General features: G+C 43.7%; 2 protein-coding genes across 2 annotated transcripts; one reads left to right on the forward strand and one right to left on the reverse strand.

Moving 5' to 3' along the window:
- Positions 1 to 6,739: 6,739 nt before the first annotated feature.
- tmem179ab (transmembrane protein 179a-B) lies at positions 6,740 to 8,810 on the forward strand. The gene is made up of 4 exons (XM_079573247.1): positions 6,740 to 7,105; positions 7,517 to 7,654; positions 8,428 to 8,506; positions 8,583 to 8,810. The coding sequence occupies exons 1-4, from the start codon at positions 6,804 to 6,806 to the stop codon at positions 8,751 to 8,753; spliced, it is 690 nt and encodes a 229-aa protein (XP_079429373.1). The 5' UTR covers positions 6,740 to 6,803; the 3' UTR covers positions 8,754 to 8,810.
- Positions 8,811 to 10,695: 1,885 nt separating this feature from the next.
- On the reverse strand, positions 10,696 to 31,736 carry cUnh14orf180 (chromosome Un C14orf180 homolog). Its single transcript, XM_079573248.1, has 9 exons — positions 31,567 to 31,736; positions 29,020 to 29,050; positions 21,087 to 21,173; positions 19,578 to 19,704; positions 16,652 to 16,682; positions 16,248 to 16,356; positions 15,281 to 15,453; positions 14,951 to 15,083; positions 10,696 to 12,586 (listed from the first exon to the last, which is right to left on the reverse strand). The coding sequence occupies exons 1-9, from the start codon at positions 31,717 to 31,719 to the stop codon at positions 12,381 to 12,383; spliced, it is 1,050 nt and encodes a 349-aa protein (XP_079429374.1). The 5' UTR covers positions 31,720 to 31,736; the 3' UTR covers positions 10,696 to 12,380.
- Between the last annotated feature and the right edge of the window lie 40,353 nt (positions 31,737 to 72,089).

The raw sequence follows: 72,089 nt of genomic DNA on the forward strand, positions 1-72,089 counted from the left end.
GATAGGTTTCAGGTGACATTACAACTCTAGACATTTATTGGAGCTGTTGCTGCATTGTTGTGTTGGTGAATACAGTGTAAGTGATCAATTTATCCATCTACTCAACTCAGCAGTGAACGTAAACATTGTCATAACAGGAAAACGGCCCCAGAGAGTGTGTCCATGATCTGCGCTACCGGGCGGTAATCGTTTGAATTAGCCGTGTTGACCTGATTATTTCTGCAGAGTGGGGAGCCATATGGAGCCTGGCAGGTGAAACATAACCAGGCCGTGTTAATTGATGATGGCCCAGTGTCCATACTGTACTACACTGCATGAGTTAACCCCCTATTTAGTTGAACAGGACTTGTTTGTAATGGCTTCTCCACACATTCATCAACTTGCACGCAGCACTAATGGGACGTTGTTAAGACTACAACATGTTAATGGGTGTCAAAGGATGTAACGACCCCCTGTTGATTCCAGCACTCATCATAACAGAACCAGAAATTAATTCACTGTAAAGTCGTCAACATTTTTTCTCACACTCCTGGTGAAATTTAGAACCCCCAGGCTGTTTATTGACTTTCCATTAAAACATCTCTGTTTGCTCCGAAACAGACGGGGCGGCGGTGAGCGTAGTCCGTGCATCCTGTTTGAGATGCAGCCTGGAGATGAATGGCCTCTATTAGGAGCATTTAATCAGCGGCTGGCCCAGTGCTCCCAGTCTGCTCCGCACAAACCCCACCCCCGGGGGGAAGATAAATGGATACAAGAGATTTCATCATGTCTAAGGATATGAGCCTGTAATAATTTGCTTGTTCTGTTGTTTCCAGGTGGACAAAGACTCAGCAGCGGGTCGCCACAGCACCGGCAAGGTGTCCGTAAGAAGCAGACGGGGGCGCAGAAACAAGAGAGTCAAATGAGGTGGAAGTTCTAAGATACATGAGGGGAAAGCACACATTTATTGAACTATGTAAAAACTGTCTCTGATATGTGCTTCATTTTCATATCATGGAATGAGATTGAATAAAGTAAAAGATAGATTAACTAATTGGGACATTGTGGTGGCCAGTGTTCCAGATTTGGTCAAACAGAACAGCTTGAAAATCAATAATAAATAGATAACAGACAAACACATGTGCTGTCCAAATGTCCAACGATCAGCCATGGAGCAGCAGATGGATAATTGTCTCTGGGCATCCCCTGTCTGTAGACCCTTCTGCCTGGCAAGGAAAAACTAAACGAGAACTGCGGAGTAATGAGAAACCTCGAGAAGAACCACATGGAAGGAGAGATCCACTTCCAACATTGTACTCCCAATTTCCTTCACTCCACAATCTGAAACATGCCGACTACTTGTTTTTTTCCCCCCCACCAATTCTAAATTATGCAGAATTCAGCAGATACAGGGTAGAGGGTCTTTAAATCTTACACGTACCGTACATATTAAACACATACATAGTGTCCTTGAGAATGATGTGCACTTTCCTCACTGGTTTTCTCCTCTTTCGGAAAAAAAAAGAAGGCATGTTTACTTATGCTGCCATCGCATCTCATAAAAAATGTATGACCTCCCAGCGCTTCTCGAGCTGCCCCGTGTCCGCTTGTGTTTGCGCGGAGCCCGGGGACCGCGTCGAGGGCCAGCTCATCCTCCTACAACCACCAGCCAGTTTCTTTTTCTCTCCTCGCTGAGCGGTTTGTTCGGGGGTGAATAACTTAGCGCGTATTTCAACTTGACACACTTGGGCTGTGGGTGTCCCGCGGGTGCACAGTTCTGGAGCCCACACATGCTGTTTTATTTAAAAGCAGGGTTTGGGCCACTCCACGGGCACATGTGCATGTAATGTACTGTTTGTTTGCAGAGATGTCCTCATGGGGATGGGGTTTTGGAAGCATCCGAAGCAGATCTTGTATCTGACAACGCCGAGGTTTTGTCAATAAATTGTAGGTTTCTTCAACATCAAGTTTAAGTAAGAACCTATTTTTTTTCCTCCCATTTTGAAACCATTAACATGGAAAGTTGTGTTAGCAGCTGCTCCATCTCCTTCAAACATACAATCCCTCCTGCGCACGTTGTTTCAAGTGTCAGCTGCATGGACAGGTTTGTCAAACAGCAAAGTGCCATTTAGGAAACGTTAACGTGATAACGGCAGATAATGTAATACGTTTGGCCAGTTTCAAAATGTAATAAGCCGATAACGTAATAACTCTGTTGTGCCAATAATGTAGTAACGCTTTACTAGCCGATTACTGGGCTGGTTATTGGCTGGATGTTACATTATTGGCCTGACAAGATTATTGACTGAATAAAGATGAAAATTCTGTAATAATACATACATTTGAATATATTTGTATTTATTATATATTAAAAATCAAAAAGCTGGTGAAAAACCCACATCATCTAACATCTTTAGAGAAAACAGCACAAAAACAATGTTTAAATTTTTTTTTTATTGATGTATTATTACATTATTGGCTGAATTTATTACATTTGTGAACAATTTTCATCTTGTTCTTGGACAGGGCCTTTCTGTGTGGAGCTTGCATGTTCTCCCCGTGTCTGTGTAGGTTTCCTCCGGGTAGTCCAGATTCTCCTACCACTAAAAACGTGTACAATAGGCCAGGATGATGTTTGCACGTGAATGCATGGTGGTGGTTAGAGGGACCGTTGGCGCAGATGTGTGCAGATGTGTGCAGTCGTGACAGCGCTTCTGTCAGTCTCCCCCAGGGGAAACTGAACACCACCGAGTGTGGGGGGAATGTAAAATTGCCTCATGTAAAGCACGTTTTGACCATGTCTGTGAAAGGCACTATAGAAATAAAGTTATTTTCTTCTTGTCAGGCCAATAACGGAAAAATTATTACTTATCGGCCGATAAATCGTTATTATTACATTATTGGCTCAACAGAGTTATTACGTTATTAGCCTGTTATTACGTCATTGGCTTATTACATCTTGAAACTGGCCAGATTTATTATGTTTATGGCCGTTATTACGTTATTGGTTCCTACACGCCACTCTTACGTCCTTGTTGATGCATGCAGACAGTTGTTTTTTTCCTCAAATTGCTGTGTTTAGCTTTTTATTCCACATTACTGCTCATCCTCTAGTCTATGGGGCCTTACCCCACTACAAGAATACACATTGGCTATCCATCCATTTCAGAAGAGCATACAAAAGGGACTTTCTGTATAAAAAAAAAAAAAAAAAGCAGTCATCTGGACTCGGGATAAGAAGCAATCTTGCGTCTCCAAAGTTTACAGACGCCAGTGAACAGATCATTAACCCACAAGATTAACACACTGAATTTGTAAACCCATTCCCCAGCAAACAATGAGGAGACTCAACAGTGGATTTTCTGTTTGGGAAATGTCTTTCATAAAAAGTAGGGCCTCACCCATAGAGCAATAATACCCCCCTCTCCATCATCAAACACTGGAAAATGTACACAAGCTGGTATTAAACCATGTCGCCGACCACACAAATAGTAATTCCAGACAACTGATAGCATCAAGGAGATCTCGGTGCGGCGCCTTGGCAAAATGACCTATAAATCACATCCACCGGCGACCATGCAAAAACCCTGCTTTATGGATGATAGATACAAATCACTGTGCAATGTCCGCAAAAGCACCCGTATAAATACTTGTCCTTGTGGCTCGTGAGGGATGTGCTGAGAAATGTCTTGTAATTAATAATTTCTGACGCGCAATAACTCATTTGAAGCATGTGATTAATTATCTTGTATCGCGTGTTGGCAAATGTAAATTAGTCCATGTTTTTATTGCTTTTCCCTTCAAGTACAGACAGCTTCATTGGAGTCATTCGAATCGTTTCAGCGCGAAAAAAAAATGCCTTTGACACTTTTCTGTGGCTTTGCAGAGTCGCCTGATCCACAAGAGGGCATCGCTGAGCAGGTCCGGAGCTGAGTGTTGTTGAAGGGGAGAGCCACCTTGTCCCGTTGAGCAGATGGGCCCAGTGAAGCGCGTCAGATGGTTGTGACGGCTACCTGCTCTTATTTTAAGCGTTGCCGTTGTGTATAAACAAAGCATCGCTCTCGTCAGAGCGAGAGGAGATTCGGACGTCGTCAGAGGGCATTTTTGAATGTTTGTCACCACATTTGCTTACCTTAATGAGAAAATGTGTTAATTTTAATGTGTTAAAGAAGATATCGAACTTTATGTCAGTTTGTGTTTTATGTGGATAGGCCCCGTAATTGTCAATTTCCAAAGTGGGAGTTTAAACTGGCATGCCCCCTAATTTTCTACAGGGAAAGTCAGACGATCCTCACAAGCCCTCAGTTGTAAAACACAACATGGCGACACACGTGTTGAGTCTATTCTCTTATAGAAGAACAGCAGAGGCGTGTTGAATGAACTAGTATTTTATTAACATCGAGATGCTACGGCAGGCTAGTGCGGACTTCAAAACATATCCGTTGTTATTGTGTGCTGCGCATGCATAGCCCCCAAGGCATCATGGGAGGTGGAATTTCCATGTTACTAACTCGTAACACCACAACAATGTCTTTACATTTGTCAGTAAATAAATACACCCGACAATACTACTATATTCATACCTTTCTTGTGTTCTAAGCAATGGGTTCTCTTTGGTCCTCAAGGTTCAGATTCTACTGTCCAGGTTTTTACCAGCTTTGTAGTTTAGATTATTGGTATGTCAATCAATCAATCAAACTTTATTTATAAAGCGCTTTTCATACTGAAAGGTATCACAAAGTGCTTTACAGATTACAACATTTAAAACAATGCGCCTGGAACAACCTCCCATATATATACATTATATATATTGGGATTAAATAAATAGATTAGTCAGTTAAAGGCTAAGCTAAAAAGGTGGATCTTGAGCTGCTCTTAAAACATTTTCGTTCTCTGCAGCCCTGAGCTCCTCCGGCAGGTCGTTGCAGAGGCGAGGGCCGTAATATTGGAAAGATGCCTCACCATAAGTCTTTTTGTTGACTTTAGGAATAACTAGGAGACCCCTGCCGGAGGAGCGAAGGGGCCGTGAAGGTTCATTAGGTAAAAGCAGTTCTGAAAGATAAGAAGGACCATTAAGACATTTAAAAACCATTAAAAGAAACGCATACAAAGTATGTGTTTCACTGTCACTGATTTGTCCACTTGACAACAGAAACACAAGTCCCAGACATCTGCATTTTGACTGTTACCATAGTTACTGATTGCCCCTCCCATCAGCACCAGGTGAAGCTGATTGTGTGCTGATTGCTCCCACATGGTGCCTTTGACCACTGTGTTCACTCTGATACATCAACAACAGCGACTACAGAGTGGAGTCGTACAGAAGACGACAGCGCCGACATGCAATGACTTGGATTTTGTTTGCTAATGATGGGAAAATAACAAGCTAAGTAATTTAAAGTTACTATTGATGCATGTGTGTGTGTGTTAAAACTAACATGCTTAAAGTAATATAGCTAAACATTCGGCAAGAGTAATGTGAATGACAAAGTGTTAAGTAAATGTAATTTGTACTTTGGAAAGTATATTATGCCCCAGTTTAATAGTTGAAAGCCGTATGTTCATTCAATTATTGAACATCCTAAATAGGTGAAAGCATAAACTGATGGATAGAAATTCTAAAACCTATAATTTCGAGTTTTAATTACATGAATTAAATTTGCGAGGATTACATGCATAGAATTAAAGTTGATTTGCAAGACAAGGCTGCAATGTAGAAAGAAATATGCATGAAAAGGTAACTTCGTTTTACACTTTCCCTGATACATTGTACCTAGTACATACCAAGTTTAGTACTATGTAATGTTTAGAACTATGTAACATGATGGAATATTACATATTTGTAGTTTAGAGGTACATAATAAGACAACCTTAAAAACTAAGGATCTTATTACATTATGTGCCAAAGTTACTAATACACATTAATCCATTGGTACAAGTTATTACAGAGTATTACAAAGCAGATTACATACTGCATTTGGTTCAGTGCAATGTATCAAGGCACTGAAGTGTGCCAGTGTAAAATGAAGTGTCGTGAAACCAAAAATTGATACCACACAATGTGACTTTTTTGTGGTTTAAAGGTTTCTCACCTGCTGCTGCTACAGTGACAGTGACAAAGTGAATTTAAAAAAGGAAACCTAATTGTCATGTTATTAAAGTCTAGCCGACACTTCCAGAGGAGTGTGGGAGGTGCACACAAATCATCTGGGCACTGTCCAAGAAAAATCACCAGAACAATCTTCAATATGCTTCCTCGTCTATACCACAGCGCGCTCTGCATCCATGAAGTATGTAACACTGACAGTTTACATGTAGCACAGTGTAAAAGCAGGATGCACAAAGCAGTGTGAATAATTCATCCATACATTACACATGCTGTAGAAACAGTGTCTGTGCTGCCTTCAGTGTGAACTGCCTCTGCACTCTTCCATTAACACAATTATACTCATGATTCATGCTCACATGAATTAATCATGGACTAATGATTGGTTTATTAAAATGACTCTGAATAAGTGACTCACTTCTGCAAGGTTTTTATTGCATGAATCATTTAGCTCCACGTTAATGTATGTTGTATTGGGCTCTCTGCATTAAAAGAGTGATGTTGTCCTATACATCCTCAGTGAAAAGTCCAGAGAACAGGGAGAATGAAGTGTCCTAATGTAAGCAGCCCCCTCCTCCCCCCTCCTCCCCAGGATGGAGCCTCATCATTTGCATAGGAGCGTTATAGGAGCGCTCGGATGCTGCGCCTCGGCTCGCCTCCTCCTCCACTGCGCAGGCGCAGCTAGTCCAGGACGCAGAGGAGAAGAGGGAGACCGAAAATGGCCCTCAACAATTTAGTTTTCGCGCAATGCATCCTTTATTTTTTAGCCTTTGTGTTCGGCTTCATCGCCGTGGTGCCTCTGTCCGAGAACACGGAGGATTTCGGGGGGAAATGCCTGCTGTTCACGCGGGGAATGTGGCAGAACGAGAACATCACTGTGTCCAAGCAGCGCTTCATCGTGGAGGAATGGGGGCCCGAGTCCGCCTGCAGCTTCATCACTTTTGTGGGGATCGCGTCGCTCATCCTGTCCGCAGTGCAGGCGTGGAGGCTGCTCTTCTTCCTCTGCAAGGGCCACGACGAGTGAGTACCGACCCTGTAACATTCTGGAGGCCATTGGCACGGAGAGGACCAAAGATCATTATGCTCAGTGAGCTGTCAGGCTTTCACCCACAACCTGCCAGTCTCCACTACTCTAGGATGAAAATAGGATTCTATTTGCATGCTACATCATTTAAAACATATATCTAACCCTTAAAACCATCCAAATGAGTTGCCCGTCATACTTATTCTGGAGGTTCCCTAAGTGGCTATCTATAGGGGCAATTGCAACGTCACTATTCGCAGCTGCGACGCAAACAGACTTCTGAATAAAAAGATCTAGAATAGGAAATGAGCCTGTAAGACTAAAAAGCTGATTCTATGCTACACTAAAATACCTGCAATGTTTCACAGCTCAATTTTGAATTTCATATTTTTTTTGTGCGCTTGCAGTTCCATCTTCAACGCCTTCCTGAACCTGCTCATCAGCTCCCTGGTGGTGTTCACAGTCTTCCTGTCCAGCACCATCATCAGCGTGGGCTTTAACCTGTGGTGCGACGCCATCACGGAGAGTGGCAGCATGCCCAGCAGGTAAGAACATCCCACATCCGTCCGCTCCAAACGAATGTGCCAATGACCACCACCCACGCTGGCCGGGCACACGAGGGGCAGTACATTCTGTGCAGACGGGTACATACAGTGGGTGGGATAGATGTAGTGAACTGTTGGTGACATGTGGAGCCCAGGAGGAGAGGACGCCCCAGAGCTGGGTCTAGTTCAAATAATTGTGTAGTAAATACATAAAAGTCTTAGTGTCCACTTCACACAGACAAAACAGAATGTGAAAGTTTGTTCTTTATCATTGACATATACCATGAAAAAAGAAAAGAAAAATTAAAGCCACAAAAAAAAAATATATACAAAAATACAAATTTATGACCGATTTAAGCAAAGGTTACAGTAGTGGTCATAGAACTACTTTTAGAGGTACTTGTTTCTTCAAAAGGTTAGTTTGTAAATGCAATTAAATGTAACTGAGCTCTATCTGCATCATGACAAATAAAGCAGTAACACATCCACAGTCACATGGAATTGAAAACAGGAACTGGCAACAAATTAAAAACTCCTTTTGGATCTTCTTTGTGTAAAATAAATGCTTAGAAGTATTTTTAATCATGTGATAATTCTGAGTGCAACTTGTCTCTGGTATAAGCTGAGGGTCTTCAAGGAAAAAGAGTGGGAATCATTACGTGCTGCTGACTATGACTGACGAGGTCGCCTATGCCCAGGGCCGGTGCTTCTTGCATGATTACAACATTGCATTTTAAAGCGTAACATGATTTTACATTCCATTGCAATTTCAGCTGCGAGGATCTGCAGGACACTGATCTAGAACTTGGTCTCAATAACTCTGCTTTCTACGACCAGTTTGCTATAGCTCAGGTATAACTTCAATATAAGTACTTTTGTTGTGCATACGATATCCTAGTGTGATGAATATAATGCCTTGTGTGTGCAGTTTGGCCTGTGGGCTGCCTGGCTGGCCTGGCTCGGCATCGCTGTCATAGCCTTCCTGAAAGTCTACCACAATTACAGACAAGAGGACCTATTAGACAGCCTGATCCATGAGAAAGACCTGCTGCTGGGGCGCACCCGCCGCAACTCCGACCTCAAGACTGGACTCATCTAGATGTCTTTGGGCCCGGTCCGTCAGAACCACCCATAAGAACCTTCTTATCCCAGTTTCAATCAGACTCCAGACATCCAGACTCCAAACCAGACGTCATTTAGACCTTAGACTGAAGTCATCTACTGCCTCAGAACTTGTCCTATCCTAGCTTAAATTTCAAGACTGGCCTCATCAAGACAAATCTTGATCCCAGCCATCCAGAAGAACCTTTCTATCCAAAGGTCACCTCAAGACTGGCCTCATCTAGATCGCTTGGCACAAAAACTGGCCTCATCTTGACCCTATCCCACAAATGGATGCAAGAAATCCCAACCACAATACTGACCATGTGTAAACCTCTTAAGCCTCTTTTATTTGCCACCCTGGACCCTTTTCCACTCCATGCTCAAGACCAGCCTCATCTCGACCCCATCATGACCGCACCAAGATCTGCCACATCCCAACTCTAACCTGAAACTGGACACTTCTAGATCCTCTCCCTGCCCAATTCCAGCTCCGTCCGAAAGACTGGCACATGAACCACCCCCATCCCGACCGCACAACAGCCTGAAGCCCTAAGCCGCCCCGCCTTCTGTCCTGCCATGAGACACACAACTGCCTGTGTAGACAATCACAATCGATCGGCTCACATTGAACTATGGATTCAACAGAGGGAGCTTCACGCTTTGTTTTGGAAGGGATTGATTTACCTGCAACTACTACCACTGATTGTTATTCTCCTGTGGCTATAAGGACGCATAGATCAGCTTCCTCAGTATTAGGATTATCTAAAGGAAATGTATAACCATGTGTCAGTGCAAGTATTTAAAGTATTATTTCTTGCAGTTTTCATCATTCACTTTGGCTCATTTTGTATAAGAAAAAGAATGCCATCTCTAGACGCTGGTGGTGACAAGCTATAATTGGAGATGCTCCAGTTTTCTTGAAGTAGGCCTGCACAATTTTGGAAAATGCCTAATTGCATTTTTTCCCCTTCAGGTGATGTGACATGCATTTGGAAAGTTTAGCCATAATTTGTCTCATATCAAATTGGACAGACAACTGTCTATCTTCATTAGTTTGAACTTAATTTCAGACAAAACACCTTGACTAAATAATTTCTGTTTTTTGCAAAACCTGCACCTCTAAGAATGCACATTAGCAGAAGATCATGAGCCAAAGTGACTGAGGAGAGTTGCTTTGCGACTGGCTGAAGGATCATGTTGTCTTTGTGAAATCTGCATGGATTTACTGCATGACCAATGGTAAGTTTTAGATGTACAGGGACTTTGTTTATATGCCATAAAGTGTGATAGGCTTTTTCAGGTAGGACGTGCGCTGGGCACTGGCGGAGTGAGAATCCTTCGCATGCTGCTGCTAAGTCCAAACCACGTGTGCTTTGACTGTGATCGCACCTTTATCGACAAGTACGCAAGCCGTTATATCAAATTTATGATTCATATTCTCAGCCTTAGCAGCACATCGGAAAATGCTTTTAGCCAGCTACAAAGAACAACCCTATAATGTGCCATATTTAATCTTTATAGGCTTTTTCAGAGCAGTCGCACAGTGTGCTTGCATGCATCTCTTTGTTTACATGTTTTAGTATTTTACAAGAAGAAAGCCAGTCATCCACCAGGACGTCGATAGGCAATGACACTTTTATTCAAAACAATTGAAATCATAAAACATAGGAACAGAGGAAACCTTCCATAAAGGCACTGCTTTCAGAGTGACCAGAGATGATTGGACAGAAGTGATGTACATCGTACTACTCTAAATGTGCTTCTATGAACTAGGGATGCAGCGCGTTTATTGCTGATGTCAAATTACAAACCCAGTTCTACGAAAGAGGGGACATTGTAACATAAAATATATTTTCTTTTTTGTCCTTTTAAATTCACAATAGAACCTGAACATGTCTGACATTTGAAGGTGTTTGATTTGTTGTGATCGAGCAACAAAAGCTCGATCACTTTTACAACAAAGGGTATTTTTATTCACTCTTTTCTGCATTTGTTTATTTCACTGCCATGTTTTTGCAAGATCGTTTTTCTTCTGTAAAGCACTTTGTAATTTTAAATTCAAATAAAGCCACACAGTGGAACGGTTCCTCCAGTAAACGCAGTAAAACCACCAGCTCGCCTCCACGGAAATGTTGCTACTTTACTTAGATTAAAGTCACTCATGTGTGACATTTATGTTCCGAGTTTTACCTGCTATGTAACCTGGAATGTTCTGCAGTGTGGCTTTAAGAGAACCTAAGATTGCTCACATATCTGCACTTTGTACCAAGCCAAATTGTATGTTTTTCTGTCTGTGTCTGTCTTTTGTTGCCCAAACCCCAGTGCATTTGGGATTTCTTTCATCACATAAAAAGAGAACTTTTTCCCTTTTTTGTTGTAAATGGATACGTTTTCAGGACGGGGTATGTTTGTATTAACCAGTGTTATTTCCATGTCCCAAATGTATTAGAACTGTTTTTGTATTTTGACTGGATGAAGTCAACAGTATCTCTTTCTTTTGCCTCACGTTGCTTTGGCATTCAATACTCAAACCTCCACTGATTTCCCTGAAAAACGGTGTTCTATATAAAGGACCATGTTTTACTGGATCTATGCTGTTTTGTTATTGCTCATAATGAGAGTAGGTGTGTTCATTTCTGTGCCCTTTGAGCTCAAACCCATTAGCACAATGGTTCGGCTGTTAGACAATGCATCTGCTTTGTTTGATAAAGGGAACTGTGTATTGTTTTTGGCCTCGTAGCAGTTGCGGTAATGTCGATGGAACACCTAATATCACGGATGGAAACGTCTTGACATCACAAAACCTGAATATCATAGTCTTTACAAATCTTCAAATACAAGTAACAAAAAGTTTACAAAATGAATGTACAGTTAAAGGTTTGGTGGTGGATGCAGATCTAGAATTTCAAAAGACACGTACAAGCGCATACCTGGAAATCCTAATATTGTGTACAAAATATGAATAAAAGTCATTTGTACAGTCCCGATATCGCCAAATTCGGATTTACTTCGGACACAATATTGCCATTTCTCGCTATGCGCCTGACATAAGAGGTTATTCTGTGGTATACAAGCGGCTATATAAAGACAGACACCATAGAAAGCAGTAGCATTCATTCATTCACTTGAGTACATCCTCTTTGACAATAGATAGATCTCAGTTGACACATCGCTAGGTTACTTTCTGACCCACATCTTTGTGCCCTTTTTACTGCGATAACTCAAAAGTGCCAAACGTAGACCTCCCTACATTCAGACAGTAGTGCAAGTCCTTAGTATATCGAACCATAGATGCACAGCCAGTCCAGTGTCGTTTCGGATATAGAGACATAAAATCTGCATTCCATGGAGACGTAGACGGACAGACAGTGGAACTCAGTCGTGGATTATATGCGAGCGTGTGCAAAAAGGTTTGGGACTTTGCCCTTATATTATTTACATACAAGACACGTAAGCTACATATTTCTGGGATCCTAGCTCCGTCCTCGTCCACTAGAGCGCGCTGCAACGCCGCTCTCCCGCTTTACATATGGCTGAAGTTGGAAGATGCCCGGGCACCTTGAGAGGGAGACAGAATTTGTAAGAGGATGCGCAATCTCCTCCTCGCGTCGTCGGAGAAAAGTCACTGCATGGTCAGCCATATCCAGCAGCCCCATAGCAGCTGCTTCATGTGGACAATGTAGACGGCCAGCGCAGCCTCCAGTTCCTCGCACAGCCTCTGGGGGCGCCGGCGGTCCGTGCAGTACATGGCCACGCCCAGCAGTGACATCAGCAGGAAGAGGCAGGTGAAGAGGGCCAGGTGGGGGCGAGCGGGAGACGTGTCGTAGGCTGAAGCAGAGGACACAAAGCGCCGGGTTAGGAGGGATTTGTTTGGCAAATGAGAGGATGGGAGGCAAATGAGAATGTGCAGAGGTTTCAAGGAGGAATGCTCCCTCCCCACTCATCCTTATGGGGACACAACACTAGCGTCGACCTGTGGATTTTGCAATGTGGTTAGGAGAAAAGGACAGCCACTCATTTAGTATTCATGGGGAGAATTGGTGGTTTAGCTCCAAAAAGTAGCAGACCCTTGCCATAATCAACAGTGCCCCCAGAACCTCTGTTTCCACGGGTAAAAATCGTATTTTTTTAGCGGCCCCATTCAATTTATGAAGAGCTGCTACAGAGCTATTTTAAGGTGCATTATGCAACTTTCAATGCAGAAAAAAAAAGTTGCATTTAGTTAGGTAGTCAGCATGACGGACCCTCCCACCAGAAAACCTACAAAACAGTTGGTCCTGGAGCGTTAGAGAGACCACTGTGATGGAAAGTAAAGGCCACTCATACAACTGCTGGGTCACTACAAGGTCAAATACGCACAAAAATAGACCCTTTTCCCCCGCATAAAAAGTTGCATAACGCACCTTTAAAAACATATTCATATCAATAATAAATACATGTGTTCCTGCTAACTAATCCTAATGTTGAGTCCATCTCAATCGGGTATTTTGCATGAGAGAATTGAGCCAGACCCTCTTCACAGTGAACAGTTTAAGCAGCCACACGTGTAAAGCCGTTAATCTCATTCTCTTTTCGGTGCCCGGCATAATTATTTGCTCTTGTGATAAGTGCCGCTGCTCCCTCATGCATGCGAGAAGTGACTGGGCACACCCTGAAAGCGACTTACCGCCCATAGTGTCGTCGCGTGGAATTTCTGTGGAGCCGACACAGTAAAAGTCAACTATTGCCTCACTCCTGTGATGTACAGCTGCTGCTCCGCGCCCACTATCTCACCACAGCAGACTCCCCGCTCCTCATTTGCATGCATAATTAATTTTCAAGAGTAAATCACTCGTTAACGTCCGCGCCTCTTTGGGTATTACATTATTTTTTAATCGTCCCAAATCCCAGGACGGCAATTGTTTACAAAGCCGCGTGTTTTTATGCGGTATAGGAGGGACATCACACTCGTACATGAGGTTTGATGGTCCCTCTGAAAGCTTGCCATATGCATATACGGGAAACATTTGTGCAAAGCTGATTTTGTTTCTCATGTTACTGCGAACATGGAATGGGCCTAAAGGACTATAAATTTAATTTGTTTAGGCAGTAAAGCAACAGAGGAGCGCGGACTTTGTGCCCAAACAAGACGAGCAGCAGGTCACATTGGTTCCCAGAGATTTGACCTTTTATTGCATTTAAGGCCACACAATCTGAAGATATTTTACTGTGTGTTGTTATTAATATTATCATTTGAGTTGTAGTCCAGTTTTTACACAGCATTCACGCAGTTTTGAGTAATGCTCGGACAAAGCTGTGAAATTTAGCAGTTTCTTCTTCTACGGCGTCAGCGCCTCGTTCTGTACTTCATTTCAATTGTAGAAGAACCCCCAAATTGTAGAAGAACACCCAAAAACTGTCCTCCACATATTTAAAACCCATAATCAACATATCAATTTTGAGTCGTTTATTAATTATTCCTATAACTGCTAACAGGAGGAGCCCCAGTCAAGATTGTCATTGTTGCTATTTAATTCTTAATGAGAGATATTTTCAAATGATTAAACTTAGTTAGTAGTTTAGCCTATTTTAAGCCCCATATGCATGACATGTCAACTTTAAATCTATAGTTTTATTATTTGTTTATTTTTGGAGGGGATTTGGATATCTTGTTTAGTTATTGAAAAAGCTATTTATATAATTGGGAAAACAATCTGTGTGCCGTCTCCCAGAAAGGAAATGACCATATCTGGATTATAGTGCCGTCTCGTGTGTCAATATTTGTGAATGAATACGTGTGGGAAACCGGCTGGTGTCCCGCAATGTTATTTTTATAGCAGACAGAACCATCGAACAGGGTTATTAAAGCAAAGACTTTAAGGTAGAAAACAAGCTCAAAATCTTAACATTGACCACTGCGTGAAAAATGTATGTTTTTACCTGACGGGCCTCGCCTTCATTACATATTTTTCATTAAAAACCTATCCTATCAAATAGTTGTATTTCATTCAATTTATTAGGTGAAAAGTTACGCAGTGTGGCTTTAATGTTCGTCTTTAGCTTTAACACACCTGTACATGAGTAAACAAGTATAGGAAAAAATTGATAGACAGGAAGTTAGCCGGATTACTATGCACACAGCAATGAAACTTTGAATGGTGTCCATAAAAGGAAAAACGAATGTGACCGAAATGTTGAGATCCTCCTCCTCACCGTGTACTGTGGTCTCCGGCTCTCTGAACCTCACTCGCCTCTCTCCTTTCCGTCTGTGGCTGGGCTCGGCGTCTGACCCATAGCTTGGACTTGGCCTTTTCAGAATCGACGTGGGGATCTTGCCGTACGTTACCTGTGACCCAAAAAACAGCCGACAAGCTCTTAACAAGCTCCTGGGAGGCAACTTTCAAAACAGCTAATGCTAACGGCTAACTCCAACTACAGCATTTGAATGATTGATTGATGTATTTTGTCCTATTTTACATATTCCATAGTTTTACTGACCATTTACAGCATTGGAGCTACATTTGAACGCTGAAACTGTCCCACCTTGGGCTTGTCCGTGTCGTCCGGCTCGTGCTGGTGCTCCTTCCTGTGGCGGACCTCTGAGTGCTTCTCGCTGTGGTGGTGGTGTGGAAGACACTGGCTGACGGCCGCGTCCTTGATGGACTCGGCCGCGGCGAAGCGTTTGGACAGCGCCGAGACGCACTGGCCCAGGGAGTCTAAGGAGAGGACCATGACAGAGTGAGAGGAGGAGAAACTGCTGCTCCTGCGGTGAGGCAAGGCTTAAAAAAACTAAGACGAATAAAAGTTGCAAATACAAACATGCAAATCAGCGAGGAAATTTACAAGGCAGGAGGAGCCGGCTTGTTCGCATTACACAATCAGAATGAAGCACAGGAAATTACTGCATTTCTGACACAATAGTTTGATAACCATTCCCTCCCTTTATAATTTTGGTATCTTTGAAGCGGTTTTTGTCTTCAAACAGTTACAGTTACATATACTGTACAGTAATAATGAAGGAACAAGAAAAGTCAGATTTAAGAATTAAAAATATGTCTGTTAAATAATAATGGGTAAGACGGAGATTTCCATTTCACTCTACAAACTTTCCAGGAGCGCTGAGGTCATCCCAAACTTAACTCCTTTAACTCTTGACCTCCCGTCTCGAAGGACACGAGGGGTTTAAACGCAGCATGTTTGTGCTCTAAATGCACAGGTGCTTGTTTGGCCTGCAGGTAAATGGCTGTTTGGTGACCCACTTCACTGTTAGCATGAGAACACCGGAGCTAGAGCTGTAAATACTTAAAGAAGGACTCAGAGTGGGTCACCTCTCAACACAACACAACACAGTCCGGTTCAGAAGTGCACTTTTAAACCCGGCACGTGCCGCGGGTAAATACTGGTGTGTGTACATTCAACAGAAGCCAAATCCTCACTTCTTGTGCAAGGATGAGGCAATAGTCTGCGGTGAACATTGAGCAGCACAGTTAATCTAGCTTGCCGTACTGACCTGAATACTCCGTTTTGCCGATCTCAGCGTAGACTGTGGCCATGAGCTCCAGACTTCTGGCTGTGATGGGGTGGTCATTCCCGAAAGCCCTCTGGTGGATTTTAGTCGCCTAAAAAAACATTACACCAAGTTAGTAGCTTGTGGTGAAGTCAACACCAATAGATTAAGTTGGAGACTTTGAGGCAAAACTCCTGGATGACTGAGAGCACACACAAAACGTTTTGCCCTCACATACAACCCTGCCCCGTTTTTTTAGTTTCAGTTGGATAGCCCAGTAATTAGAGATATTAGCATAAACCAAGTCAAAAACATCTGCACTTTGAACCCTAACTTTTCCCGCTCTGCCATGGCATTCAGCTGATAATAACGGCACGTCCCATTAAGAGAAGAAAGGTCGTGCTTACCTTACCGCTGTACTCCAGAGCGAGATGTGGCCTGAAAAAGCACAGAACAAAGAAATCTATCAGGATCTCATTGTGTGGCAAAAGGGGATAAGGGGATTAACGAGACTTTCGTCTGATGTGTGTAATCCCCTCAGTTTTAAGCACATGACCGGCCTTCTCCGTTACAACGCCCCGGTGCGGTGTTCCAGTGCTGTCAGGCGACAGGATCGGTTTCACTGTGTGGACAATGGGCACCATGGTACGTCCAAACAGACATGTGCTGCTGCTGTGATTAGATCTGCAGGCTGTCGGCTAAGGATAGCAGCTTCTTACTGCCATCTACCGTTCCTCCTGTGGACAAATTATGATTTGTTTATCGTCTGGTCAACCCTCACCAAGCACATGATGGTGCTGTCGTCCTGGGCCCGTGTGGTGAGGGCAAGCTGCCAAATGACTGAAAAACCCTGAGTGAAACCCTGACTGAAAAAAGACTAATAGAAAGAGTGGGATGTTAATAATATATGATATTTGAGTGCCATACAATTTTACTGATCAAAGACAAACTTCCAACAAACCTGAGCTGCCTCAAAGGGGGATTTATACAAAATCAACTGAGCTTTTTATCATAATACTTTCATCAAAAACAAGACCTGTTTCCACCCGCTCGCGCATCCACATAAAGCTACTCGTGAAGTCCTATGTATCCAGGAAACACTTTCCTCACCTCTTGATCTCTTGCTAAGCTTAAAGTTGTTTTTATATTCGCTACTGCCACCTCTGGTCTCATACGTAACTACAGTTTCTATATTAAGCTCGTGCATGACGGTATTTCGGACCCGAAGTCAATACTTTTTGAGTTACAGTGCAGGATTTTAGCAACAGTTGTGGTGAACAGGTCTGGGCTCATTCTACACATTGGGACATTGCTGGAACATGTAGGGAGAGAGTGCATCATTTCATAATTTTTAAACTCCGTCTAGTCCCTTTAATCTTTTCATTGCAAAGTAAAAACACTTTTTATTTAAGTAGCTGCACAAGTGTAGGGGCGTAAGAAGGGCTAATGGAGAGATAGAAAATAAGTGAAACTGCTCGATATTTTGTTTTACCTTTTTTTAGATCAATATTGCAAATATAGATCAAGTGATAAAGATTTGTTTAAGAATACTACCAAATACCTGCAAAAAACCCTCTCCTGATTCCTCATTTGAAACCTCAGAACCTCCACATTTCAGTCACTAATGGGCCCTGCACCCACACTGATTTGGACTGACTGGTGCCCAGTGGAAATGTCCTGTTGCCGCCAGCCCCCTGTTGATGCCCCCCGTCCGGGCTGCGTTATCCAAACCAACGACCTCTCCAGTTACTGCCCCTTCAACCTACCCCTAGTACCTCATGCGTTGCGTGACCAGGATGTGCCAGCTGCCGCGCTAATACAGAACCTGGGCTCGGAATAGCAGCCAGGGGTGGTCACGGCGGCCGCACGTGCGCTCGCGGACGCAGAGAAGTGCTGTTCCAAAAGCTTCCCTTCAATTAGTCATGCCAGGTGTCGCCTTGCACGGCCGAAAAAAGGTGCTCCTGTGGGGACATCTGATCCGTGGAGATAGCAACAGGGTTTTGGATTGGTTGAAAAAGGCACTTAGGAGGACATTATGGAAGAGGTTGTGCACTTCTATTTGAAGAGCTTGATTTGACCTGTTTTCTGGAAGCTGTGAAATGCTCATAAACCCATCCTCGAAAGGCGTTAGGAAAGTTAGGAATAAGCATACCCAAAGGCCTTATACCTGATTAATAGTTGTGGAATTTATATATTTTTGCCGTCAGTATATAGTAAAAGCAGGCAAAAAAGATACAGATACGCGGCCAGGTTTCACTGCACAACCTTGTCCCTGTCAGTCCAGCGTATGTACAATCAGCCGGCCCCTCATCTAACTTTAACCAGTACAGTGCAAGCAGCAAAAGGCCCTTGCACCTGTGTCACCCTCTGTCACCCTCTCCCGCAATCAGGTTAAAAGGGCCAGTACCAACAATGACAGCAGATCTGCCTGGAGCGGTGTCGCCTTTTGCAACGCGGAAATCCAACTCTGGCATTCGAAGAGCATGTGAAAAATTTCCACTCTCAAACAACAGCAGCAGCAGCGAGGGGGGACTGTGTGATTATGCACGAGACGAGAAATGATTTGTCTAAAAAATAATCACTATGTTATTTCAGGGACTGCACATGATACAAAGCGGGGGGAAAAGTGGGACAACGTAGGCCCGCATTTGGACAAAAAGTGAATGTTTTCGAACGCTATCTGCCCGGGACTTTAAGAACTAAGCCAAGGTTTGTGTTTGATAAATGGCCTTTATCTGACGCTCATGCTCTCGTGCGTCATGTGACAGATAACAGGAGCAAATACAGTGTTTGTTTGACTTTAACGCACGTGTGGACCGTTTCCCCCCAGTGCGTCCTTTCTCGGTATCGTTTTGAACCGGTGAATAGATCTAGAGACCCAGGAACTAGATGTGGCCCCTTTTGACCCGGGCCACATTTCACCGTTTGAAACATATGTGTAAGCTGGGTAACCTTATTAAAACATCATGACATCACTGTTTGGGATAACGCAACAGCGGTTTGATGGATGGCGACTCTATGTAAACACGGCAGAAGGAAGTACTTGGAAGGTTCGTTTTACTGTATTTTAGATTGCATGATTAAAAAGAGGAACTCTGAAAGACTAAAATAGGCAAAACAAAGCATGAACTAGATACAGCCAAAGCATGTGAGTGCAGTCAAATATTATGAGTTAGATCAGTTATAAATATAGATACAGCCATCATTAGTCGCTATGTACTGTACAAGCCAATAGACGTACTTTCTCTAATCATGCAATCCAAACAGAATCTCCCGCCAGGCTTCTACCCTTCTCTCATGCCCACATCCCTCCACTCCGACAGGGCGACTTACTGTTTGCTCATGATGCACAGCTGGGCCAGCCTCTCCAGGTGCTGTGCCTGGGACGCCTGCTCGGACAGCTCCTCCGCGCTGCTCCATCCCGCCCCCGCCGAGCCCAGCGTGGCCTCCTCCTGCGGCCCTGTGATACAAACACACGGCATGGGGAACGCCGCACACCTTAGTACACTCCTGCCTCCCCGCGGGGGCCTGTGCGGCACTGACAGGTCCAACCAGTCGAATGAGGACAACGGGCAGACATGAGAGGAGTGATAAGTGCCTGAGAGGGGGAGAAGAGGGGGCCGGCCCGAGGCGACACGCTTGACCACACCTATTGCACCACCCACAGACACTCACACCGCAGCAGAGAAGGAAGTTTACGCCACAAATGTGAATGCAATAAGATAATTGGATTCTTTTGTTTGCAATGGGGGAAGTCTGGAGCAAGTGTCTCTGCTGCCTGAGACACTATGCTTATATTTTTCTCTGTACGTCCCTAATGCGTTCTATCCCGGTGCAAAGACGAGGTGTGAATTGCAGTAGCAGTCGCCAGCTCCGTGTGCCAGCCAGTTTCCCGTTCAATCTGCTGAGTGCTGAATCAGGCCGGCACAAACTCCACAGCGACACACACACACACACACGCTGCCTAATGACATACCGCAGACCACCGCCATTTGTCTTCTCCTCCACTGTCCTGTCCATTCCCCTGGACTCTCCCCCCTGCTCCGTGCCCGGCCTGCAACCTCAGCAACGGGGAGAGAGAGAACGGGCAGACGTCTGGAGCTCCGCAGCGCCAGTGATGAATGGAGGAGCCGCACTCACTTACAGCTAACAGCGGCTACGTGCTAATCTGAGGAGCGTCGCCGGGCCGGAATGGGACGTCCGGAAACATTAGCCTAACATTAGGCTGATGAAAGTAGGTCACTGGAATGGGGCGCTAAGAGGGATAAAGGTCCAGGAACATACGTATTTTAGTACAAAGGTTTGGATATATGCAAGTACATTTGTCCTGAATTTGAATAACTCATTTCAAGAAATCTATCTGTCATCCTCTTCACCTAAAAAATTGTGCTCAAATTGTGAAAGAGTTGGTTCTTCATCGTCCCATTCAGAATCTTTGGGATGTGCTGGAGAAGGCTTTGCGCAGTGGTCACACTCTTCCATCATCGATACAAGTTCTTGGTGAAAAACGAATGTGTCACTGGATCTTTTGACATTGCAGAAGCTTTGACATGATCAAAGCTAAAGGCGCAGCGATGGAACCTAAAGCGTCTGATCTCTCTTTTATTGTGGCAACTTTTTCTGTTTGTCGGGCAGCGTGTTGTCTGAATGTTACAAACGGCAGATTAATACAGCCGAAATCCTCCATTTTGTTGATAAAAGGCGAAACATCAATGGAGTTACACCACATTAATATTCTAAAGTAAACGAAACATCAAATACGTCTGGCACACAGAGTATTTTCTTTTCCATTTTAAAATCTCTCTCTTTTTTTGATCCACAAAAGCGTGCGTGTTGACTTACCGGCGTCCCTTTGCAGAGCGGTGAGTTCGATCAGTGCCACCTCGTAGAACATCTTCTCAGCCTGAATGAACTGCAGCGCCTTCCCATCTGTTTATAGGGGTTAAGGTCCGGCAGCAGGATTAAGCGTGTGTGGTGTTGAACTTCAAAACACAGTGACCCCCCCTCCTCCTCCTCCTCCCTTTTCCCTTTCACACTGGATAAACAACTAAAACGTCATAATCTCTGCCGAAAAACAACTACAGATTGAGTGAAGATTTTTGAAAACAGATTATCGCCTTCCTTGTGCTATTGTTTTTGAAGTTTTTTTGTACATTCCTCCGGCACGACTTTCTCAAATTTCCCTTGCTCTAGATTCCAGCGTTGTTGCCGTGAAAAGAGACTCTATTAAAAGCCGGGCCTAAAAATAAACGGGCCAAAAGCATTGTGTGGTGAAAGTGGCCCGTAAAGCGACACCGCCGGAGCCTGTCAGGTGAATTCAAAAGAGGCTTGCTTAAAATACACACTCGCCCGTCCAAATGTCCTACTTAGCACCGTCTCATGTGCTAAACACTCCATGTTCATCCGCCTTTCATCCCTACGGACAAATACTTGCTAATAACACAGTACTATCTAAAAGTACAATAGTGCCGTGGGTTTTTCGGAGAGCGGTTAATCTATGAAAGAGTGGAAAGAGCAGCAGCTGGTTCGCTTCACTTTGTCACCGGCAGAATATTGTTCAGGGAAAGTTTGGCCAGATATTTACCAAGAACTGAAGAGCAGACGGGCTGACTGCATATGGAGACGGGGACACTGTGCGACAATAGGACAGTGTAGAGTTAGGGAAGTGCGGGGCATAAAAGCTTTAAGGCGTGTGAATAATTGAAGATACAGAGATGTTTCGAGGAAACACTGAGCGACACTTTTACACGCTGCTGTGATAACTGGGGCTGAATGAGATCAGGAGCACAGGAGCACAGGGAAATGGGGAGTTTTGGACTAATAAAGGCAATATACATTGAGATGATTGTGGGCCATATACAGTCAACGCATGTAAAACAGCAAGCAAATAAACATATGTTCCGCCCATGCCATCAGTTGCCCAGCAATGTTGTATTTATAATATGTGACCTTTAGCATAATTCTTCAAATATCACAGATACATTTTTGATCATAAAAGTTACTTTTACAGAATTAAAGCTTCAGAAAGCTACCTCTGCTCTGGAGTGATGTGATGTTGCTATGGCGCCGGCCCTAACTGGCAGCTAGTTGCGTTGGCTCTGTTACCTCTCTTACACTTTTTGCTTTTATCTTTATTTATAGACGTGTTTTTTTTAAAATTTCATCAAGTAGACTAGACATTGTGCATTTGTGCACAGGGGAAGCTGTTTTTTTGTTGCACTTTCCCTTTTATTTGCAATGTCTTCAGCATTTTTGGGATCTGCATCTTTTTGTTGTTCTCGTTGCCACGGTGACACACACAGTCCTCTTGTTTATTCACGGGAACAGCTTCTCGGACTCAAGGACTCACCTCTCATGCATGTGGAGAGGCCGGTGATCCCCGCCGAGATACGCAGAAAACGCAGAGGCTGCAGAGGTGGACGCAAGAGGAGAAGATGGCTACCCTCCGTCATTCTGGGTAATGTGCGCTCCATCGTGAACAAGACCGAGGAGCTGGCCGCACTGACCCGACATCAGAGGGCTTATCGGGAGTGCGGACTGATGTGCTTTACGGAGACGTGGCTGAACGGGAATATACCGGACTCTGTGGTTTCCCTGGACGGATTTAAACTCGCGCGCGCAGACCGGTGTGTGGAGGGGAGCGGGAAGAAGAAAGGCGGTGGAGTAGCTGTGTTTGTGAATGAGAGATGGTGCCACCCCGGACACGTGCACGTGAAAGAACAGATATGCACCCGGGACCTGGAGATGATCGTCGTCAGCATGAGGCCTAGGTATCTACCGAGGGAGTTTTCACACATGGTGGTGTTGTGCTTGTATATCCCCCCCTCGGCCGACGCCGCCGCAGCCTGTGAGCGCATCCACAGTACCGTGACCCAGACCCAGATGCGTCATCCCCGCGCCCTGCTGCTCATCACCGGTGACTTTAATCACGCCTCTCTTTCTGCCACTATCCCCACACTCACACAGTATGTTAAGTGCCACACAAGGAACAATAAGACCCTGGACCTTCTGTATGCTAACGTGAAGGGCGCTTACACCTCTGCCCCCCTCCCCCCGCTCGGACGCTCAGACCACAATCTCGTCCTACTGCGGCCGGATTACACACCCAAGGTGCGAAGAGAGCCAGCACAGAAGAGGTCTGTGAAAGTGTGGAGTGAAGAGGCTGAAGAGAGACTTAGGGACTGTTTCCAGACCACAGACTGGAACATGATCTGCAGCTCTCATGGAGATGACATCGACAGCCTGACCCACTGCATCACAGACTACATCAACTTCTGTGTGGAAAACACTGTACCAACCCGGAAGGTACGGTGTTTCTCCAACAACCACCCCTGGGTGACCCCTGAACTTAAAGCCCTCCTGAACCAAAAGAAAAGGGCTTTCAACTCAGGGGACAGAGAGGAGCAGAGGAGAGTCCAGCACGAACTCCAGTGGAGGATCAGGAAGGCCAAGAAGGACTATGGCGAGAAGCTGGAGCAGAAGCTGGCGCAGGGCAACGCACGGGACGTGTGGAGGGGACTGAAGAACATCTCCGGTTTTGGACAGAGTGCCAGAGGGACAGCTGATGGAGACCAGCGCGGGGCGGATGAATTCAACCAACATTTCAACCGGTTTGATTCTCCCCCCACTCCCTCCTCTTCACGCGTCTCCAGCACAGTGGACACTGCCCCCCTCCCCCGACCACCTTCACCTGCCTCCAGCCCCCCTGCACCCACGTCTCCAGCCCCCATCATACGGACTTCCTCTAGCACCTGCCCCACCTCCGGCAGTCCACCCCCACACCGGTCCCCCCCTCACTCCCCCCTCTCCATCACACCGGACCAGGTGAGGAGGGAGCTGAGGCGACTGAAGCGGGGGAAAGCTGCAGGACCAGATGGCATCAGTCCCAGGCTGCTGAGGACCTGCGCAGACCAGCTCTCCGAGGTCCTCTGCCACATCTACAACCTGAGCCTCAGCCTGGAGAAGGTCCCTGTCCTGTGGAAGACCTCCTGTCTGATTCCAGTTCCTAAAACAGCGCACGCCAGGGAACCGGCCCACTACAGACCAGTCGCCCTGACCTCCCACCTGATGAAGACGATGGAGCGGCTCATCCTCACCCACCTCCGCTCTGTGGTAAGCCCCACCCTTGACCCGCTGCAGTTTGCTTACAGACCCAACATCGGAGTGGAGGACGCTGTCATCTACCTGTCGGAGCGGGCGCTCACGCACCTGGAGCACGCCGGGAACGCTGTGAGGGTCATGTTCTTTGACTTCTCCAGTGCCTTCAACACCATCAGGCCGGCGCTGCTGCGGGGGAAGCTGGAGGACGCGGGAGTGGATGAACATCTCACCGCATGGACCATCGACTACCTCACGGACCGACCACAGTATGTGCGGCTGCGCAGCTGTGAGTCTGAGGTGGTCGTCTGCAGCACCGGGGCCCCTCAGGGCACCGTCCTCTCACCGTTTCTCTTCACCATCTATACATCGGACTTCACATACAACACGGACAGTTGTCATCTCCAGAAGTTCTCCGACGACTCTGCCATCGTGGGCTGTGTGTCTAAGGGGAACGACCTGGAGTACCGGTCAGTCATCATAGACTTTGTGGACTGGTGTGAGCGCAACCACCTGTGCTTGAACATCAGTAAGACGAAGGAGATGGTGATCGACTTCACGAGGAAGCCACTGCCGTACACACCGCTGAACATCCAGGGGGAGGACATTGAGGAGGTGGACAGTTTCAAGTACCTGGGTGTTCACCTCAACAATAAACTGGACTGGTCCCACAACACCAACGCCCTGTACAAGAAGGGCCAAAGTCGCCTCCACCTTCTGAGGAGACTGAGGTCGTTCGGAGTGAGCAGGCCTCTGCTCAGGACTTTTTATGACTCTGTGGTGGCCTCTGCTCTCCACTACGCTGCAATGTGCTGGGCCCCGGGCAGCACAGAGCGGGACAAGAACAGACTGAACAAGCTGGTCAGGAGGGCCAGCTCCGTCCTGGGCTGCCCCCTGGACTCTGTGGAGGAGGTGAGGGACAGGAGGGTGTTAGCCAAGCTCACCTCCATCATGGACAACACCTCCCACCCACTGCACGGGACTGTAGAAGAGCTGTGCAGCTCTCTCAGTGGCAGACTGAGACACCCTCAGTGCAGGACGGAGCGCTACCGCAAAGCCTTCATCCCCACTGCTGTCAGACTGTACAATAAGACTGTGAAGTAACGCCGACTGTAACAAGTGAATTTCTCCTTTGTGAGATGAATAAAGGTTTATCTTATCTTATCTTATCTTATGAGGTGTAGTACACCTTGAACATGATTTTTGACGTCCTATCATCCGAGACGAAATGAGTAGAAGTACCAAGATGATGACTTAAACACAAAACTTAAGGTGCATTATGCAACTTTTTATGTGGAAAAAAAGTTGATATTTGTGCGTATTTGACCTTGTAGTGACCCAGTGGCTGTGAGTGAGACCACGGTGATGGAAAGAAAAGGCGTCATGCTGACCACTCGTACAGCGGCTGGGTCACTACAAGGTCAAGGATGCACCTTTTTTTTCCACATAAAACGTTGCATAATGCACCTTTAAATACTACTACTAATAAAAATAATAATAATAATACTATATTTTCTGGACACTCAAAGACGCTCTACATTGCACTATTCATTCACTCCATACTCGGTGGTGGTAAGGTACTATTGTAGCCACAGCTGCCCTGGGGTAGATGACGGAAGCGAGGCATCCTGGCTTCCTGGTGTTACCAAACTCTCCCATCCAAGTACCCACCAGGCCCTTCCCTGCTTAGCTTCCAAGGTCTGACGGGATTGGGCATAGCAAAGGCGGTATGGCCACAATACTTGTACATTACATTTACTTACATAAATACATTTAGTAATGTATTAACACTTTCTTGTATTTATTCAAATGTTTTCAACATGTTCAAAACGGAATCAGTTGTCACACAAAGAGAAAATTCATATACATGTGACTTTGAATGGACGTGTCAGTAATAAAATGTACTAACATTTGATTACTAACACGTCTGGACAAATGTAGAAAACATTGAAGGAGCTAAAGCACTGAAGAGGAGGGGCTGGTGACCCCTGCTTTAGACACTCGTAGGTTATATTCAATTAGGTATGTTATATTTGTGTACAGGGAAATTGGATGATGTCACTGAAGGAGTGTGGGGGTCAGCGGTGGCACAGTATCCAGAGCGTACCATATGGAGGAGGGTCGGAGGGGATTAGGGGCACCGCTCTGTCACAGGTCAGACTTGTGTGTGCTATAAATACTGCAAGGGTCGCTCCACAACAACAACAGCAGGACGGCCACTGAGCCCACACCTCAGGAGCTGCCTCTGGGGATGAGGCCTGGGCCTAATCACACAGCTTCCTACGGCACAGTACCCGGATCACTCGGGCAAACTCGGCGGGAACAGAGCAGGGAAGTCTTCAAACAATACATGACCACACCAGCGTCATGGGACGGCTCGCTATCACCGGGCCAGAAAAAGCTATCAAACTCTATGAGTCCATTCCAGTGTAAACATGCCACCTGTGTTTCACTCGCAGTAAAAGTCAGAAAGTCCATATATTCTGAGAAGCCTATCAGCCAACACTCAGCAGTTAGAGGAGCTCCCGGCTTCAACAAAGGTCAGTGCAAAGCTGCCAAGTCTGATAGCGATACATCAGGCCTTAAGCGCCCATGGCACCTCACTATCAGCGGCACCTAATACATTTCTCTGGACGCAGGCCAACGCACAGTCGGAAAAGAGTAAGACAAAGGAGAAATGTTGAAGGACTGAGAGCGCAGTGTTTACTGCGTGATCCCTGACCTACTTTAATTATGACCATTGACCTCCATCCCCTGAGGAGACACTGTCACTGCAGCACATGAGGAATAAGTCTGTGAGAACCAGCTATTTTAAGAATGGGTAGTGGAATATGGCAGCGTTCAAGAAATAATGAAGTTTAAAGGGGCAGCTTTGTATTTTTAGACTCAGAAAAATCTACTGCTACCATGGAGACCCACCATGTTTGTGGGTGATATATCATTTTTGTATTTCTATGCAAAAACAGCGCTGCAAACAACTCCGTTAGCTCCGAGTCACTGCTGAGTAAATCCATCTAACTCACTGTAGTGTCCAAGTGTTTTGATGTGAACAATATCTTTCCAAATCTCCATTAGTTTATTATAGTTGCAAATCCCATGATGCTTAGTGATGTGACATCACAGTCCTGAACATAGTTTTCACAGACAATAGAGGGACGTAACCACGGCGAGGCAGCGCACACACAGCCCACAAAAGAAACTGAGTCTGACAACAGTTTAGAGTAAAACCTATTCCAACTATGTGACTATTTCACAACCTCGTGAGCTAAAACAAGTTTGTCTGTGCCAACAAAAGTTACTCAATTACGTAACTCACTACTCCCCACCTCTTCTTCTCAATCCTCAAAACAACATCCACAAGTTTTATTTCTGTCTTTGGTTAAGGTATTTGTTTTTGTCTAATAGTGAGCTATATTGGATCTTTTACCATAGCTGTTGCTAACGGAAAGTAAAAGGTTTAGATGGTCATCATTTCAGTTAGACTTGCTGCCAAAGAGTTTCAAGCAAAATTACAATATTATATTAGAAGGCTAACAACATGAAAAGTGTAAAATTGCAACTTTAAAATGTCATCCTGTTGTGTATTTAGGTGCAAATACCGGGAGTTGCATTATTTGGGGCAGTAAATGAAGGCGTTATCAGATATATCCAACAACACTTGAGCATGTTTGTCGGCTACAATGGAGTGATATAAGATTCTACAAAAATATGACCTTGTTTTCACACTTTTAAAATGTTTTCATCTATTATTTTACTTCCTAATGAATAAGGGCACAAGATGTAAATGTCCTAAACCTTTTGCGGTGCGACCACACTGTACACATGCAGATTCAACTGGTGGAAATACTGAGAATCAGAAACTAACCAAGCTCCATTATCTGCACAAATCAACCTAATCCTATCCAGCGTCTCCCTGGCGTTTATTGACACCTCCAGGCGGCATTACTATTGATGATGATTGTGTAAGCACTCATCACACTTTGCTTATCATTTGTCCGGACAGATGGCCCTCTCAAGCCGCATCCTTTTCATTCAGCGCGATCTTTGTCGATGCTTATCCGTGCAAACCGGCCGTGTTGTGGAAAATGACTAGCCCGTTCACCTGAGCCGCCGAGCGAAGTGTTGGGACTGTCTCAATATCAGGCAGGTAACATACCCTGAAACCGAACCCCAGTGCGTTATCCCCGTGTCCTATAGTGTCATAGTTTTAGCTTGTACGCGGCGGTGCGCGCGATAGCTGGTGCATGTGTACAGGTTAATTAGCGGGTCTGCTGTCCTGAGATAAGAGCCTACAAATCCTCTTAGTGGACACACACCCAACCCCAGGCCAAAGCGACACCAGACCGCACGGCATTCTGGGACAATGGGTCTTTATGAAGCCACCCCCAAAAGACATCAACTCATCCCCTTCATTTACACGCGCTGCTATAAAAGCGCTGTGTGCCTCATTGTTTTGGAATTAGCCGTACAGAAGCGAGCCTCCACAGACGAGCCTTCACAGCCAGGAACCAGGGCCGTTTCTAAGCTCTGCCGGGGCTCTCTGCTAAATGTAGTCTGCGGGGGCCTATTTGTCATAATAGAATGACAATAATAACCCTTGAAACTGCTCTAACGTTAAATAAACCCCGCTATACTAAGCTGAAAAAGAAAAGTGGTCCGTTGAATTGGTAAAGGATACAGTTCTTTTCGGTGATGAAGAGTTCGGCGATCTGCAAGAGCACAAAAAGGTATGGTTACGTATGCGGTACGTGGGATTATGAGTGAATAAGCACAAAAAGTGGGTCAGCAAGTAAGTGTGCACTTATTTTTGTAGTGTTCACATTTTTGGAAGCAAATATTGTAGCGTTTGTAATGATGGGGAATTATGAATATGCTGAACATTTCCTGGGTGTCTTTCCTCACAGCATAAGGAAAAGACACAGCAACAATCAATAAGATAAGTAAACATGATTATTTTTGTATACTAAGTTTAGATCATGATCTGTCTGGGAGGGTTTGAGCCCATTCCTGCACATACTGGCCACTCGATCAACACTCATTTTGGTGGTTGCAACTGGTTCTGATGTAATCCCTAATGAAAAAGGGGAAGCTGAATTACTACAAAAAAAATATTGTTGTATTCAAAACAACTTTGGGCATACCTTACTTTAAAGCAGTGCCATAATATGGTAATAGCAGGGGATACTTCGCTAATCGAGCTATGATTTTGATTATTCATACTATCGTGAAAAGAAGAATAGTGACAGGTGTGTGTCTGTTTGTCTGTTTGTTTATGTGATTACCATGTTTTTACAGTTACCAAGCTATATGTTTGTTAAGTGACGTCACTCCACCTCCGGGTCCAACAGAACTTTAGCCCTAATTCACTATAATGGGATTTTACTGACTTTAACTCTTTAAACTCTTTTTAAACATCTGATCGCACACAAATATCACATTTACTCTGGATTTTTTATAGTAATGCTTTTCTGGCATTAACTATCACATTTCTTTTCCATACACAATAAAGGCTTATTTTAAATAGAAAAATATCTTCATTTGCCTGGAGAAATGGTGAGATTCAAATTAGGTGTAAAACAGTTGTTGGCCTTTGGAGATTCAGATAAAGTTGTGTTTTTTGCTGTGTTTGTCTATGGAACTGCCAACAGTTTGGACCCGGAAGTAGCTTATTATTGTGTGTGATGTCACACTTAAACGTACAGAGCTCAAGAGTGTTTAAAGTATTTAGTGTTTTCTTTCTTGTAAAATCAGCACTATCAGCACTATGGTCAGTAGTTAAGCACAGACAGTGGCTGATTATCCTCCAGCACTTTCAAACTTTTAAATTTCAATGGAAATAATGAATAAGATTGATGCTTCCGGCCAGAGGACCGGAAGTGGGCGGAACTGTTGAGCTCTATACGAGCGATCGCTGTTATTGTTTACTTCCGCAATTTTCGCCGGATGTTTTGGTGAATGGTCGGCAACAGCTGATGTATACAGGCCTCTATTACAGGCCTCGGTTTTATAAAATGATAGATCTGTTACAGCGCAAGAGAAGCAATGCCCTGTTTATGGACATTATTTTTGCTGATTATAGGATTTTAATAAAATGTTTATCAAATATGAAAATGTAAAATGCCTACCACAGCCAACGGATGTGACGACATCGCGATCGCTCGTATTACTGGGGCCATAATAAAAACTTGTGGTCAAACTAGCGGACTATGACTGCAAGCTTAACAAATCAGTCTGGTCTTCTTTCTACTGCTTCTTAACAAGGAATTTGCACGTCATTTGTGTATAAGAAATTAAAATTGAATTGATACTGTAACATCTCTTTGAACCACAACTTGTTCCTCTCTAAGTTCCTACACACAAAACTTGTGAAAACAAACCGTCTCCTAGCATCTCTGCTCGTCTGGCTAATGTCACTCCTCAATGTTTGGACTTTGGGGATGTGCCACATATAGAAGAGATTCCGGTGTCAGGCTGCATCAAGGCTCTTGTACAATATTCATGCTATGTGCGAAGATCAGACCATGCGTTCCCAGGACGTATACGCGTGACCTAGAAAGTGGCACACCATACTGTGGCATTCGACAAAGGGAGAACAGGCACGTTTTGTTGGAGGGGTGACGCTGCAAAGACCAAGGAAAACCAAATTCTATCTATTTGCAAATTGACTAGAAGTGCACATGCATTTATTGTTTTCAAATCAGGGTTCAGGTAATAGAGCACATTTCAAACAAGGACGGGAGAATTCAAATTTGGGAGAGGACTGAAATATAAATTGCTGAACTAATACGAGAATCCCATGCATTTTAAAGCTCTAAAGTACAGGGTTTGGAAGTTTATACCATAATGAGACTTTTGTTTTTTACTTGCAGAGGACATTCCTTTACCTAAGTAGTAGCTGCCATCGCGGTTTTCCATTTATACTACTTTTTTCTTAGGTCATGCCACATTCTTTTAGCTGTAGATCCAGGAAATGACACTTAAAAATAACTTGAAATCTTTCCCACAATCATTTTCATATTGTAGATGTGAACCCGATGTGCTCTACTTACGACAGCATCATGAGTTCGATCGTGAAAGAACAGGCTACGGCGATGGAGTGGCCTACTTTATTTGACATGGGGCTGCTCGGAACAGGTGCATTTGAGTAACAGGAGTAGTAGACTACCACTCCTTTCTGTTGCTCTTAACTCCACGCTCGCCGACCTAGTTTGCGGCTGTGTCTCACCTGGTGGAGGCAGTTGGGCAGCGAGGTGAAGCTCTGCACATGGGTCAGTCCGAGCAGGCAGCTGAGGAAGCAGTGGAGGGCAGCCTGGTACTCGCCCTGCTGCTGGAGCCGCTGTCCCAGCTCAAACAACCCCTCCCTCCCCCTGCTCAGCATCCCCCACTGTCCCCCGCACAAGCACTGGCTCCCATCCACGCTCCCCTCCTCCTCCTCCTCCGCCTCCTCCTCCTCCTCCTGCTCTCGTCCCAACAAGTCCACACAATGGCAGCCCGTGTCGGAGCGGCGGCGCGTCCCTGGCTATCTGCGGAAGTCGAGGATGGATGCTGTGAGAGGAAGCGGCAGCAGCAGCCGACGCGGGGAGAGCTTCAGGCACAACACACGGCGAAGATCCATTCCCTCCTCCTCCCTCCTCCCCGGCTGCACCAGGAAAGGAGGACAGAGGAAGTCAGAGAGTGTGGGCAGCCAGAGTGGCGCGGCAGAGGGCCAATGGGAGAGCAGAGCAGGCCCCGACGCCCCGCCCCCACTTGTATGTAGCACACAGTGTCTTATAGGCTTTAAAAGGGAAATTGCCATGCTGTGGTAATGGCCCAGACTAAACATAGCATCAAAGAAAAGAGCATAATTGCTGAGGAGTCGGCAGGATTTGGAAGTGTGTATTCTGATTTGCATTCTGGGAGCAATGTACAGTCCATCTACAGTTAGAGGATGATTATTTATAAATGAGAAGTGCATAAGGAGTTTGCATAAGCAAAGCAGGAAATGCTGGCGTGTTCAACATTAGAGCAGCACACCCACTTAGCTTTGATGCTTTATGATAAAAAACATGTCGGAAATAAAAGTACTCATACGTTAGGACTTTTTAAAATTTTAAGTTGAAACAATAGTTGAATAATTATGTCTATGTCTGATCCAAAAGGTTAGCAGTTCCATTCTCCCTGGTGTGCGCTGTTATTGTGTCCTTGGACAATACACTTGATCAGCGTACAGTATGTGTATGCGTATATATGGGTGAGTGGTTCCTTGCTGTGAAGCGCTCTGGACAAAATGCTAGTTAAGCGCTCTGTTTTAATATCACACACAAAGCAAAACTCATTGTAACAGTTTCAAATGCAGCCTTTTTTAGTTCAAGGAAGGACCGATGTCATCCACAACAAATCTATAGCAGCGGCGTCTTTAGGCAGGGGAGTGCAAATAAAAAATGTCCGCCTTAGGATGCTTTGGTTGGTTTAGCTGTGAAAGTGTTTTACTGCCCACAATGCAGCGTAAGGTCATCTTTATGGAATGCTAAGCGTCTTACCAGGAAACATGTGGGGCCTGATTTACTAAGATAGTGCTAAAGTGGTGCAAAAAGCAGGTGCAGTTGAACACAGCGCTTACTTATGTAAACAGTTTTGAATGAAAAATAAATAAATCAGGCCTGTAGTGTTTTCCTATTATTATTGGAGAGTAAAATATGCTTTGTTTTTGGTACTTATTGTGTAATATTCCTTTGCAGCAGCAGTTTCATGATATTACACACAAAGTATTTCACGGGCAACTACCAGAATAAATTAAATTGTACCTACATGGATAAGAATGAGGCAGTGTGTTATTGTCACATTGCCATGCTGTTTTACTTTTTACATCCATGCGATTACCAGGCCAGAATGTGAAGCACCCCAAAACCTTAGCACAACCTTAATACTTATTGTAGTATCTTACAAACCATGAAGAATATAAAGAGCGTGACTGTGCAAATGGAGATTCTTTCAAAATGCATAAACATAAGCTAAGAGATCATTTGTGAGTAAAAGCAAGAAACATCCTCCAAGAGTAAATATTTACTCAGTAGGAGTGTCCCGTGGATGTTTGCACTGTCTGCTCCGCTCTCATCAGCATTAATGTGGCCTACATGAGCCGCGGGGACGAAGATGAGCAGATAGTCGCTCAACACTTGATCCAGGGACGATAGGTCAGGAGTCTAGCGAGCCTCCTCCTACACGCTCGCAAATAAACTGGCTAACACCGAGCAAATGGCCTCAGTCAGTCTCCATCAGTGTCCGACGCAGCCAGCTAAGCACAGGAGGGAAGCTGAGGGGGATGAAGGAGCGTTAGGTCAAGGGAACATTCAGACGACAGCATTATGAGAACAGGCTGGATATGCTGATGCCGAAGGTATAGGGAGCTGGGATCACTTTACTCTGCTGTGCAGTGAAGCAGAGGCAGGTCAGTGAGACAGGAGAGTGATTGAGTTCGAAAACCAACAACTCCATGTAGGATTCTGATCATGCCCGTCTCATCTATGTTATTGGCCCGCAGGACTCCTACTGAATCAGCACAGGTAGAACTCTGTATTACAAGTCAAAAAGTATGCTGTCCTAATCTGAAACAAATGTGTGGAGGCAGAAAGGGCCACTGTAAAACTCCCAAAGACAAAGAGCTGACAAATTAAATTCCTTAAAAACCTGTATGAATATATGGACCTCCATTTCAAATGTTGTTTAATATGCAGCCCTCTATGGTTTGGGTATCAGTCCAATATATCCAATAAGACTCTTTCCATTGTTCTCAATCTGTTGTTATGTAAACAGGAATATTCAAGTTCACTGTCATATGTGTTAAGTACAAAGTACCAAAAGCAATAAAGAAAGTTTTTCCCTAGTACTCTCGCTCCGCTCAATAACTATTCATTTACATTTGAAAACCACCTGGAGATCAACACATCAACAAGTCCTCCAGAACCATCACGCTGACCTCGGGGGCTCCCCAAGGCTGTGTGCTGAGCCCCCTCCTGTTCACTGTGCTGATGCACACACTCCAAAGTACAACTCAAACCTCTTCATCAAGTTTGCAGATGACACAACAGACATCAGCAACAGAGACGAGACAAACTACAGGAGTGAGGTGAGCTGGCCATGTGGTGCACACAGAACACCCCCTCCCCCTCCCCAGACCAAGGGTTTGAGAGAAACGTACATTTTGATTCAATAGAAATCCTTGGAGTCTTTGAATCTTTTGCACAGCATTCCATCAGTAGAAGCTAAACTTCAGCCCTCCTTTAAGCTAATGTTCGTGAGCCTCATCGCCCGAGGATTAGAACTGTCTCTGAAACGAGAGGTCTGAGTTTTGAGGTAGGAGTAGAGGTAGGGTCCTGCATGAGGCTGAGAGCCTATTTCTCACTGTGATTTTTGTATAGGTCCTGTATTTGAGGCAGAGGAGATCCAATAATCCTAGATGCAGTCCTCATCAGTAGAGTGAGGTCATGGTTTCAGGTTTCTTCTGAAAAAACATATTTTTCCTTGAGACACCTTAAAAAATAGAGTCTCTGCTGAGCTTTGTTAATTGCACAGCTGATGTGAAGAGACCAAGGGAGAATTTCACAAACAGGAATGCCAAGAAACTCAAAAATGTAAAATGGAAATAAGGAAAGGAAGATTAAATAGAGGGGTATGGATACTTCGTCCTGAACCCACAATAATGACTCATATCTTTTTTCAAACATGTAAACTTGTCAGATTTGACTGAACTCCATCACAGAGATATAGATCTCGCGCTGACATGGAGCCTAGCATACGGCTCCAATCCTTCATGCACACCTATCGACTGGCGCTCACCATTCTGCGCCGCACAAATGGAAATCCACCTGTAATTGGAATATTGATTGTCTGTCGGGTGGAGTTGCTCGACAAATACATCAGTGGGATCAGTAAACAGTGTTCACAGCAGCAGTTCCTGGACGGCCGATACGCCGGCCTAATGCAAATGAATGGAGCGCAGCACAACAAACCGTGTCGCCCATACGTATAAATCTAACGCACCTAACGCCGTCGATTAGAGAGTCATCCATCACGGGCCTGTCATATAAGGTTAAACCCAGCGGGATGCAGAGGATACATCCAAATTAGCGGCAAAAATAACACACAGGCTATCGCTAACACATGTGTAGATATATATATGTGTAGGAGCCGCTTGTTTAGGGATGTCACAAAATCTAATTATTGTGTGAAGAAAGCATTTTGCTCTATATCGTGATTTTACGTGTTTAAGATTGCAAAAAAGGGAACATGGCTCCTTAAGTTAGATGGTAAAATGTTTCATGCATTTCACCGCCACAAAAGGGAACCGAACAGTAATGCCACGCCCCGACAGCAACAGCGGGGTCACAATGTGTCATGCAGTTTCCCTCCTCCAAATCCTTTATTATATTTGAAAGTTTGAGCATCTTTTGGTTGATGAGTGAAACCTACCAAGATACGGGAACAGCAAACTCCGCAGAGAGTCTAAATAGTCAACCAATGGATACATTCTACAAGTCATTTATAATAACCACAAGCAGCTAGTTTCTTACAAGAGACAAGGAAGCATTTGTTGGAACACATTTTGCATTGTCCAGCAGATTTGGGGAGCTTGCGTCTCCAGTGTCCTTGTGTCGTTTGGAAATGCCGCACTCCGCCCTACATCAGCATATACTATTTATATTTCTGCCTTCTGCACATACAGCTGCAGCCTGAGAGCCCCTCCTCTGGACTTATACTCTGACAGTTTCTTCAAGCCATTGTGCCGAAAATTTCACCCAGTGTTATTCAGGTGCTCGTGACAAAACAACGTATCACCTGGAATGTTCCGCAGTGTGGCTTTAAACATGAAATATTAGGGCCAGACCAATGCATGGCTAATTTAGGCACCCAGAGTGCTGCTCGGGCCACCCGGGAGGAGCAGTGGGCGACCGTACAGCAGCGCCTGGGGGATCCAGCTCCAGATGTAGGATCGCCTAGCTGGAGGATTAGCCTATAATGCGTGTTTTGGGGTGATGGGGAACACAAAATACAGAGCACCTGGAGAGGTAACCCATCCAGACATGGGGACAACATGCAAACCCCACAGAAAGGCCCACACGGTCCAGGAAAACAATGTCTACCAGGAGAAGAGGGCCACCAATGTTTATAAATGTAGCACCAAAATGAGTTTGCCCTAAGTTAAATACAAAGCGACAAGTGACTATTTTAGCCCTTTTGGTTTAAAAGGACTATACGGTTTAAAAATGCTAAAATTATGTATTTTCCTCCCTCTACATGTTCCAGCAATGTCCTAAGGTGTAGAATGAGCTCAGACCTGTTCACCACAACTGCCTCTAAAATCCTGCACAGTCACTCAGAAAGATTCGGGTCCGAATTGCTGTCATGCAGGAGCTTAATATAGAAGGTGCAGTTACACGTATGACCTGAGGTGGCAGTAGTGAGTATAAAATGGCCAACTTGCATCTAGCCCCTTTAAAGCTAAAGAAGTGGCTTTGCAATAGGACACATAAAAAACAGATTTACATAAATTAGCCTGTAACAATTATTTTGAGCTTAATTCTCATGATTGAAACCATTAATACAGTAATAAATGTTTAGCTATGGGCTATTTGGGAGATAAAAAACACATCAAATTAAAGCGTCAGTTATAACAGCCTGTTTATCGACTATCGGCCTTTCCAACACCCTTCATATTGTTATAAAATCTATTTAGGCAAAATATTTAACCAAAGGTATCCACATCTCTGACAAATATTGTTGCATACCAAGCGATGGTTTGTGCTCTATAGTTAAATATCGAATGGCATTGCCGATCATTAATACAACCTTACAATTTACAGTCTTGTGCGATTTCCCTGCTGTCTAAAGCTGCATGTAGTGCGTTACCTTGGTAGAATTGAAGGTATTTGAAGTAGGTGTGCCCATGTGAGATTCAGGCTCCGCTGGTTTGATAGAGTTGGACCTACTGAAAGGCAGTTTATGACCTTCATGTAATCAGCAGTAAACGCCAGCGCCATCTGTCTCCTTTTACTCAATTATCTGACCCAATGCCTTTTACGGACAAACAGCGTCCAGGTAAACACCGCGCCTCTAAAGCTCCGGGGCTCGCACATTCATAACTCATAACACACACTTTATTATTTTTCATTTCAATCTCTGTCCCTCTTAAAAGACACAGCCTGCTTTCGGGCATTCTTCCTTCAATCACTGATTTTGAGATATTTTTTTTACTTTGTTTTAAATGTGAATAATTGATAAAAGCTAGTCAGATAATTAAGTCTGGAGTGGGCCATCTCTGCCACAGCTTGTGAAAATCAATTCATTCTCAAGTGTTTGTCCAAGGGAAGGCTGTGTGAGCGCTCTATTGACTTCTACTCCACTCCTGCTCCCTCTAGTGGACAGAGACGAGCATTAGATTGTTCATTTTTGGACGTGAGAAATACAGTAACATCCAAGGTTGACATTGTGGGGACGGGATATCTATAGTTATGGATGGTACAAAAATCTAAAGAAAAAATAAAGTTGTAGAGTAGTTTATATTAGTAAAAAAAATACTTCTGTTACATTAGAACTCAATTTTATCTTCATGTAACTCACAGTGGCGTTGTTGTACTTGTTTTCAGTGGTATGGGAAGGCACTGGTTCTCATATTCCACCCCTTTGTACCCGTGCATGAAGCTTATCTGTAAATACAAAATAAAACTAGAAAGGGGGACTAAAAACATTATAAAAAAAAAAACTTTGAAAGTGCCTTATATCAATTAAATTCAATGCCCATGAAACAAATAAAGTCCTTTGCTGCTCCATGAAGCAGTGACATTTGCTTGAATGTTTTAATCAAATAATATAGATTTCAAGTTAACAAAACAAATCGTATAAGTTTTTCTATTATTGACTATAATGACAAAAACCTAAAATTAATTATCTGACCAGATCTCTGCTTTTTTTTTGCAAAAGGTCTACAAGTAAAATGAACACTGGCTGCAGAGCCAAGTGAAAGCATGTGCTATTTTCTTTAAAAGTGGAATTGAAGTGCTTTAACAAGTCACACGAGCCAGCACCTACTTTTCTTTTTGTTATTTCTTAGAGCCGTGGTGCATTATGGATGATTTTGTGCAAGGCAGCGAACGCTACACTGATGTATCCTTGAGAAATGAACCACATGCTAACCAAAGGTAGGACGCATGCCTTTGATGCCAGCAAATAAAGCTTAAAGTGGGTTTAGTAAGGTTGCACAGAGTAGCCAAATCGATCATCAGTGACTTGGAGCATCCCTCGATTGAGGAGTTTAGTCTGATGCATTCGGGACGTCGCTACAGAGTGCCTTATTTGTGCCTAATGCAATAAACCTGCTGAATAAGCACTAGTGGAATATGCAGGACATGCAATTGTTTTAATCTCTAATCTAATCTAATCTCTCAATTTGTAATCTATCAATTTATATAGCAGTCTGGTACTAAAGCCATTCATTAAGTAGAAAATGCCCCCCTCCACAGTCATTAACTAAACAGTGTAATAAGAATTTAACGACAGGTTAACCCAAAATGTTCTAATGCATCTTCTCCAGTTCAGCATAACCTAAATCTACAATGTTACAGCCTATAGACCAGAGTAACGCCTCATTTGAAAAGCTAAGAAATACACTGATTTCTTTGCATTGTTGTCACTTTTTTGTTATTTTTTTCATTGCTAATCTGTCACTTTTATGTCACTTTTCTTTAGCTCTTTTGTCAAACCTTCTTCAAAAAGGTTTTAGATTCAGGTAAAGCCAAACTGGAGAAAATGTGCTCAGTTCAGGTAGGGGTTAAGAGGTTAAAAAATTGGGGTAAACAAAGTAAAAAAAAAAGTAAAAGCACAGAGAGTAATTCATAACTGTGTGCTGATTTGTGGTGATAATAATAAGCCTCTTCACAGAGTGTTAAACAGAGCACAATATGGACACTCCCTGGAATCACCTTCCACAGAGGACTCGCAACAGGTCAGACACATCCACGAGTTTCCCTTAGCTCTGCTGCTGAAGGGTTTAACAGTACACTCTGACTTAGTAAATAAAGCAGCAGCGAATCGTGTGAAACTCGTATCATCGAACCACATCTTTTATCATCGAACCACATCGTGGTTCAGGCGAGGGCACTGTTCGGAGAAGTCAGCAGCAAATGGGCTAACAGCAGGAAGGAAACAAGCGCTCACTCTTGATCAGCATGCTAACCACAGCTAGCACCGCCAATCACAACAGCACGCTTTATCAGTGTCTTACCGCTAGATAACTTTACTCTGTTATAGAAAATATGGAATATTTCAGTTTCTATGTAATAATTGGTTTTATACATAGGCTCTAATGTATAGAATGATATACATAATATAAAAATATTTGACATTTGACATTGTGGGAGAAAATCTTGTGCCGCGGGTTGCGGTTTTCTAGGGCTGATTCTAAACTTTTCTAAACTTTCCGCCACTTTATCTGCCTTGATGATTTGTAACACAAATCCAAATAGGGCTAACTTATCACAAAACATTCAACCGAATTGTTCGAATTCACATGCAACCCAGTAAGATACTACTTTAAACTGGTTTCACCACGAAATATAGGAAATTCAAAGGTTTACTTTGTTATAAAGCATTTCTCCGAGGGGGTGTGGCGTTACACAGCGAACAGCTGTGGAGAAGACCCGACAGTTCTTTCTCGCTCTGTGGAGCATGTTTGACAAAGCACAGCGAGTTCCCACGAGGAGACAGAGACAGGTGAGAGTCGAGTTTTTATTTGACTCAAATCAGCCTGTGGACGGCTGAGAGACATCCAGTTACATTTTTCAATCTGAAATAGGCTGTTCAAATACGTACACGATAAATAAGTTTAGTTTAGTTTAGTTTAGTTTAGTTTAGTATAGTTTAGTATAGTTTAGTTTATTTGTGCAGTTGAAATTCTGCTCAAAAGGAGTTGGCCAAAGCAAAAGCTTATAAACACCCACCCCGGAAATTATTACAGCAAGAAATTATATCACAATAGTACAAAAGAACATGTTACAAAGTGCAAAGTACTAGAGCATAGGAATACAGCATGCACACGTACACACAACGTACCTGTTTGTGAGTTAACTGTTCACATGATCAATGATTCATTTAAGAACATCATATTTTGATTTGCCTCGTTAGCAAAAGAGAGCCTGGTACACTTCAAAGCGGCTGTTTTAACACAGACCACACTTACAGAGCACTGTCTGAAATGTTCATGTTATCAACAGAAATGAACAGAAGTGAAGCACAACTACAACAGTCTTGTTACATGTACGATGTCCGGTACAAAGCAAGTGAAAAAAGGCGATCATTACTTCCTTAAAGCCACACCGCGTAGAATATTACCCAATAAATAAAATTTAAATACAAGCATTTATTTTATGACAGATATTTTCATCATTGCATCCATGGTGCAAGAACAAGTAGTGAAGTATGAATGAGCCTTAACAGTCCTGACATTCTCTACTCACTTTTGACGCAGTTACACAAGACAGACTCTCCTATAACTGGACTCACAGATGCTAACAACAAAGCTAACAAACCCTAAGTAACATAAGAAACATAAGAGGAAAATAAGAGATGAGTGCTTTGCCCATAGGCATCTGTGCATGTTAAGAAAGTGCCTTGTTCGTGGGTATCCTAGCCTAAAGATATTTTGAGGAGATACCCGTACATGATTATTTTGTGTTTGTGTTTGCATTAGAAATCTAAAGTAGTTTGTAATTCAATATTTTCAACTCTTTTTTGACTTTTAAACCTGTCAGTTATTTCCCCTAACAACTTGACCCTGTAACCTGAGGTCAAACCCCCTGTTCGCCCTTATATAAAAGATATGCCTGCACCTATTTGAAAAAGACTTTTATAGCATCCAAAACAAGCTTGATTTTGCCCGACTTTCCCTGGATTTTCTATGAACTGCCATTGCAATAAAAGCAAGAATACATTTCTCTTCTACGTTGATGGATTGTACTCTTTATACTCTTTGTGTTTTAACTGACTTCACCGCCTCAACCGATGATATATTTTTATCCTTCCTGCTTCATGCTTTTCCAAACGTGTTTTGGGCAGTCAGTTCATCCGGCTTGATGGCCTTCACTTCCATGCACACATTTGGCTCCTCTCCTTGCAGACTTCATTCTGACAGTTTCTCCACAGTGCACACATTTCCTGACCCCGCCACAAACTGCGGCTGTACGCAGAAACAAATGTGATACACACACACTGGCTCCAGCAGCTGATCGCCAGAAAAGGTCAAACAAACAGACGTACTCCCTCATCTTTCTCCATCCCAAAAAACGTGTCAATCTTATCGCCTGCCCTGCCTGGTATAGTATGTCATGAGTAACACTGCAGACCTCTCTCTCCCTCGGTGGGCATCTCCACATCCCCTACATTTCCTTCCCTGCTATCATCTCTGATCCATCTTCTCTGATCTCTGCTGTAGTAACTGTGTCTGGGTGGTTACCTCATTCCCCATAAATGTCAGGTCCGTCCTGCACATACAGGTTACCATGCCGACTGCCATCACTCACACGCAGGTCACGCAGTTTGTGAAATAGGTCAGAGAGTATTTCCAAAAGGTTGTGTTCACATGATATCATTACTTTCTGTGTACTTACTTTCTTTGTTTTTAACCTCACTATTGTATCAAGGAGTAGTGAAAAACAAAGTCCTAATAAAATTCAATAAAATGCCGAAAGATGCACGTGGTACATATTATGTACAGTCACCTTGTAATCCTTTGCTGCTGGTATTTTCTTTCAGCCCAGCCTCCCCACAATGCACCTCTCCCTGTAAGGGAGGTCGAGTGAAGAACATCATGATGACATTCAGATGGACATTGGCACTCATGACAGGATTGAAATGGAGAAACACAGAGGCGTGACCTGAAGGAAGTAGCCTCCTCCGTCCACTAGGAGTAGGAAGAGAGCCATAACAGAGACACAACTGCATGGATGGAAGTAGAATGTTACATTACATGATGACTAAAAATGATTAATATTAAATTACTTTTTTAATATCTACATTCACTAGATACTAATGATGCAACAAGTATCCCAAGTACCATTTTACTATACAATTGTGAATAGTTTATCACAAAAGGATTTTTTTTCCTGGGAAGGTGTTTAGTCCTCCAAAAAGCTGCATACCCCATAGTTACAAATTCACATCCTCTCTCATTTATTACTTTATTCAGAATAGAGTCATGTCAAATACAGTAGTTTCACATTGGTTTGCTTAAAGATGCAACTTTTTATGTGGAAGAAATGTGTGTTTTTTGGGGGGTATTTGACCTTATAGTGAGCCTATGGTCAGCATGGTGCCTTTATTTTCCATCACAGTGGTCTCTAGGATCCTCCAGGGTCAATTGTTTTAAGAGTTTCTGGTAGGTTTTCACTGCTGACGGACCCTCTCACCAGATAAGCCACAAAACAATTGATCCTGGAGCGTTGTAGAGCTCTCCGAGATGGAAAGTAAAGGCGCCCTGTAAACCACCCATGCAGCCATTGGGTCACAAAAAGATCAATTACGCACAAATATAAAGGTTTTTTTTCCCACCTAAAAAGTTGCATAATGCACCTTTAAAGGCATAGACAATGTTGTTTTTGCAGGGGATAATCAAAGAATGGATCTGGATGAGGACCTAACCCGCTTCAACATCAACATCTCCATGGAGACGAGTCAGAGACGTCCCGCTCACAGAAAAGTTACATTTACATTTTTTTGGGGTCACTTTTTAGGCATCTCTCAATAATAAAACCAAAATGAAAGCTTGTGTTCTGTTCTATTGATTGGGTGAACTGTCACGCGGTGTGGCTCCGATACATTTGCTCGTCACGGCGATCGCAAACGAAGCAAACATACAGATCACCATGCACAATTGCACACAGCAGGTTTGGTCCGGCGCCCGTGTTGAGAAGGTTAAGTGCCCAATTCCCCGGTTCGCTGACCCGTGCTCTGTGGACGCCGCGGGAGAAGGAGCTGCTGCGGTCAGAGCCATGGTCAGTCGGTCCGCACACGCCCACACGCCTCTTTATGATAACTCAATATCCAACATGTGTGTGTGTGTGTTTATACTGGGCCCAATGAAGAGCAGTGTCCACTCGGGACTGACCGCCCACAGTAAATGTTTATGTTCTCCACTCCGCTTCTCAAATCCGCTTTTTACTACGGTCCATTCTGCCGCGGGATGAGAAGCGTTTAAATTTAACAGTTTGGAAAATCCGATCGTTTTGTTTTTCAATGTTGCCGTCGCTGTACAATCTTGGGGAAATTTGCCCTCGTTTCACGTGCGAGTGGTTTCGACGCTGTCAGGGAAAAACTCCGTCCGATTTATTTAATTTTATTCGTCTTCTTTTTTTTTTTGTTTCACCGATGACATTTCCGTTAACAGCAGACTGTAATATGTTTATAGATTGGGATGTGTAATTGGTTTCCGCGGTTACAGTGTGTCGAGCAGCTGGGGGAGGCAGGGGCGTGTCGGGCGGGGGCGCTGATTGTCTACACACACGATCTATAGGCAGTAAATTGTGCTGACAAAGCATGGCAAGGTACAGGCAGTAAAAACACACATCATAGGCCTATAGCCCATAAAGCTCTTAATTAGAAGTAGTACACAGAGAAGGAGGAGTACTAGGCTGAGAGAACTGGTACTACAAAAGGTACTGCAAGTTTCAACCAGGGGGCAAACACACAGACACAAATAAAAGTACATTTGTGCTCGATGCTGTGAAGGATACAATGCTACATTTGCTCCTTCCTTTGTGTGTCCTCTGGTGCTCTGGCTTCAGGAAATCTATTGTGTATAATAGAAATGATTATGTTGTGATGATGTCATTATGAGACATTGATTTTCTCTGTGTACATTGGATGAAGAAGAAAAAGCACTAATGAATGCTTGTGCCAGACTTCCTGCCTGTGTGCTGCTAACACAAAACAGCGTTCGGCTCAAGATTTCTCCTCACTGAGAGAAGATGGGATTCTATTGTGCAGTATTACTCTGTGTTTGTGTAAAGTCACTTCGTCAAAAACAAGGATCTATTCTAATGTGAATCCAAGGTAGAGCAAATGTCTTACACAATTTGCGCTCATGAAGGATAGGTTACAAGTAATGCCGTTGAAAAATTTCTCCCAAGTTTAAAAAACATAATCAGAAATGAAATAAAAATGGCTCTGTTCTGGTCATTTGTCTGATACCTGCTCCTTGTTTTCACAGTTTTGATAAATGACTGAATGGTGCTAGATCCTCAGCCTTATTCTCCCGCACAATGATGCAATGTAAAAAAACAACAAAAATATGATGTGCAACAACACTAAGAACCAGTAGAGAGTTGTGGGGGTTGCCAGGTTGGCTGTAAACAAGCCCCACCTCTGTCAGGCTGTGTGTCCTGTGATCATTACCCCATAATAATTACAGAGGTCTTGAAATCCAGGAGCTACTGCTCCACAAGCTCTTTATTTACGGAGTCATCAAGCTCTGGACAATTTCATCATGGGAAATAAACAACCAGGGTCGCGTCCTTCACTGGTGAAATACGTCAACTCGTCTGAGAGGCAGCATGTTAATAAAACATTTTGGCACTGAGACATAAAACTCAAATATTGGGTGCAAGGCAAGCACAAGCACTAAAGCTTTACAAGGTTTGACTAGACTTAACCCTTGGCATCACACGACGGAGTGAGTTGGATCGAGAAAACTAATGCAGGGACATTGCTTTCACAGAAAAGATACTGTAGTATAAACACAGGTTTACACTTAAATAATATGCAAATGTAGGACGTCAGAGGCATTTCATATTATTTAGTGACCACTTGTCAAAAAATGATTTACTGACTGAGCTCAGTGAACTTAAACAAAATTACTCTGTTAGTCTTTACTCTATGGCAGGGGTATTTCTTTCACAGGAAACACAAATGACAGAAAAAAACAACCAAATCGATCTTTATTAATAATGTGTAATCTGATCATGGGATTGTAGAAGAAACAGTTTGCACACCACACATTTAAGTTACAAAGTTCAATAATCAACATCATTTGAAGAGCTTTCATGTGACTGTACGCATGTGTATGTGCGAGCAGGGCGGATCCCGTGGGAAATCTGGCAGTTTGTTTGGCGGGAAACGGTCGCCGTAAACAAAGTGAAGGCAGTGGAGGATTTACGGTTTCCTGATGCGAACATGGGAGTGCGGGGACTATCCCACCTGCTCCTCCATGCCTCATACTGACAGCCGGAGTGTGCTGGGACAGAGTGGCTTAGAGTTAAGGTCTAGCACGTCTCCTCTGTTATTCCGCTGAAACAGACCCAAACTGGTGCCGTATATTCAGCCCTCGGCACTTGAAGATGGAGCGGAGCAGCTGGAGACACTGCCGACTGTGGAGCGTTAAATCAAGCGACGCTAAAGTGCTACAAGTCTCATTTACTGGAGAGAAATCTGCATGCATTTAGGTACATCTTTTGGAAGCATAATTGACTTTTAGCTGGGGTATTTTGTAAATCAGAAGAAAGAAGAAAAGACCTGTATACACTGTATAAATATTGGACTATTGTGTCTGAAAATACAGGTCTATCAGAACCTATTCTTCCAGCAAATGTACGTCTGCTGTAGCTAAACAATGCAAAAGCATATTTATCTGCACATAATACAAATGCTTTGCTTTCAAATTTATCATACCCCAGCCAACCTCAACCTTTTGGAGAAAATGAAAAACAAAAACCCCTCATGAGGACCCTTATAAAGTTGCAGTGTTTCTTTTGTTGTAACTAGCTTTCTCATTGGCTGACGGCAGAGTCAGTGAAACATAAAGATGCAGCTGTGCTTGAAGAGTGGAAAGAAACAAAACAATTATTTAGGTAATTATACTTGGATAAGGCTGATGTTTATGTTTGCTATTGTTACCTACAAGTGTCAAGAACTGTGTCAAGTCAAATTACAATATTGTTTTGCTTGTTAATCAACGCGTTGTTACAGCGGCAGGCAGCTGTGTCAAAGGGGAGCAGAATCCACCAGCTCTGAGGGGCATTAAAGTGCACTGTCTAAAACGAAGTACCACAAGGCTAAATCTCAGTGTTAAGATAAAAACAAAATGGTAAATGGACTCAACTTATAAAGCGCTTTCCTACTTTTATCAGGCCCAAAGCGCTTACGGTAAGAAACCACTCACCCATTCACTCTCTCATTCATACACCAATGCACGCAGACACTGGAGGCAAGTTGGGTGAAGTGTCTTGCCCAAGGACACAATGAGAATTTACAATTTTAAAAAGTGGGTGGAAATAATGTTGTCCCCATGGCAGGTGCACACTGCGCAATTTTGGCAGTCTGCAACGAGCGATCACTCGTAGGGAAAATCTTAGGTCGTAGCTGCGACCAACATCAGGCAATGCCTGATATTTTGGAAGGCTAGTCGTAGAGTGAGCCTCCTCTCGCTGCAGAGAGGATCTCTATCAGAGTCACAAGCAACACAGGCCGGGCATGAGCAGGTCCGACTCTGCATTTTACAGGACTTTCCCTGCTGAAGCCTCAAACTGCTATGACAAAGGTTTGATCAGAGATTGTCTCTTTGAACAATTGCAGAGTGGGGACGAGTGCAGCTCATGATTTTACCATCCCCGTCCTGCAATGTTACATCTAAAAAACACAAAAAAATCGCACAGTGTACACCAGGCATAAACCCCAGTCTGACAGTGGAAAATGGTTAGTGGTTCTCACACAGTGTGGAAAAACATGTTGAGTGAACATATATCATTAGAGAACCCAGAAAATTGTCCCAACCATCCCACTATAGAACCCGTCTGCCTCTGGTCATCGATTACTACATCACTACATGACTCCTCTAAATTGTAAACTGTTATTATCTCTTCCTATGAACATACATTATTTATTTATTTATTTAGTTTTACTTATTTATTTTTATTATAATTATTATTTATCCTTTTGTTACTTTGTCTTCCTTGTCTTCAAATCCCTCTATTTATTTTATATATTTTATTTTATATGTCTTGTTTGTATTTTTATATTGAGTTATCTGTATCATTTTGTTTGCATATATTCGTATCATTACTATATGACTATAGTGTGATTATATTATTATGATTATTACTATTATTATTATTATTACTATCACAATTACTACAACTATTATTTATATTATTATTATTATTACTACTATTTCTTGTATAACAATTTCCACGTTGGTAAATCATGGTAAATCATGTTAAGTATCATTAGTATCATAGGCCGAATCATAATTTTACAAATAAAAAGAGGAAGAAAGGAGGCCAGTCAATAAGAATAATGTTAACAATAATAAACAAATGAATTATTTTATATTTTATAAAATAAAACATTAAGGAGCTCTGGAATAAGGCTCCCCCACCTGCATCATGTACTACCCTATGAGTTTTTAACTGCACCACATACCACAAAATTTTTAATGCACCACACAAGGACAGAGATGCAGGTGGGGGTGGGCAGAACTTAATATTGTAGTTTCCTGTTTGTTCTCTCCCTTTTCTTCCTCCAATCTTGAATGTTTACCCTTCCTCATGTCCATTACCCCATTCAGTTTACCTTTACCTCATTATTATTGTGTCCTTACTATTATTTGTTACTATCATCATTTTTCATGTTCCACGATTTGTTTCCCATGATTTATTATTTGCTTTCATCTTTTTTTGTTGTGTTTTCTCTCTTACTCATATCGCACACCTACTCAGCACACACACCACACATCCACGCCATGCAGAACCCAAGAATGAATAATCAAATATGTACCCTACCCTTATGTGTCTTCCCCTTGTCTATGTGCTATTTGTAAGCTGTGTTTTATGTCAATAAAAAAAAAAAAAAAAAAAAAAAAAAAAAAGTGGTTCTCACACAGTGGGGCAGGGCTCAAATTGAGGTCATTACATTGAACTTCTGACCTGCACTACTAAGTGTAACTGTATTGACTGTAAATGGGTTCGTTCATCGTCGATTATCCTTGGGATGCGCACCATCGTCAGTGGACTTTTCCTTAGGGCCTCAGAAAGACGAGCACTGAAAAAACATGCCACTATAACGTTTACAGAATGCACAACAAAAAAATATACGTCTGGATCAAGCGAGTCACAAAAGCCAAAAGGGTTGAGTTTCTTTCATGCTTCCTTTAAGGAGGTTTAAACATCTGGAGAAGGGCTTAAGCAAAAAAAAAAAAAAGTCTCTCAACAAATGACCTCGTAAAGCCCCTCGGCCATTCCATCTCTTCCTCTTCACCTCCACTACTGTCTTTGCCCATGACGGCTGATATTTTCCAATCCACATTTCTCTTTTCATCACATTCAAACTGTGCAGAAAGTTTTACCAATTGAATGTCTGTACAAAGCAGATATGTTCCTTCTAACTTTTCTATCATTTCTTTTATCTATTGCGTAATGTCCCATGTTATTCCTGGACATTGGCTGTAGCCTCTTGTCTGTCACATAAAAAAAAACAAATAAAACACTGGCTAACACGACTACATAGTGCATAATATGCTTTATGTTGCACATTACATTAGCATGCAGCCACTCGTGCATTTCTTTTTATTATGGCTTCCCTTGACTATAAAGCCTGGCTATTGTGTTACAGGCCGGCTCGTGAGGCTGCCTTTTACTGGGAGCTAATAAAAAGGCAAATTCATCTGCGAGCGGCTGACACTTTCCCTCCAGGAGAAATGCATATTGTAAAAATCCATGATAATTATCTGGCAATATTAGTTTTATCACTGGAGGATGCGCCGGCGACCACACGCTGTTTGCTGTTATCGTTTCAATGCTTCGGCGACGCATCAGGAAGGGGAGAAGAGACCAAGGCAAAAACACAGCATTGAATTGGTCTGGATGGAATTGTTTAGACGTTTCGCCTAAAATAAGCTTTCACACACGATTTGGAACCAATTTAAATTTTAAGAGTTGGTTATTTTTTATTTTGCTAGCATGACTGGAGGGAATCATCTTTTTACCAGCTTGTGAAAGCCTTTTTATTTTCTATCTTTATTCTTTGACTGGCAGTCATGAGCTTTCTTTAAAGTAATGTCCGTTTCTGAGTCAGCGATGTCTAGAAACAGGCGGCTTGCAGACTCACTTTGTAGCTTTCAATATGAAAATGTAGTTTGCATTACTGGTAGTTGTAGCACAAACTCTAGGAGCAGTGGTAGTAAACAATAGTAGTTTTATGGAAAGATGTAATACAAGCAACAGTAATAATATTAGTATCAGTAATACAAATAATACTATAATACTATAATGCATGATATGGCTACATTAGTTCTGCCACACACTGGCCAACATTAAAAACACTCGGTGCACAGAGGCTCTGCCTTTGAATTTTATGTAGTTTATCGCTTTCATTTCATTTTTTATTGTATGTTAGCTTTTAGCCTCAAGACAAACTTGTCGACCTTTATAAACACAGATGTTTCCTCGGGTGAATACATTAAGTATTTAACACGCAGTAAGTGATCATCTACCACGGACTCATTGTCCACCACGTAATATTCGGATAATATGATTATTCGAACAGGTCAAAGACAATCTTCATAGGAAATATCAGGACAGGAAGTTCAGGTGCATTGATCCAGATGTGGTGGTAAGGGGCTCTGTTGTCTTTGTCATTGTAGTAGCGATTTTAGGAGTACCTGGATTAGTAGCTAATAGTAATCACAATCGTAATGTGCCTGAATAGACTTCCCACATCCACTTTCCACAAAATATGTTGCCATGGAAACACTCACATTTACTGTTTCTCCCTCAGTTTATTCTGTTTTCGCCTAAACTAAAAAAAACTAAAATAATCAGTGTGAAAACCCCAAAGTAAGGTTCTTCCAGTGCACTTACTCCTCAACAGGCAACACAACTGCTTTACTTAGCGCTGAGCCTCCAGTGGCAGGAGAATGGAGCCAGCGGGGGGGACCACCTCAGAGCGAGGCTCCAGCCGAGAGCAATCTTCACCCAGACTAAACTCACCGTCCCTGGGTCACTGCAGCCAGGAGCACACCCCGTGGAGACGGATCACAAAGACACGGCTCTGAATCAGATACCCACAGAACCAAATGTGTGAGTGACATAGTCCAGTATTGAGCATAATAAACTCGTCATTTGCAGACAAGAGGGAGAGCCGGCGACAAGTGGCCAACTCAACAGGCTCGCACAAGATGGAGAGATAGGAGTGCAAGGTGTCATTTCCTGGGACTCCCCGGGAGAATCCCAGCTGCTGCCGAGGAAGACACGCGAGTTTGAACGCTCTCTCCGTGGAAGTAATTGGTTCCAGATGCTGCCGGGGAGAAATGGGCCAAATAAAACAAATTTAATTGCAAATAAGTCACCTGGTGAGTTCGGTGTGATATTTTCTCCTCTAGGGCTGAAGGGAAAGGGGAATAGAAGACAATGAGAAAGTGCGTTTAATATGATATGGCCAGGATGCACCCGGCACAGCTGCGAGGTTAATTGGGTCTGTTGACATTCAGAGGAGAGGTTGGGGATAACGGAGGTGATGCGTTAAAGTTTCACTGGAGGCCTGAAGAGGGCAGACAAGGCTAGTCCATGTGAACAGCAGCCCGGCTATGGAGGAAAATGCATGGTCTAGCAAATCAAAAGGCATAAAGATCAAGCAATAATTCTGCCAGCGATGATCAATACGGTGTAAGCTTTTTTTAAGGTCAAATCTGCAGGATGTGCTCTTATACATAGAAGATTGCAACTACATAGACAACCTGCTACCTTGCTGCATTTTCAGCTGTGTCAACAACCTTAGCCACAACTTTTCTCTTCTCCATCTCCTCTTTCTTCTCACGCTTTACAGAGCAATGCAATTTTAACCTGCAGCAGGCTTCAGCAAATAGAGGATACAGATGATATTTCTTATCTTTATGATGGTGAAGTGCTCTTATCCCTCATGTACTATAATAGAAGTTCCCATATACTTTTCTCTGGCTTTTTGGAGGAAAATTAGACAATCTGACATCAATAGATTGATACATTTTCTCACTGCTTTATACTTTTGACCATCAATTTAATCCTTGGGCGCATAAAGGTCATTCTCCGACACTATCACCGACACTGTGTTCAGTATGTGGTCAGCGTCCTGATCCAGTCTTCTGCATGTCCTCCACACAGTACCGCAGGGAGCAATGAAGTGCAAAAAAATCTGCTTCCTATAAACTCATTCTGCTGATGACAAAGAATCTAATAAGGCAATTAGACATGATGGGGAATAGTTCTGGTCCTTCCATTAAAAACGTGCAGGAGCAGCAGAAAGTCCAGGGGAGGAGACGGCATGATTCACTTTGCGGGTTATGAAGTTAATATGTAAAACCGTACCATGTATAGTGTGCGGGGATAAGGCAGTACTGCAGTTTTCCTCTGACTGCTATTTCTAATACAGTCCATACACCTACGATGACTCCTTAAAACACTACAGCACCACTATACAAACGCTACAGTAAACGACTACACTTCCCAAAAAGTACCATCTTAGAAGAGTTATTTAGGAAATTGCTTGTACTTTGTCATTGTGCGGTAAATAGACAGGAACAGAGCTCTTCCTCTGTGTTCTGTTCGCGCCTTTGGAGTGGTGAAAATGGCCGCCATTAATCTGCAGTAGATATGTCATCCCTGAATCCATAAAAGTTCATAAATTCAGGAGCAATCATCTCTGGGAGCAATAACAATCCACTGTCTGAGGAAAAACAATGGGGTGATTGGTGTAAAATGATGCGTCTTTGGGTTTCAGTGCGAGTCTGTCTAGTGTGGGATGAAACAATAGCGCCGGGTGACACTGTGTTGGGTAATTTGGTGGAAATGAGAATGTATCAGGCTGACAGATAAAAGCATGACAAACATCACAGCCCCGATCTCTGCAGTGCTGGATAGGACAGGTGGGGAGCTCTGTTATTGTGAATGAGGGGAGCATTAGAGGCAGTTTATTGTTAGAGCAATGTAACGTAGTGGTCTTTTTTCATTTGTAAAAGAACAGGGCAATGGCTGACTTAAAAGCGCACTGCAAGTTTCATTAACGTAGAGTCATAAATAAAGCTCAAATATATGGCAGTCGTTAACTTTTCATCAGTAAAATAACAGCCTTCGTGTCCACTCTGGATAAGCAGCGAGGACAGATGTGAGTGACTGACCCTCCCAGGCTCAGAAAGGTCGCCTACCTCTGTGGCATGGAGGTGTGTTTTATTCAGAGCACTTACGGAGGGGCGTGTGGCCGACTTATAATCACAAACCAAGTCTTGCATCAGCATTTCGCCGTCTTGGGGGCTGCTGACCTAATCGCTGCAGCTAGCAATGAGCGAGCTAATCCATCACCCTGACAGTGCCACTCCCCACGTCTCCACGCTGCACATATCCACACGGCTGAGGCGGTGACAGCCAGGAAGTGGATATCTGAACACGGGGTGAAGAGATGAGGACGCATGCTCGACTGTGCTTTCTAAATAGTAACCAAAGTGCACTCTTTGGATCAGTATACACAACTTTGAGGAGCGGTAAGTCACTTGTGGCGGACAATTTTGTTCAAGTTGAAGCATGCCCTCTTTGACAAACCAGAAAACGGGCTTACAGACTATCAGTTGGCTTTCAATCTCGAACATCCGGGTATCGATTCCTGGACAAAGTAGGTGGAGTTTGCATGCTCTCCCTATGTCTGCGATAGCATTTCCCGAAAAAAGTCAGTCTGAATCTGAGTGCGACGTTCTTGTTGTGAGGCTAATCTAGGGATAGCCGTCTTAAACTCGGTATTGCTTCGAAGCCCCAACACTGCTCCGAAACACGATTTGAAACGGGCCGGGCAGAACGAGGTTTCATAAAACATCCACAATTCACTAGGAGTCCCAGCCCTGACAATTAGCAGAATGTCTTCCTCATTCACTCTGAACTAAAAACGCCAAAACACTTTATATTTAGATAATGAATGTTATCAAATGTCAGCAACAAGACACATCCAGTGAAAGGAAAAAATTAATAAAAACAAGACGTGATTGATGTTTCTAGTATCACAATAAGATCACCTGAAGCCTGAAACACTGTGAATGCAGTTGTAATGACACATTGCCACAGATGTCACTGTGGAGAGATAGTTTCAAACTGTGATTTGAAGTGTCTTTGGTGTTTAATAAAGCCGCACTTTGCAGCTTTCATCTCAAGCTAATCCCCACTAAATTATCTCCTACTTTACTATTGTTTCCCAGTTCTCTACCCGGGCATCGATACTTACGTGAATGCCATTCGCCAAAACCACTTTCTGCATCCAATTTTGTGACTGGAGCCACAATAACAATACATTCTAGCAAGAGATAAACTCAAAATATAGGCATACATTTCAAGGCAAACGTTCTCGAATCTCCTCCACTTCCAATCAGACTAAAGCTATCCTGTGAATATGTACTTGTAATCACAGCGAGTGTCCTTCCTCTAATCCCATCTCCTCCACGGGGTCTTGTGAATACGCTAATGTCATTTACCACTCTCCCAGAGGCCACACCTGCTCGCTCTCCAGCCCACAGTCTCGATCTAATCATCGGATACACCCATCACGCACTCTGCAGCTGGATCGTCCTGAATGTGGCCCTTAGCGCAGCCAGGGAAAATGACGAGGAACAAAGGGAGATGGGAGGAAGCCGTGACAATGATGCGCGTGACGGTACAAGAGGCATGTCTCACTCTCCGCTCCCGTCATCGCCACTTCCCCAGGGCTCAGTGTAACAAATCACAGTGGAGAACAAGGCTTAGAGAAGCACCGAGGCTATTGTAGGCTTTCATATCATTTTACCTTGTTCTTAAGTGACTTCTGCTACTTTCTTTCAGCAGATGGCAAAAGTTGGGTAATGTTTGGTCAGTGATGAATGAAAAATGTGAATGTTTTTCAATTTTGAGCTACAATGACTGGAGAAAGTTCTGTTTCATCATTTTGTAAAACTACAGGCATGAGTTGTAGGATTTAATTCAGTGATACAGACTAAAAATACATAATCTACAGACTAAAAATACATAATCTAGAAGTCTCAATTCTGTAAAAAGTGTAGTATGCACTTTTTCTGGTTTAAAATCACAACTCAATCTGTGTTGTCTGTTTTATTATTTATCTTTTTTCCAATGGGTGCCCAATCAAAAAACAAAGACGAGGGCCAGAATCGATCTCACAAACTCGTGCTTGTGAATCGGGTGCCCTCCTCATAGAGCTAAACGAGTGGAGCATTGTGTCGCTGCGGCACCTATAATATGCACCAGCCATAAGGCAAGTCTCCGGGTAGTCTCGGGGAAAATGAACAGGTTTGATTTCAGTGGAGACTGCATGGAACTGCTTCAAGTCTCCATGCAGTTTCGGAGGCATTGCAGGGACGTCACAGAAACGTCACAGGTTGAGGAGAACGAACAGTGTTCACAATGTTGCCACTCTCGGACACCATGTTGAGACCACCTGTTCCTTTTCACCGAGACTACTTGAAGACTCGTATTATCTCCAGGGGACATCTCGGAGACATCTCTGTGACCAGTGGTGACTAAAGTTTCCAGATTGTCCCCAACTAGTCTCCAGGCCAGTGAAGTAGGCCCTGTGAATGTGCACAATCATTCCGAGTTGCGTAGATGTTGCGTAGACTCCAACTCTCTTCCGTTGAGTTAGGCCCTTAATGGACAGATTTCACATAAAAGACAGTGATTGTGATTGATCATTTTGTTATTAGGGCAAATTTGCCTGAGTGCCCACAGATTTGGGTGGGTGCTGGAGCCCCGCAGCATAATACATTATTATTAGTACACTAGTACATTAGTTTGTACAACGTTATTGCTGCATAGCCTTACCTCAAGTGGAGGAGTTCAAGAATCTCGGGGTCCTTCACGTCGAAAGGAACAGCTGAAGTGGCTAGGGCATCTGTTCCGGATGCCTCCTGGTCGCCTCCCGCGGGAGGTGTTCCAGGCATGTCCTAGTGGGACAAGACCTCGTGGAAGGCCCAGGACACGCTGGTGGGACTATGTCTCCGAGCTGGCCTGGTGTCGCCTCGGAGTCCCCCCAGAACAGCTGGAGGAGGTGTGCGTGGATCGGAATGTTTGGGCATCTCTGCTGAGACTGCTGCCCCCGTGACCCAGCCCCGGATAAAGCGGAAGAAAATGGATGGATGGATATTGCTGCATAATCAGATGGAGGGTTAGTCCTGAGCTGCTGTAACTTCATGAGCTACCACTGGGGGCCAACCTGACCAGTCTGTTTTTGAAGGTAGGAAAGCGGAACACCTGGAACACTCCTATGCGCAGAGAAGTCCACACAGGAAGCCCGGCCCGGTCCAAGATTTGAACCCATGACCTGCTTGTGACCACTCAGCCACTGTGCCAGCTTATTCATTCAATCGAGTCTGATCATTTATAGTATTTCTTTTAGCAAATTAAATAAGCCTGAAATCAATTCCCTTCCTGGTGATTAACTAATGTTCATGCCAAACCCTCCAAGACATGATTAACATGAAGGAGAGTTACGACGGTTACACTTGACCCCATAGTGTCATTCAAATCAAAGATACTCTCTTTAGACTTTGCTGACTGCAGGCAAGGGTCACTGCTTTTGAACTAATGATGCTGACCCTTCTCATGACATTCACAAATAAATGAATATTTATTGTTATTGTAATTTTCTACTTAGTCAGCCACCCACCCTACTACAATTCCACGTCATTTACAATTACTTGAACACTAAATCCAAATGCTCTCTTTATATTTCCTCAAATACTAATTCTTATTTAAGATGCGTCGCTGGCAGCGCACGATCACATTAATTTGGTCTTTCCTTCCCCAGCAGCTCATCAATGCCCTCTCGGTGATGCCCCTCTTTTGTGTCTGATTGGAAGGGTCAGGCAGCAGCAGGTCTGGGACAAAGGCAGGGGTACCAGTGTGTCTGCTGATGCTTGGGCTGTGCAGCAGTGGGACATCGCCCCTGGGGACAGCTTAACCACACACATTACAATCATTAGGAAACAGAATGCTCCTGTTTGAAATTAGTCCAAGACAGGCTCCTCGGAGACGCCAGCCCCCCGTCCATAAAGAGCCGTGATGAGCACGGAGTCATGAATGAAGGGGGCTGTGTCGTGCCTCTGACAAATATTAATGTCATGTTCGTTTTCAAGGAAGGAAGGAAGTCAATTGCTACTAATTTTATACGAACAAATCAGAAGCAATGATCAAAAAGACATACTGCTGCTTGTGAACAATTTAATCATACATTCATTTTGTGACACAAAGGAGGCATCACATGGTATTGAGCGACAGATTGGAAAGACCTGCTCATCTTGCCAAACATAAGTGCTACAGTACATTTATTTTGATCTCATTTTCAGGGCCGTCCTGGCTTCTGTCGAGACCCTATTGTAAATGTTTTTAGTGGCTAGTGGCCTATGCAGAAATGGGGAGTACTATGCAAACCCACACAAGATACTAGAAGTTGGAATTCTACCCTTCTTACATCAAAATATCGTGATTTCCTGACAGTGTTCCTGAATGTGATTGCACTGTATGGCTCACAGTTCTCCTGCTGCGTGCTTTGATCACTCTATCTCCATTTTAGAGCCCAGTTCTGCTCCACATCTTCCCCATTTCATGCTCTCCTCTGCACGTTCGCCTCTAATGTCTCTCCACAACACTAAACACACCATTCGGCTGAAATTACATGACAATAAAGCCATGAATGATGAGTCATTGTTCACAATCGGCTGCATTCTTATTCAATTAACTTTCCAAATTAAGACAGAGGCCGGCTATAGATTTTGCTCAATCTTGCACGCCAATATGAGCGGCCAACGTTAAACGAGGATGGAGAATCGATTGCTTTTTTTGGAGAAGAGACTTGTCTGGGGTAATTTCACAGAAGAAGCCTCTATGAATGAAAAGAAAAACAACGGCAACTGGAGAAGCGCGAGTTGTGAGATTCTCTGAGAATTTATAGTCCGTCAGGGAGGGTTGGTTTGAGTTACTTGAGTAGAGGATGGATGTTCTCCTTGGCTAAAATTTCCCCGCTACAACTCAAAGTAAGGGTATTTGGTTACTCTCAGATCTGCCAGCTAGCCCTCCTCCTGGTCCCAAAGCCGGGATGAGCTGGCACCGTGGAGCTTCAGGCCCCTCGGATAATTAAAAGAGAGGTATAAATCAGTGTGTAAGCAGTAATCACAGCAGCCCCCTGCCAGCTCACCACCGCCACCGTCATAAATCTGCACAAAACAAAGCTCCCGCGCGAACAAAAGAGCTGCAGTCCCCGCTGATCCGGCACGATACGCGTTACACCCAAACCGCACTCCAATAACAGCCGCGGCACTGGAAGAGCTTTTATGTTGGGCTCGATTCCCATGGATGGTCACAGAGGAAAGGCTATGACTTGACTTAGGTTTTCAGCTTTTTTTGAGATAGTAAACGGTTAAGTAAGTGTTTTGCTGGAGGGCAGAAAGCACATTTATTTAGTGCTGTCCGAGGACGGAATGGCAGAATTGTGGCTGCTAATCTGTGCCACAGGCTTCTCTAACCAATCGCTCATTCACAACTACACACCCACTGTTATAACACCTGATTTCTACTAAATATCGGTTGGCAAGTTTCTCGGGGCAATAATGTTAGCAGAAGGAACTATAAACATGCCCTGAAAGATTAATATGAACAATACCACTTTTTGCTGAGGGTTCTCACAATAAAAAGGGATGAAGAGCAGGTACAAACATAAAGCATCTGTGTGAAACATTTGGTGGAGGACCTAATGTATTCAAAGTTTAAATGTGGCTACTTTTAGGTCAGTTTCACACTGGCTCTGGATAAGTTGGTCTAAAGGGCCAAGCAAACCAAGAGAGGCGGGTTTGAGTCAGTGGGAATCCACTTTGGACTGAAACAGGTGGTCTCAGACTGGCTCCTGTCGCACTCGGGAGCCGGGCAGACTGTGTGGTGTGAACCACCAGGGAAGCATACTGGTGAGATGGCACATTGACAGAGCTTGCTCGATGTTCGTAGTCCAGGGAATAAGTTTAGTGAACAGCTGATTGCGATCACGTGGCTGACGGAGCGACTGGCAGCCAGCTCATGTGAATGCAGCCTGAACAAACACTGAAGTAAACACAGGTGAAACTAGAGCAGTGTCAGGTCAGCCCAGAATTCGCTCCAACATGAACAAACAACTTTACTCAAAGCAAACTAGAAACATCTCCTGGTGATCTCCCCCTTTTCACCAATAAAAACACCCATAATGTTCTCAATTCTTGTATTTGATTCTAATTATTGAGCGAAATGTTGCGTAGTGAACCTTTAATGGTAACTTCACTTTCTGTATCAATTTCTGAGTGACATCAGAGTGACAGTAGCTGAACTGAAGGCCTGCTGATCCGTCCCTGGAAAGCGGATGTGGGAACGACAGCACAAAGGATCAGGCGTACATCGATCTCCGACGGGATAAAAAATGTGAAAAGTGTTAGACATGAAAAGAAACGTATTGATCCTTGGTGAAATCACGCTGATTAAAGCCGGGAGGCGCGCGAGGTCAATAACGCTCCCCCAATGAGCGCGCCGCCGTAAGGTCAGACTCCAGATGTAGTGGAGAGTAACAACAGTGATTCCATGCAATTCACCCGGGTACCACTTGTTAAATATGCATAAAGCCATCTAACACATAAAACAAATCCATCTGAGGTAGAGGCCCAGGGACATGAAGCACCAGATCAACACGCGATAAATTCTAGGCACTTTCTCTTTGTTGGCTAATTTTACCTAGTTGGTGAAAAAAATACAGTCAAGGGCGCGGAGCTGCAGGGTCAGGATCAAACGTGTCTCGTGAGTGGAGCAGTGGGCTGTGAGGAGGAGGAGAGCCCCGGGACAAAGGCAGGCACCGGAGACAAGTGACTGCACTCACAGCCTGTCCTGGAAGGATAGGCACCGCGGATTTAGTGACAGGACACAAGCGGAAAGTGCAGAAGATAAAAGGAGTTTATAAATTGGATAAGTGACCCTTGATCCCCAAACAGCAAACTCCACTGTTTCACTGGGACAGAGCAGTATTTCAGTTATCAATGAGTGAAACAGAATCACTGGCAAGGCTACGAATTCACAAGATACTAAAGCGACAAATGTTTCACCAAGAAATAGCACAATTATATTAAGGATTTACGTCAAATCTTCAGTACTTTGGATTGGCCCTCCATAAAGCATTCTCTTCACGAGCAACAGATTTCTCACGGATTACATTGTGTCCCAGTTATTAGAACAAACACATTGTGCATTACCCGCTTCCTAATCTGCAATGATCACAGCGTGTTAGCGAGATTACCGGCTAATCATCCCCAAAAAGCACATGGCCAACAATGATATTCCAGCAGCGTGCTTGTGTTCAAAGACCCCTGCGATCAATAAAGGCTAACGCTAAATCAGCCCAGCTTGTGTTCTTGGATAAACATGCATGTGAATGGGCCCGACAGCTCCCGCCACTGTTTTCCCAGTCAGGTCCCGGGAATTTTAAACAATAATGACTTTTTAATGTGGACCTGTGATTACATTGTCATGGTGAAATATGGCCCTTCTCCGGCGCATTGGAAATGAGGGGCTAAACGTGAATTACAACGCCAGCATAGATTACGGCGGCTAGTCAGGTGAGGCAATCTTCATAAATTCAAATCTAATCTTAACAGAGCCCCCGCTGACAGCTTAGAAGGACTTCACTAAGGGACGGCCAAGGCTACAAAGACAAAGGCCAGAACTTGAGCTACTTAGTTAATGGAGACTCATAGTCTGCGAACATCATGTCGCTATAGTCAGGTTTTCCATTAAAGAGACGAAGAATGATTCCTCTTTTGTCAAGGAAGAGGAGAAGCAAACGTCTGTTGAGTCAAAAACAGAAAAGAACATTTGTCACTAAATATCACAGACTGTGCAAATGCGACATGCTTTTAAAGGCACACTGCGTAACATTTTGGACTATGCTGTTGCCGTAAATAGAAAACATGCACCTAGTGACCAGCCAGTTACAGTAGAGACAGAAAATGCTAACTTTGCAGTGGATAATCAAAAAATGGATTTGGATGATAACGTCATAAGATTAGATAAGCCTTTATTAATCTCACCATGGAGAAATTCACTTGTTACATCAGCTCTAAAAAAAAAAAAAAGGGGGTACAAATGTGCAGGAAATGTGCAATCAAAGACTAGATAGTGTGCAAACAATTAAATAATAAATAGAGGTTTCTTATATACAATGAATAAAATGCTTTAAAGGGAGACGGAGTTTAAAAATACATATATATGTTTTTTACCCCCTACTTGCTACAGCAATGTCCTAAGGTGTAGAATGAGCCCAGCCCTATTCACTACAACAGCCTCTAAAATCCTGCACTGAGTATAAAAGAGTATAAAAATTAAAACTTACATCTAGTCCCTTTAAGGGGTAAAAAGTAAAAATAATAAATAAAAATAGAACCGAGTATCAAAATGTCATCAAGTTTACAGTACTGGTGTACGAGAGGTTTATCTTATTTACATGGGGAAATATTAGCCTTTAACTTACGACTGCCAACTGGCCTTATGAAGTAAAGGATGCCAGATAAGGGTTTACCCCACATTTGTTCACATAGGCAGGATAAAATATATGTAGATAAAATAAAGCAAGGGACTCTTTTGGGGTATTAAGGGAAGATTTACTACAATTAAAAATGATCTGTTGTGTTAGAGGGAAGTTTTGATCAAGTGTCTGATAAGGTTTATTCATGTGTCACTCAACACGTATTGTATTCTTCCTTCAAAGAACTTTTCTAGTCATATTTACCATTCAGAGTTGCTTCACGCCTCATTTGTTTTTCATTTGTGTCCTTACAGAGTCGTTGTTGTTTCTGTCGAGGGCAGCTGTCACTCAGGCTATAGCCCTAGAACTACGGCATCAGGGACATGACAAACCACGGGGCAATGTGTGGTATCTGTCAACCCCCTGTCACCTCCTGCTTTATCTGTCCGCCGCCAACCTCCACGAGTGATCGCCGTTTGATGGCTGAAGCGGGGCATTTCTTATTCCACTCACAATACTCCCATCGACGTTTCGGAGCATACGTGTGGGCTGATAATGATGATGGTACGGCATCTATTAGCAGCCGCTATTCTGACGCGCTGGCAGTTCTTATCATTACGCTGTCAGCCTCTCGCACCTCCAAATACAAATCAGACACGAGGAGGAGTGGATGAAGTGGATTTTTAACACCTTTAACTCACCACATTGGCTTCACAAATGGAGGAAGAACGAGACACGCTGAATGGCGGCTCTCACACTTCTCTGGAGAGTTTCAGCCATTTGAAGCTGAACTGACTACTGAGCTATCACAAATGTGCGGCAAAATAACTTTCTGTGCTCTGCTAAGACGTCTTGAAGGAAGCAATTCGGACAACAATAGTTAAATGTATAGTTTAGTTTTAAATCAGCAAAGAAGGGGATTTATTTTGTATAGCACACTTTGTGATATACATGCATTTCCCATGATGGCACGCATAGTCAATGGTTTGTATTTTTGACTGAAGGAGAATGGAACTGTAATACAACATGCTACTCCGGATAAAACAAAGGACAACTGATCAACTGCAGTATTTGCACTGTATGTAATCGTAATCAATGCACACAAAGATAAGGGCAGAAGTATGGCCGTGGAGAGCACATTATGTAAACAAACCAGCACATGGCTGCATAGATGGACGATACAGCAGATTTTGTAAAGATATCCAAGGCTAGATGTTTGTGTGGTTCAGGGCTTTATCTTGGAGCGGTTTGTATGACCTGTAGCTCAGCAGCTGCAGCTAATGTCCAAAAATGTTCTCCAGGGCAGGCTTTGCAGCTTTTAAGTGTCCTATGGATTGTGTTTTAAGTTTTAGCTCCAATAATAATAATAATAATAATGCATTAGTCTTATTTAGCACTTTTCCAGACGCTCAAAGTCGCTTCACAATTTCGTGCATTATTTATTCACTCCATACTCGGTGATGGTAAGCGATGCAACCAGTGTGCGTACATCAGCCACCACCACCAACCACTCACACACTACATTCATCCAGTCTTCCTGGTGTTCCCAAATGGTCTCCCATCTAAGTCCTGCCAGGCCTTCCTTGCTTAGCTTTCCAAGGTCTGATGGGATTGGGCAGAGCAAAGGTGGTATGACCACGGATGTAGTATCTTCACCTCAGTCAGTGGATATGAAGTGCCTGATATGATATACACTACACCAGCCAGAGGGCCCCAAGACGGCGGCCATCACAACAAATAGGACCAAAAGGCATTTATATAAAGGTCACAGAGCAAGTCACAACACATCATTGTTCATTTATTTCACACTCGGTGGTTACAAGTTGTAGAAATGTAGTCACAGCTGCCCTGGGGTAGGATGACTGAACGTGCACTCTCCGACCACCATCTAACCTCACACACACACACGAGCTTACTACACCTGGTATTCACCCTATGCACCTGGCTACGATCAATAAACACCGTGAAGTACTGGCAAAGTGAACCAAAATGTCTGCAAAAAAAAAAAGGTCAGCAAAGCTCTCTATGATTATCCACAGCCAGCCCTTGGTGCACAGTCTGTGGTAGACACATAATCTTTGAACCTTTCACACTGTGCAACCTTCAAAAACACAAAGCTATTCTCTGAACAACTCAGTCACTGCAGTTGAAATGGTTAGTACAAATAGTGGTTTGTAGAAATTGGTGCATTCAAAAAAATAAGCAAAGCACACAAGCTTTACACAAGTGCAATTGGCTGGAAGGTTCCATAGTGTTGGTAAGAGCATCTGAAACCCCCCTGCAGTTTGCTAAATACTAACCAAGGCCTCATGAATGCACACCTCTGGGAGACTTTCCACTCCACTGCTGCTACTAATTGAATATAAAATGTAAATGTGCATTTCCCATAAGAAGGTGTATCTATAATCAAGTAGCCCCTTCTCTGGTACGTCATACATTAACCTTTGCCGGCTGACAAGTCATTAACCGCTCTTATTAATGGCACTGCTCTGGTGGTCAGGGGGTGCGCCAACCTTTATGCCCCGATATCACAGCTCTCCTTGGGGGTCTTTTTGAGATGCCCCGCCGGGGGCTCCAATAAAAACTGTTGTGGCGAGGATTTTACATGTCCTCACAGCAAGACAGGGACACGGGGAAAAGGTCAAGGCACCTACGCTTGAGCTGCGACAAACCAAAAAGCAAGATTTAATGGCTCACTGCACACGCCTAGTCAACCAGCGTTGTATCTGGTTCTTGTAGATTTTTTGGTGGATCTTTTCCATATCATTTCAGGATAAAAGATGGAGTGTGATTGCTATTTTAATAAGCCTGAATAACACATTTGTCCCACTGTGAGCAGCTCTTGAGATACACACGAGCATTATATTAAACCATGTCTAACAATAGCTTTATGTGAGGATTTTACGTATCCAGGGTAACACCTAAGTGCCCCCTGTTTCAGCGATAGACCATTGTAAGAGCAGAGAATGGGGAGTAAAGAGTTGCAGAGCGAAGATGCTTCCCCACTTCATCGCGCGTGAACCATTATCCTTCTTGTCTATGATCCTCTGATGTGTCGTAGGCTCTGCTAAAGTGCTCCTCTCATTAAAAAACAATGCCATATCTCAGATTTCTAATTAAATAGGGCATTATCTCAAAGACGGAGCAGGAGCGGCATGAGAGCCTCAGACGCGTTATGAAAAAAGATGCTTGCGGCCCCATCGTCAGCGCCAAAGAGGGTCTCAATGGCGTCTCCGCACTCAGCTGATACTAGGAAATAAAGTGGGGTTATTACACGACTAATCTACTCGGCACAATGGCGATGCTTTTTCCACGATCTATGGGTAATTTGAGGAGTGGAACTGCCACGAGATAAAGCCCAGGTGGTTTGAGGCGCTTGATGAACAAATGAGAGTGGGGGCTGATAGGTTATTGTATCCTGTCTCCACTCAATTTGTAATGGAGGGGGGTATAAATGTGATGTGTACAACGTTGTGAGAATGGAAGACAATAAGAGAAAGTTTGATGCCATTTGTTTCATCCCTCGGGAGAATTGAAGGTTGGGTAGTTTATATGCAGGCTGAATGTTATTGATCAGGCACAAACACAGAACACGGCGCTTCCATAATCAAAACAGAGCCCACACAAGCTTAACTGCTCCATGTGGAAAGTCCTAAATGTTGTCAAAAACTACAGCCACCACTAATAAACTATAACAAAATCATCAATCCCTTGAACTGCTGACGCCTATTTTCTCTTTAACTTTATCCCCATATTCCCTGAACCAGTTCATCATAATCAGCACTTATATATTACTAAAATCACAGAGAATCCAGGGTTACCTCCTAAACCCTCCCCACTTGGACAAAATGCGGTGGCGAACATTTACATACAGTATGAGTTCTCACAAAATGGATTTTATTATGTAGCACAAACTTGTCAAAAGTTTCTGCTAATTTGCAGTGGAGCGTGAAGGGCTGTGCTCACAGGGCACATGTGGACGTCAAAGTGCATGTAAAAGTTTGTTGTAAATATTTCATAAACATGCAGTCTGTGTTCCCAGATCAGAGTTAAATGTTTATGTTGATTTCACTGATATTAATTGTAGTTTTGCATTGAGTTGATTTCAGTCACTGGTCCTCTTGGTGCCATGAGCTTGAGACATGGTATGTCCACAAACATGAACTTGTGTCCATTAGTGATGCGCGGGTCAGGCCCGCATTTGGAGCAGTTTCAAACACACACTGTTTCTGTTTTTACAACCCCACGCATTAAAAATGACGCATTAAAAATATGATAGGCCTGAATGAACCACGGCTTTAATTCCATCTATCTGCAAGAAGCAGCACTGACACGTAGTAAGATGTTCTTAATTGAATCATTTAGTTTTAATCATTCCTAAATGAAAGGGACTCCCATGTCTCATCCCTTCACGCTCTCTCTCTACTTACTTCTTTCTCTCTGCAGACTGTTTTTAAGATGGGGCAGAGAGCAGAGGTAACCAAACTCACGGATAGAGGGGCATATCGTGAAAACAGGAGATATTGGACTCAATAAAAGTATTCTCTGGATCACAAGCTGCAGAACGCTGTAAAGATCTTACAATTAGATGTGGCTCAATACAATGATACTTGTGTACAGCAACGATGAGAAGAGGCAACAGACCCGCCTCAACCTTCCCTGTGATCACATGACAATTAAATGACTCGACCTGGTATTCGGGCGACCCTATTGTCACAAGTGTCTATGTAACCGCACCGCCTTTGCCCTGCCCTATCCTGTCAGCTCTCGGAAGCTTCTGAAAGCAGGAAGGGCTTATCGGTACTTGGATGGGAGACCGTTTCGGAACACCAGGAAGCCTGGGTGACTGTAGTGTGTGAGTGAGTTGGTGGTGGTGGTCAGAGGGGCCAATGGCGAAGACTGACAGAAGTCAGTCTACCCCAGGGCAGCTGTGACTACAATAGCTTACCACCAGTGAACGAATAATGCAATGTAAAGCATCGTTGAGTGTCCAGAAAAGCGCTATATAAAACAAATGCATTATTATGATAAATGTATTAATGTTAGTAGCATATGCCCATTAGATGTTTTGAAAATAAAACTACAGCAGAACTTCAGCCGTCTTGAGTTGTATAAGCTCCAGTTTCATTATATGCACTTATTTGAAAGCTAAGAACCTTCAGAATCCAGTCATTGAGCTTAAACTACTGGAAGACTCATTTGAGCTTAATGGGGGGAATGGTTAAATTTGCTTATTTTTTTATTTCTGACCTCAGAGCCCATGTTACATACACTGCCTATAAGTTTCCAGATTGACATGCCACAGCTCTGACTACATCCCTTTTTTGTACCTTGTTGTAGACTGATAGCTTTTAGCAACCATCGTCCTCTCACTGAAAATTGTATTAGCAACATTACTACTAGCACTTTTATTTCTTCCAAATCATGCTACGTTAGACGGAGAACAGAAATCATTTAAAGCAGTCAGTATAAAATACAGTGGTTTCAGTCACGGCTGAGCGGTGGAAATAGTGCGTTTGTGCATCGTGTTCCTATCTATTATTGATTCCATCTTTGTGCTAGTGTACGGAGGGAGAGTGTGTGTGGACCTACCTCCACACACAGATGATGTCATTCAGCACAGCTCGTCCTACTGTGACATGATTCTAGCAGCTCCCAGTGCCCCGGCCCCACTCCCAGCCTGAACCACTCTGCCCAGGATTCTTCTGCTAAGTGTTTGCCTGTCAGCTCGCATCACTTTCTCCGTCCGTGACGGGCCACTGCTCCCTCTGTTTGGAAGAGTGTTTTGGAAAGAGGCAGTGAAGGGTCAAACCACTGCACTGGTCAGATAGGTTCAGGTACAGTATAATGGCTCAGTGTAATAAATAGTATTAACATGTAAAGGCAGAACAAAGAGGAGAAGAGTGAACCAATCAGAGGAATCTGACATGTGGACCTGCTCATTTCCAGATGTGGAGACAACAGTTAATCTAGTAGCTTGGCAACACAGCTTTTAGTTTGAAAAAGAAAAGGGTATTTGAGCATTTTACAGATGCTCTTGATGTACAAATATCAGTTCGTTGGGGCTGACATTAAGAATATTGTGCATTCGCTGTGATTGAAAAAAAAAAAAAAAAGAAAAGAAAAAGTAACTGGACAGATTTCTTTCAACATGTGCAGAAAGTGCCGTTTGGTAGATGCCATTGATTTTCTAAATCCAAACAGGAGAGGCCTCCCAAAGGGCACCTTCTCTGTCCCAGTGCCGTGCCTCTGTACCCTGGCATGCTGCTTTCTGTCCAACATGGCGCCCGCGGAGGGGAATGACAAGGACACAGCTCACACCACCTGTTTGAAAGCCCAGGCTGCCCTCGCCCGATACAGACACACAATCACCCACAGCGTTTATCTGCCGGGGTCAACCCCATCTCTTACCTGCCCGTGGAACAGAGCGTCAGGCGCCCGAGCCAGCTTCAATTTCAGATAACATTGTCTGGGCGTTTCATCCAGCTTACGGCAGATGCAGACCGCTGTCCTCAATGATAGGGAGAATTCACACTGGCTCCATTGGCTCCTGGAGGGAGATCAACATAGCGCTAAATGTCATCAAGTGGAAACCTAGGCAGTGAAAATACTAGACAACTTAACTGACTGAAATCGTTGAACTGAACAATCTGGCAGTAACATGCAGTTCACTTTCCAGCCACAAGGGTAATCAAAAACAAGCCTTTTGTTTAGAGAGCAGAGCAGGGCCATGAAATAAGAAGCAATCATGAAGCTGGAGTCAATTACTGGCACCAGGTAAATTGGTATTGATCTGGCGTTTGAGCTGAAGAGAACAGGGATGACAGGCCTCTTTACACACTATCCCCGACCTCTCCGACAGTGGTGCTCCCTGTCGCTGACTCCAGAACACGGACCATCACATTTCCTATTCGTTTATCCATCTGCGAGTCTCTAAATATCACCGACATAAGACTGACTCATCAAGGTAAAAAGTGAATAGACTTGTGCGCTAATGGACTTACAGTGGAGACAGAGAAGGGAGTGCTATATGCTTCAGAATCCTGAGCTGCATGATAAATGGGCCTAAATGAGTCATTTATATTCATAGTGTCTTAAAAGGGCTGTTACTCTACAGGAGGCAGGTATTCAAGTTATGGACTCACAAGCTCTCACAGTCCGACTCCGACATCTTTATTTGAAAGGAAGATTAGCAACCAAATGTCCATATTTTACTGAAAGTCAAATTTAAAGCCACAAAGTTTAATTTTAAAGAAGGCCGTAATCCAGTTAATGTTTTCCTGAACAGAGTCCTAGTTCAAGATCTGGCCATGGAGCGTCTTCGCTGTGGACAATCACTGCTCCAGACAGTGTGCACCATGAGTCGCTGGTTGAAGGATGGGTCAAATGCACATAATATTTTCCAATCGGCCAAATAAAGTCTATGCTTAGAAACACAATACCTTTACACTTTACACACCAATCACCAGCTCTGAAGCCAAGTTAGCCTCTTCACTTGCTGTGCAAATAAACTATTTACAGGTCACTTATGTGTCAATGCTGTTTAAATCCCTCCTATTATAAATATTTTTCTTCAGAAAGGTTAACAGGGTGTCTTTGTGCAAAGGCAGCAGCATGGTAAACTGAGCGCCTGCGATAATGAAGCATATCAGGGGCCTCCTTCACGTAAACAGGAAGCTCATTCAACAGCATCAATTATGCACAACGCCCGGCCTCTTGATATCTCATCAGACGTAGCTGCAGGTGATGGCGGTGGGCGTGTAAATGTTGCTCCATGTGAATTACACGCGGCTCTGCAGAGCCCATTATGTACGCAGATCATTTGGGTGATTGGTGAGAATTAGGTTTCCACCATCAAATTCTTAACTGTGTTTTTATAGAGATTTGTTATTTCCAGATTCTGTTGACATTTTTACTACAGGAAGTAACAGTAGGGTAAAGGGAGTTCTTGAAATAAGTACCAAGCGTATAGGATTTATGGAGGCGCTGTGTGAAATGATCAAATCATCTCTAAAAGACACTGTACAAACTTTCCAAATTCGTTAGTGATGGTCTGTTCAGTTTGCCTCGTGAGCTCTGTCTGAACAAAGCTCTGTCAAGTTGTTTCTGACACATTGTCAAGCTCATCAGAGGTCAATCAGATCGGCTGACTGATTTATTTATCGGTTTATTTGTAGGGACAGTGCATGTTAATGAACAGACCACGCCGGATTATAGCCTTGGGCTAATTTGCATCCGTTGTCCCTCATTCATCTTGCACTATTGTACATGTTTTAAGTGATAGGGGAAACCGGAGTGCCTGGAGGAAACCTACGCATGCAAACTCCACACAGAAAGGCCCCGTCCAGGTGGGAATCGAACCTGGGACCTACTAGCTGTGAAGCACGAGTGCTAATCGCTGCACCACCGTGCCGCCAGGTTGAAAAAAAAGAGGAAATTTTGTTTCCTTCTGTTCATCTGGGAAGGACGTTTAACGTAAGCCCGTTTTATCCCTACTTTGAGCGGTTATGATGCTACTGTTGATTTGGGTTTGCTGAGGGCCGGTTATGGTCCCTCTTTTTGAAGGGGGGAGGTGTCACGACCCAGGGTCACATTGGGGTTTTGGGGAGGGACCTGTTTGCTCTGGCGGCTCTCCTCTCTCTGCCTCTGTGCTCAGGTGCTGCTGGTTCACCTTCTCCCCTCCGGACTCTGCTGCCCCGCCTGTCACATGCACCATGGAGCGCGATTCTCCTTATTCCGGAAGTTTGCATGGGCGCCGCCATGAATTGTGCCTGCTCCTTTCCCCCCTTTTTATCTGTTAACATGGGACTGCAGAAGTCCACATAAAATCAGTCACTACACAAAAAAAAAGCAGTTTTTAGGCTGCGCAGAGAAGCAGTGCAGCGTCGACATGTTGGGGCAAATGAACATTGGACATTTTACACTAACAATCGACTAAACATCAGATTTCAGCGTGAACTTTTCCCCTCCTTCTCCGTTTAAATGAACGGGCTTCGCGCTCGACCAGAAGAGTCAGGAACACCTGTGCCGAGACAACGCAAAAAGAGGCAAAAGTGGGCGGGGCGGAATAAGGTGAATATAAGGCTGTGTGTGGGTGCCCACTCTGTCTCCTCCTCCTCGCTCCCGTGGGCGTGTGCCACTTCACCAGTAGCAGCCTGCTGTTGCTTCTCGTCGCCATGCACATTTCTGTTTAGTTGTGTTTTGTTAGCTTTAAATCTATTTAGTTTCTGTTATTTTTCCTTCCTATTGTAACTAAATATTTCTTTGTGCACATTTACCTGCTGTCCGTCTCTCTCCTGTGTTATGACTAAGAGCCAGTCGTAACAAGTATAATCAGCCAGTCAAGAGTTTTTGTTTTCCTTCACTGCGCGCTCCCCTTCTGAGAATTATGGGTGTGATTTCCGTTATAACCTGGAACGGGAATACGAGCTGCAACAGCTGAAACAAAATCACGAGGCGCGATTAGCTGCTCACATTAACATACGGCTGAAAAGTCCTCCTGAACATATCCCTAGAGACATGACAGTCTGCAGAAGTTTAGTGGCTGGAATAGATTAATTTTCATTTGTTGCTGAAGTTAGCCTTTTCAACTGTTGTAAATATGTTAAAACCCGCTGATTGAGAGGATGGTTAGACGTACCAAGCTGGTATCCATAGCAGCTCCTCACGCTGCTCTGGTCATGTCATTGGTACAGTGTGAGCAGGTCAGTCGTGTGTTCTCTGCCATGTGAGCACCTCCATCGTGGGCTCGATCTCTCCTTGTATGAGGGTCAGTCTCATTTTGCAAGCTCAAAATTGGGGTCAAACTTGCAGAATTTCAGGCCAACTTTAGTCCAGGGTGCATGTGCCAAACACTGCTCTTGTAGCCACAAACAGCGCAACATGTTCCCGCGCTGCACAAGGACATCTTTATCTTTTTAAATTATTGGGGGTTAGAAAATAATCTAGAAATCAATAGATCAGCACTACTTCTGGTATCTCACAGGAAGTTGCAACCATAAACCCATCATTGTTTCTGCTTTAGCGGCCAAAGGAGTTAGGTGGATAGTCTATGCACGTATATATGTATTGGAAATTCGAACTAATTTAATCAAAACTTTACTATTACATATTTTTAATGTCAAAAGTCCTAAAAAAATAACAGAAATCACCACTACTTTGTTATGAGCAGAATTAGCACCAAAGTGTTCCACATGACTACAGAAAGCTCTCTCTCCCTCCGGTCTCGTCACACCGCTATCTCCTATTTTCACCCAGGATGCCAGCAGTCAGCGGCAGACGCCACCCGCGCCGCTACAGTCGCTCCTGGGCTAATGCGGAGCGACGGCGTGTGATCAGACGGTGCAGGTGAGACCGAGTGGAGCAGGATTGGGGCCAGTGGGCTGATAGATGAGCGCATGGTGGAGGGAGACTGCGGCACTTGTCGTCAGGTCAGCTGTGAAATTACACAAAACACGCCGGGCCGTGGTAACAAAACAGAATTGGCATGAATAAATGATAGACTTTTAGGCATTTACAGTGAACTAGTTTATAAAATCAGTCAAGAGATCTCTGATTTGTGGAAAAGGGAGTACGCAGTACACGCATTCCGAGCAGAGAGTATCCAGGGCCACACGAGTCGGAGATAAGAAGCAGAAAAGCCGAATAAATGTAATCTCGCACAAAATGCATCAGTTGCTAGTCGGCTGCCAGTGGGTAAACAACATTTGCCACGAGCAGCAATCACTCCCCGCACATCAGAGCGGAGTGAAGGGAAGAAGTCATGCCACTGTCTACATTTACTCCACTGTGTATATCTAATCGGCGTGTGTCTATGGCCATATCTGAGAGCGTGCTGAATTATTGAGTTGAATTTTCACGGGCTGAAGGTCAGTGAGTGGAGTGGGGGGAGAGGAGAAAATCCTTGCCTATTAAAAATACATGTTTTCTTATTGTGTGTCTACAGGGCTGGTGCTGAAACCTCCCAAATCTACAGAGAAAAAAAATGAAATTAGATGTTTTTGTATCCCTACACTCAATAACGGGCACAGATGATTGAGCTCGCAAAAGGAGAGATAACTCTGCGATCATCATTCCAAAGCTTGTGAAATTTATCCCTCCCATGTGCTGCGAAACTTCACCCCAATCACAAAAGACCTCCCGAGCAAGTGCAAAATCCATCGCTCACTAATTGGATTATCGGCTGGAAATTACAAAATGATCCGG

The sequence above is a fragment of the Gobius niger genome (genome assembly GCF_951799975.1).
Source record: "Gobius niger genome assembly, chromosome: 16".
Classification (NCBI taxonomy): Eukaryota; Metazoa; Chordata; class Actinopteri; order Gobiiformes; family Gobiidae; genus Gobius; species Gobius niger.

Excerpts from the sequence above, each read along its gene's own strand:
- tmem179ab (XM_079573247.1), top strand. The coding sequence starts at position 6,804 with ATGGCCCTCAACAATTTAGTTTTCGCGCAATGCATCCTTTATTTTTTA. Across the intron at positions 7,655-8,427 it reads AGTGGCAGCATGCCCAGCAG|CTGCGAGGATCTGCAGGACA; the intron begins GTAAGAACATCC and ends TTGCAATTTCAG. Across the intron at positions 8,507-8,582 it reads ACCAGTTTGCTATAGCTCAG|TTTGGCCTGTGGGCTGCCTG; the intron begins GTATAACTTCAA and ends TTGTGTGTGCAG.
- cUnh14orf180 (XM_079573248.1), bottom strand. The coding sequence starts at position 31,719 with ATGCTGAGCAGGGGGAGGGAGGGGTTGTTTGAGCTGGGACAGCGGCTC. Across the intron at positions 29,051-31,566 it reads TGCCCAACTGCCTCCACCAG|ATCGCCGAACTCTTCATCAC; the intron begins GTGAGACACAGC and ends GTGCTCTTGCAG. Across the intron at positions 12,587-14,950 it reads GCCGGAGACCACAGTACACG|CCTACGACACGTCTCCCGCT; the intron begins GTGAGGAGGAGG and ends CCTCTGCTTCAG.